The 63,763-nt window shown below is 48.2% G+C and overlaps 1 protein-coding gene across 1 annotated transcript; it reads right to left on the reverse strand.

Moving 5' to 3' along the window:
* Nucleotides 1-12,992: 12,992 nt before the first annotated feature.
* LRRC38 (leucine rich repeat containing 38) lies at nucleotides 12,993-40,172 on the reverse strand. The gene is made up of 2 exons (XM_063106150.1): nucleotides 39,521-40,172; nucleotides 12,993-14,109 (listed from the first exon to the last, which is right to left on the reverse strand). Exons 1-2 carry the CDS (start codon nucleotides 40,170-40,172, stop codon nucleotides 13,856-13,858), a joined length of 906 nt encoding a protein of 301 aa, XP_062962220.1. The 3' UTR covers nucleotides 12,993-13,855.
* Between the last annotated feature and the right edge of the window lie 23,591 nt (nucleotides 40,173-63,763).

A 63,763-nucleotide genomic window follows, 5' to 3' on the forward strand; every position in this document is an offset into this window, starting at 1 on the left:
TTCAGCTATTATTCATTAAATAGGTTTTTTATGCCTTCTCCCTTTTCTTTTTCTTTGGGATCACCCACAATTGAAATATTTGCTTGCTTAATTGTGTTCCATAATTCCTGTAGACTTCCTTCACTTTTAAAAATTCTTGTTTGTTTGGCTAGGTCTAACTGGATCATTTCATATGACTTATAGTTCATATAGTTCTCAAGTTCAGACATTCTTCTCCTTGCCCTAGTCTGCTGTTCAAGATTTTTATTATATTTTTAAATTTTATTTATTAATTATTCAGCTACAGAATTACTCATCCTTTTATTATGATATATATCTCTTTCTTACTTTTCTAGTTCATATCATGAATCATTTTCCTGATTTCATTGAGTTATCTGTTTGTATCCTCTTGTTTCTTAAGATCATTATTTGAATTCTTTTTCTGGCAGTTGTAGATTTTCTTTTCTTTGGGATCTATCACTGGTGTTTTATTGTATGCCTTTGTGTTATTTAATTGTTTATTTTATTTATTTATTTGCCTTTCTATGTTTCCTATGCTCCTGTGCTGATGTCTGTGCATCTGGTGAAACAATAATCACCTCTAATGAACTTTAAAGAGTGGCTTTAATAGAGAGAATCTTTCACCTGCAGTTTTGTCATAGTGTGTTGGTTGAGAGGGTGATTCTGGTTCCATGTGAATGCAGTGGTGTAGTCTCCAGGCAGCCTTTATGGCTCCAATCATGTTTCTGTTAACTGTGTGTGCCTCTGTGAAAGTTTGTGGCAGCAGCAGTGGCAGCATAGGTTGTTAAGGTCTCAGTGGCAAGAAATTCTGGGCTCCTCCTATTCTCATTTTTCCCACAATGGGGGCATTTTAACTAGGGTATCCCTATTGATACTGGATCTGACCCAACTTAAAACTGTTCTAGTGTGCTGAGTTTCAGGTGAGGGGCTCAGAGTGGCTATGGAGCCAAGATCCCGGACTCAGGGTTTTGCAAACCTATTATAGCACCTAGGTCTTGGGGTACAAGTTCACTCTTTGTGATAGGGTTAAATGTAGATTTCCCACAGGGTGAGGATCTGAATCTGATTTTCCCCCAACTCCCAACAGCTCAGGCACAGTGGGCTGTGTTGTAGCTATGATTCTGTCATTGGAGTGCATGGCCCATTGCTGACCCAATTTGGGGGGAGAATATATGTGATGTGGAGGTTTGGGTTTGGAGAGAAGAGTACAGCTGTAATTCATGGACCAGAGCAAATGGGGCTCAGCTGTCACTTAGTTCCCAGGGGGGTGAGGTATTGTGTAGTGGTGACTGGCCCCTGGAGTGGTGGGATTTGACAATGTCTCAGTATCTGTGAATTCAAGTGCAATGGTAGCAAGGACCCAGAATTGCTGGGCATAGCCATTATTTGGGACCTGGGGGGTAGGGAACAGCACAGCACCGATTCTACTCTTCAGGAAAAGGGGTGTCCCAGAAGCTCAGTCTTTAGGCAGTTAGTCTAGCTACTAGAAACCTGGGTACTAGACTTGTTCAACATGTAGGGTAGGGTGTCTCAGCTCAGCCACTACTCTGTTTTCCTGGGATTCGGGGTCCTGCATTAGCTCAGCACTGGGATGCACAGCTCCTAGGTTCAACCAAGCAGCTTCTCCCCCAAGGCTCTGTTTCCTCAGGGGGTGATGCACCACTTCAGCTAAGACTTGAGGGGGGTGGGGAATAACTTCAACTGTGAGGAGTAGCTGGAGATTCCCCCAAAGGGAGCGCACTTGGGAAGTCAGGCCACCAGGTGGGGGCAGCTCACTCGTGGCTTAGCTTCTGGGATAGAAGAATGTCACTCACTGTGAATATAAGACACCCTGAAGCAGCAGTTTCAGTTCCAAGATGGTGTGGTGCAGTAGCTGCATGGTCCTCAGAGGGCAGGGAACAGTGTCAGCTCCTATGAGGGAAGCACAGCTGCATGGACTCCAGGCAGCTCCCTCAGCTGGGTTTGGTGCCTGTGAGGACTGCTGGGGTACCTGGTGGTGAGGGCTGTACGTATCCAAGGTGTTGATGGGAGTTGCTGGGATCCTCTCACTTGACTTTTTCCTACAGGGAGAAGTTCCTACGGCTTCCCAGCCGATCCTGGCTGGGGGATGAGATCTGTCTGTTTCTTTCTCTATTTTAGCATATATCATTTCTTTTCCAAGGCAGAGGCTGATCCCCTGCTGTCTCCCACCCTCATCCCTAATCACTGACCACACTGTTTCTAGTCCTCACCCAGAATCCAGCAGAAAGCAGGGCAGGGCTGACAGCAAATCGACTCTGGGGTGTCGATGAATCCTCCCTATGTCTGCACCATAGAAGCTGAGCTCTCCTTTCAGAGCCCCGTGCCTGATCAGGGAAGTGAGCCTGTAGGCTGTTGACAAGCAGGGCTGCTGTCTGTGAGGTCATTGACTGAATCAGAAGGCCCAGAATCTTAGGGCCTCAAATGTTCTCTCTCTCTTCACAAATGAAGAACCCAAAGAGACAGATTTCTCAGACTCTGAGGCAGTAGCCACACAAAAGAAATCTCCAGGCGTGTAGTGACTAGGCAAGAAGAGACTGAAAGAGGTGTGCTGTGTTTTGAACCCCAGAGGAAGACATAGAGTTAGGGACTTAGCCACTTAATAAATAGTTCCTTGAGATTCTGGTGTCTATATACCCACTGAAGAAACGGGGCCCAGAGAGACCAACGGACCTGCTTAAGGTCAAAAAGCACTTAAGACTGCTCAGAAGTGAAAAATGAATAAAGTATTGATGTGTGAACAGCGTGGGAGAATCTCAAAACAATCATGCTGAGTGAGAGAAGCCAGACCGAATAATAATAATAATAGTAATAATAATAATAATAATAATAATAATAATAATAATAATAATAATAATGTAATCTGTGGTTCCATTCATAAAAATTCTGGAAAATGCAAATTAATCTGTAGTGACAGAGAGCAGATCAGTGCTTGCCTGGAGTTGGGAAGAGGAAGAGGGAAGGATTCCAGAGGGAATGAGGAAACCCTTTTGGACGAGGGCTATGTTCATAATCTTGATTATGGTCATGATTGCATTATTGATAGATAAGATAAAAATGTATAAAATTATATTATTCAAGCATGTGCAGTTTGTTGTATATCAAATATAACTTAATAGAGATGTTAAAAAAACTCTTCCATGATCTACTCAAATCCCCTCTCACCAAATAGCATTCAGATAGCAGATAAAGGCTTTGACTTTAATCTTTAGTGACTTATTGGTGTCTGACCAGAATGTCTTTCTTTTCCCAAGTAACTATACAGACGGTCCCCAACTTACAATGTTTCAATTCATGATTTTTTTGATTTTGCAGTGGTGACAAAGTGATAGGCATTTGGTAGAAACTGTACTTTGAGTACTCATAGATCGATTCTGTTTTTCACTTTCAGTATAGTATTCAATAAATTACATGAGTTTTTCAGCACTTTGTTATAAAATAGGCTTTGTGTTAGATATTTTCGTCTAATTGTTAAGTAAATGTAAGTGTTCTGAGCACACTTAAGATAGGCTAGGCTAAGCTGTGATGTTTGTAAGGTTAGATGTATTAAATGCATATTTTCAACTTACAATGGGTTTATTGGGAAGTAATCCCATTGTAAGTCAAGGGGCATCTATGTATTAAAGTGCTGTGGAGAAGAACAAATTTAGCAGCTTAAAACAATACCCATGTGTTTTAGTCCATTTTGTGTTGCTATAACAGAATACCTGAAACTGGGTAATTTATAAAAAACAGAGGTTAATTTGGCTTATGATTCTGGGACAGCTGCATCTGGCACGGGCCTCAGGCTGCTTCTACTCATGGTGGAAAGTGGCAGGCAGCCGGCAGGTACAAGCAGATCACATGGCGAGAGGAAGTGAGAGAGAAGCAAGAGGTGCCAGGGTCCTATAAACAATCAGCTCTCGCAGGAACTAATTGAGCGAGAACTCACTCATTAATCCCCCCTCCCCCAGGGAGAGCATTAATCCATTCATGAGGGATCTACCTCCATGACTCAATCAGTTTCCAACACTGCCACACTGGGGATCAAATTTTCACATGAGTTTTGGAGGGGACAACACATCCGAACTCCATCACCATGTATTAGTTCCTGGTTGTGGAGGATTAAGAGTCATGGCAGGATTTAACTGTGTCCTCTGCTCAGGGTCTCACAAAGGCTGCCATTGAGGTATCATTAGGGGTTGGGGTTTCACCTGAGGCTCGGGGTGGCAGAATTTATTTCCTTTCAGCTGTAGAACTTAAGGCAGCTTGTTTCTTAAGGCCAGCAGGAGACAGAGTCTCTCTTTGAGATCCTCCTTTAAAGGTTCACCTAGTAGGTCAGGCCCACCCAGGGTAAACTCTCTTTGATTCACCCCAAGCCAACAGCTGCACAATCCCTACACCTTTGGCCTTAGAGTGCAACCTCATCACAGGAGTAAAATCCTATCATATTCTGAGTCTGACCCACACTCAAGGGGAGGGGCCTATACAGGGTCTATATACCAGGGGGCAGGAATCTTGGGGGCCTCTTAGAATTCCACCTACCTGGTATTCTAGCTGGATCTATCCAACAGTACTCAGGTAAACACATAAGTAAATAAGACATTACAGACTGAATTACAAGGAGCTACAGTAGTCTCCCCACATCCGTGGGTTTGTTTCCTGTGGTTTCGGTTACTCGCTGTCAACTACAGTCTGAAAATATGAAAGTATTTTGACAGAGAAACCACATTAACATAACTTTTATTACAGTATATTGCCTTAGTTATTTCTATTTTATTATTAGTTGTTAATCTTTTACTGTGCCTAATTTATAAATTAAACTTTAACACAGGTGTGTACGTATAGGAAAAAAGATAGTATACACAGGGTTTGGTACTATTTGCTGTTTCAGGCATCCGCTGGGGGTCTTGGAATAAATCCCCTGCAAATAAGGGAGGGAAACTGCATTGAATTAAAGAACACCATCGTCATCTGGGGGATCCCAGGTTCTTCAGCTGCCTTGGAGTAGACACAACAGGAGGTGACAAGATCTGGGGCGCAAGTCAAAGCTAAAACAGCCCTGGAGAACACAGTCACATTTCTGGGGACCAATGAATATACATGTCCAGTTGTGAGGAGCCACAGTGTGGCTGGACTTTGCAAATAAGAGTCTGGAGTTTGCAGCCTGAAAATAAGAAGAAGGAGCTCAGTTTAGGGGCAAACAGATGTAGTAGAGTAAGTGGTGGGCAGGAGGCTACATGACCACAACAGGGCTTGGCCTGCTTTTTTTTTTTTTTTTTTTTTCCAATTGAGGTGAAATTCAGAGAAGATAAAATTCACCACGTTAAAACGAACAATCCAGTGGTATTTAGTACTTCCACAATGTGGTGCAGCCATCGTCTCTCTCTAGTTCCAAAACATTTTTTTTTTTACCCCCATACCTATTTTCAGATGGCTCTTACGTGTTGGGAAGGGATTGGTGTTGGCTAAAAATCAGAACCGTTTAAAAGCCAGGGCTGGGGACTCAGGGATGTGAGTTCACACGATAGCAATAGACAAGGCATGGTCCATACCCTGCCTCCTAAGGGGAAGCTACACCGGGAGTTGGAATTGGCAGTTTCAAGCATCTTTTTGAGCGGCTGATCTAAAAAAAGAAATGTGCTGGCCAGGACCTGTGGACTTGTATTAACCCCTTTTTGGGGACTGAGATTGTGCTTGACCATATTTAATTCGACTTAGAAATGCAGGTTACGAGGAAAGGAAAGGGTGAAAGAAAAGGGGCAGGGCAGAACTCAGAATCACACAGACCTGCCTTCTCTCTTTACCTTCTCCGATAATCTTTCTCCGCAAGATGGTTTGAAGAAACATCCCTGTCACTCATGAGGATTCAGTAGAATGGGGACTATGCCCAGCGAAAACAGAGATTTCCTTCTGAAAGCTTTGCCTGGGGCACTACCTAGATCTGTCTTTCTGGTTAGCCTGAGAAAATCCTCCCCTTACACAAGAGAGAAATCCCTGAGCCCCGCAGAGCACCTGGGATGTGCTGGTGGGGATATCGGGGTGGGGTTACAAAGCCTGTGCTGTTCACAGTCGGGGAGGAAAGGGGGGTCGACCTGCTCATAGTCCAGACAGACCCTGAGGAGCGGCACCCACCAGCCTTCTGCCTACCACAATCTCCCCTGTTCCCTCAGCCCCTCCACTGCAGGAGCACCCTGCTCCCCTCATCTCTGCCTGCTCCACACAGTGAATATGACATCCAGAGCATTACCAGAGATTGACTAATCGATGGGCAGCCCTGAGATCCTGAAAGATTTTCTCCCCCCTTCCAGTGACCCCCCCTTTACTGCCAGGCAGCTGCTGTGCACTGGAGAAGCCTCAGAAAGCCTAAGGTTCTCCACGAATATTAGTATCCTTCCTGCTTTGTAGAATGTCACCCCAGTGTCACCACTGGGTTATTCTGCCCACCCCACAAGTGTCAGGGGGCAAGGTCATGCCTTCCCTCCTTGCTACTGTAAGAAAATGCATAGGCTGCAGGTGGGGAGACCCACCAGCTGAACTTGGGACAGAGCCTGCAGGGGGCCACTGCTTGGCAGAGAGGCCTATCTTCAGTCGTGTGCCCTAGAAGCTGAGCCTGTCACTGGGATCTGTGGGCTTGTGATTTATTGAGTGAGAACCCTCAGGAGAAACCAGAAAGGGAGTGAGGGAAACAGAGGAGAGAAGAGGAGCAACTGAGTACTGTGGTTTCAGGAGAGTCTAGCTTTGGCCTGATCCTGCAGAGGGCCCAGGAGTGCGAATCACCCAAGGCTTGTCCCCCCTGGAGGCATAGGAATGAGGCTTCTGTCCCCCTGACTTCCCCATTAGTCCCTGGTTTGGGACTAGGGGAGCTTGGGAGAGTGCAAGGGGTGCTGGAGCCTGCTCCTCTTAGCAGCTGGGACCAGAGTGCTGGGAGCCCAGGGAGGGAACAGTGTCCCTTCTGCTGTCTCTTGGTTGAGCCCAGCCGCTCCTTGCCCAAAGCCCTGCCCACCTACAAACAACTGTCTACCCCACGTGGGGTCAGAACTGCTATTCTGAGAACTCCTCCTCCTTTCTTCAGGGCACAGACCTGCCTCTCAGTGCCTGGTTCAGGACTGGACTCGCATCCAAAGAGAGGCCTTGACACTGAGGACTGGAGATGCTGCAGCTGGGAGGTTCTGCAGCTGAGCCTCATGGAGCATGTGTTATGGGACAGAGCCTGTGGTCACACCTTGCTCAGGGGAGCCCAGGGAGCTCTTGGTTACCTGCTCTAGTGAGGATTCTCCACGGAGCTTCAGAAAAGAAAAGGGGTGACAGCCAGAGCCCTGCACTGGAGGCGTTCTCCCCATGTGTGAGGTTTTCTCCCCAGCCCCCAAGAGTAGCTGGAAAGGAGTCTGGAAACACGCTGTAGGCACAGCCAGGGGCAGGGAGGTGAATGGAATGAAGGGACCAGAAGCCACAGCCCCCTCACACCCACCAGGAGGGCCAGAGTCAGAAAGACAGACGAGGACCACTGCTGTTGAGACAGGGAGAAACTATAGCCTAGAATGTGGTGGATGAGATTGCAAATGGAACCATCACTTTGGAAAATAGGTAGTTCCTCCAAAAGTTAATCAGAGTTACCCTGTGACCCAGCAATTCCCCTTCTACATAGATACCCAAGAGAACTGAAACATGTCCATAAAAAAATAGGTACACATGTGCACAGCAGCATTATTCACAATAGCCAAAGAGTTCAAATACCCCAAATGTCCATCAGCTAATGAATGGATATACATACGGATGTGGTCTATCCGCACAATGGAATCTTACTATGTCATGAAAAGGAAGCGGTGATACGTACTGCAGTGTGAATGGAACTTGAAAACATGCTACATGAAAGAAGCCAGATGCCGAAGGCCATGTATTGTGTTCATAGAAAATGTCCAGAGTAGGCAAATCCATAGACACAGAATGTAGATTAGTGGTTGTCAGGGGCCAGGGGGAAGGGGAAATGGGAGTGACTGCTAATGGGTGCAGGGTTTCTTTTCATGGTGATGAAATGTTCTGAAATTAGATAGTGCTGAAGGTTGCACAACCTTGTGCCTATACTAAAATTACTGATTACACACTTTAAAAGTGTGAACCTGAAGGTACATGAATTATATCTCAATTTTAAGATAAAGGATGGGGAGCCATATGGCATCAGCATCCTCTTGATCTCCAGAGAGGGCTGGACAGCCCCAAACCAGCCCGGCAGGGAGGGGCAGGACAGGCTGGGAGCAGCTGGGTAGAGCTGATGTGGGGACAGGGAGGAAGGCTGGATGGGTCAGGAGCTCCCCTGAGGCAGGAGGCTCTCAGCACTCAGAGAGACAGTCCCTGGGGACGAGTGGAGAGACTGGGACTGAAAAGGGTCAGGACTGCCTTGTGCTGGGATGGACCAAAGATCCCTCCCCTTTCCATCTCCAGCCCCTCTAAGCCTCTTCTAGTTCTTCCCTTATTCTCTTATTCTCTTTCTAATACATTCTTCCCCCATCCCCTTGCCCATACCAACCCATTTAGCCTGGCCAACTCCTGCTCAGCGGTCCAGCTTCAGATGCATTGTCCCTCCCACAGCATCAAAAATAAACAAAGCTGGAGATTAGTTAGACAAAGCAGTGAAAACAGATTTTATTCAGAACCAACTGACAGTAGGGGCAAGAGCCAAGCTCCATCCTGATGTGCACAGAGGTGACCGGGCATTTCAAAGGGAGGAGAGACAGGGAGAGTGGGGGCTCGCTGGAGCCAGAGAGGTGGAAAGTTATAAAGTGTTGGTCAGTGTAAATGCCGTGAGGCCAGCTGCATCTATAGCTGGCACTTGTGGAAGTTAGGATTCTAACTCCCACAGAGACCTGATGACATCCCAAAGCAATGGCTCTAGGTTCTCCAGAAAGATGCTCCTGGGTTTGTTGTAGGCAATACGCATCTCAAAGAGACCAGAAGGAGTTGCTGTGAGCCACTTTTAGTAAATGCTGCAAGGAAAGGTGGTCAGGGCCTGTCAGGTGTTGGCTGGAACCAGCAGTGAATTCTCCTGCAGCCTTGAGCTTTCTCAGGCAGGCATTTCAGTGGGGGCCGGGGTCATCCTAGGACCATGGCCTCTGCTGCTAGAAGCCATGCTAGTGTCCGGCCATCTTTTTGTGCAGAACTTTGCTGGAGTCGTAATGTGCCCAACATTCTGCGGTTCTCACCAGGGACCCTTTTCTTGACCCTTGTCCCTGACATGGCTCCAACTCTGGGCTCCCCAAGCCCCCAGTTGCCTTGGGTCATAACTCATCACGTTTGTGTGGTCACTTGTTTATTTGTCTTCTCTGATAGAAAACTGGCTGTGGTTAGAGGCCGTGTTTGTCCTGTTTGCTGCTGGGTGACTCGTACCTGGCATGGGGCAAATACTTAATAAATCCTGAATGAATGAATGAACGAATGAGTCCCAGGTAAGAAGCATCCAGGAAGGATAAGAAGGATTTAGGCAGAACAAAGGAGGGAAATGAGGGAGGACTGCAAACCCAAATAATGTGGGTGCCTGTTCCACCCTCCCTAGAAGCAGGAGGAGTGGGGACAGGTCCCCTATGCATCACCTGATGGTTAGAGGGGCAACGGGAGCTGTAGGTTTTCATACCCTCTTGGATGTCTGCTCTGTGGGCTGGGCTGCTCCATGCTGGCCTTCCCTTGGACATGGGACTCAGAGTGGGGACAACAAATGACAGAAGTGGTTAATTTTCATTGCAGAGGTGACCGGGAGCTTTCTCCCTCCCTCCGTCTCCAGCCATCACACTTGTTTCTCCAGACACGAAATCAGGAGCTTTAGAAGATTTGGGATTAGTGAGAGAATAAGCTCTTGGAGGGAACCCATCAAAATGACAGACTGACCTCAGTCATGGCTCAGGGTCCACGAGAGAGCAAGTCTTTGGGAAATGGACTAACCTGAACAGTGCAGTGTCCTCCCTCTAGAGGCAGGTGGTAGACAAAGATGGGTGAAGAGCATCCCCGCCCTGCGGTCCCTGGGTTTTAAGCCCTTTTGTACAGAAAGCCCCTCCAAGTAATTAACAGAATTAATTAGGGGTCAGATGGTCATGAAAGGAAATCACTCAGTAACCAGTGTCCCATGCCAGAGTCGGGGTGCCCAGGAGGCAGGGAAGGCACAGAGAGGAGAGGAGGCAACGTCTCTGCTGCACTGGACGTGGAGATCTGGCCGAGAGCCTCGTGCTCCTGGGCTCGCAGAGGAAAGGCAGGTGCAAAGTGTGGGGTTTGCATCTGTGACTGGCAGGCTGAGCTGTGACAGAGGTGGCCGACTGCTGAGGAAGGAAACATCACCAATGGTTCCTAACTTGGCTGTAGCCCTGGGCACAGAACTGTGTCCTCTGGAAGGCAAAGAGGGATTTTTTTCTTTAGTGTCTCAATGAGTCTTGTGAATCCACCCTCTAGCATGTTCCTCACATGGTATGTGTGCCTTACAAATTATTGTAGAGGGTAGGAAATTTACCAACCATCCAAATACCCCCCTACCTGTCCACCTACCCACTCACCCACTCATCCATCCATCCCTCTACACACCCACCTACCCAACCACCCATCCATCCCTCTACACTCCCACCCATCCATCCATCCCTCTACACTCCCACCCACCCATCCATCCATCCCTCTACACACTGACCCACCCACCCACCTGTCCCTCTGTCCATCCATTCACTTCACACATACTCATCAGGCTCCTGCCAGGCTCAAGGGAGGTCTAGGCTCTGGGCACAACTGAGAAGCAAGTCAAGCTGGCTTGAGGAGGGGCCCCTCAGCAGGGCCAGTGGAGGCCACACTGCCCAGGGTGAAGGTGAGCCCTCAGCAGACAGGACAGATGCTCAGAGGACACCAGTGAGACTGGGCTCGGAGCCCCAGAGAAAGGCTCTCCCATCCCCACAAATACTCAGTGTCTGTGGGTTGGGGGTCAGGAAGATGACTCTTACTGGGGTGAAATCTTGCACTCAGGCAGTTGCGACAGAAAGGACAACATAATCTGGGTGTTCGGTGGCCCCATTTGTATTCCTAGGTGAGAGGACTCTGGGGATGTGTGGTCACACATGTAAAATTTACGCAGATCTCGACATTGACACAGATCTGTGAACGTAAGAGTGCTGGGCCTTCAGGCCAGTTGCTGTGGAGCTGGGGACTAATTATGACACAGTCAGGGTGGGAACTGAGGACTCCTGTTACCTGGTGCCGGGATTTGGGCTCTAATTCTGTAATTCTCTGGAAACTGCCTCTCCTCCACGCACCCGTGAGTACTCCAGAAAGCACCGCTGGGATTCTGCAGGAGGAGGGAAGACACCCACGCCTCCAGCCACTCGTCCCACTACTTCCTTGTGCTCTCATCCACTGACAAGGAGCCAGGCTCACTGTGTTCCACAGACGAGGACCTGCAGCCCTGAGAGGGTCCACAGCATGACCAAGGCCACTCAGCTGTGAGGACACACTGGACGCTCCATTGACGGCTCCTCTGGAGACCGGTTGACACGGGCTGGCTTCACTCTGTAATTCTTCACGGTCACAGGCTTGGATGGGGATGAGGGTTCTGTGCTGAGTGTCAGGCTCTGAAAGAATGATTCCGGAATACCAAATCCCAGCTTGGTTCCAGTGGAATCCAGAGCAAATGAGCTCATGACTAATGGGTGTGAAATTTTACCAAAAAGGTGTGTTGTATTTTTTCCAAGGCCAAAACATAACTCACTTACATGCTGGAAAGCGATGTTTATAAAAAATAGACCACGTTTGTGAGCAGCGGGGAACAGTGCTCTTTTTTATTTTTTTAAAAGATTGTCTTGTGAAAAAGCAACTTAAGGTTTGGATGTGTGTTTGTTAGTCTGGGGACTTAAAGAACACAGCTGCCTTGTTAGTTGCAGACAAATGAAACCCACAGGGGTTTTCTCTGGGGAGGTTTCACTGTAGAGGGTTCCATTTTGCTTGACCCTCAAGGTCTCTAGAGGTCACTAAAAAGGAGTTTAGAGCCCAGGCCAAGGATCTCATTTACTTTCGTCGTGGAGCTTCTTAAAACCTGCAGTGGCACTTTGTTTCCCTGTTGATTTTATTTTCTACCCGTAACAATGCAAGGCCCGGCAGAGCAGGACCCTGTCTTTCTCATCAGTGCATGTCCACCGTGCCTGGGCCAGCACATGGCACTTAGCAAGACTCAGTACTCACTCATGGAAGCAGAGATGAAAGGGAGCAATGGAGGAAGGAAACATAAGGAACATATCACGAGAATCAATGCAGAAGTGACTTTCTCCAAAACATCGCAGGAACTTCTCGTGAGCTCTCGTCCAGGTCTCAGCCCCCTGCTCCGACCAGTGCGGCTCACACAGACATCTTGCTTCAAACCGCTGGGGCGTGTGACTTGCTTGTTTCATGTTGTCTCTGAACCACAGTGTCCCATTCCACTTCCTGGAAAACACTGCCTGTCACAGCCTGTTCTTCAAAGAAATGTCACCCACACCCTATGACCACTGATGAGATTTTTTTCAGAGGTGAAGTCCCAGTGGGTATTTTTTTGGTTCGTTTTAACATATTGGTGGTTCAATGTAACCTGCTAATTGGAATCCTGGTCCAGGAAAGTTTATGGAAAGTTCTGGAGATGAAGAGCCCAAAACTGCACCAGCAGAGAGTCAGCTCAGCATCATTTGACTGAGGAGGGACTCAGGAGCGGGTGGGGGAAGGTAAACAATCTGACTGCACTTCAGAGGGAAGAACAACTCTGAGCAAAGAGACCTTCACAATGGGACACAGCCACTGTCCTCCCTCTACCCACTGTGACCTCTTAGGACAAGAATCAGGTCTTCACTTATGTCAACAGAAGTTTCCCAGCCCACCCACCGAAACATAACCACAAACACCCTTTGACGACTTCTTAGCCTTTTTTTTTTTTGGTGCCATTTTAGCTAAACATGGTGTCTTAGTGTGTGGTGCGTTCCGGCTGATATAACAGAATATCATGGACTGAGTGGCTTATAAACAACAGACATTTATTTCTCACGGTTTAGCAGACCGGAAGTCTGAGATGGGGATGCCAGCACTGGGTTCTGTTGAGGGCCCACGTTCTGGGTCATGAACAGCTAACTGTTCGTGGTGTTCTTACCTAGTGCCAGAGACAAAGGAGCTCTCTGGGGACGAACTCCCTTATGAGGGCACTGATTTCACTTACGCAGGCCCCACCCTCATGACCTCATCCAAACCTAATTACCTCCCAAGACCCCACCTCCAAATACGATCACATTGGGGATTAGGTTTCAACATATGAATTTTGGGGGGACGACACAAACATTTAGTCTCTTGTTCATGGGTTTATTCATTGTCTGTGTAACATCCCAAGGTTGCTGAGGTCTATGATATGAAGAGCGGAACTCCTGGTCCTGCAAAGAGTGATCTGAACTTGGGTCTCCTCTGTTTCAGCTGCTGTCTCTTGGGAGGAAGGTGATGTTTCATGGTCGCTCAGTCCGGGTCAGAGAGAGAACGGCACAAACCCATCTTTGCTGTCGAAAGCTGCAAGTCTTCACATCTCCTTGTGAAGCTGTAACCATCAGCCGTGAAACCTGACTCGCTCATCCTCCCTCGCCACACCACAGCCTGGGAGGCAGCTTCTGCTCCAGGAATGGTTCCCTCCAACCTTCCTGGGCTGCTCTGCTCTGCTGATCCCACACTCTGAGCTTGGCGGTCCCATCGGGTGCGCCCAGAGTCCAGCACACGGATCAGGCTCTGTTCTGGTCCCTGATGGTGGCCACTGCTTTCCTGTTTTTGGCATCTCCCTCTCTTCTTGCAGAGGAGCCCCTGGCTCAGTGCTGGACAGTGAGGAACAGGAGGAGGTGGCTCAGTCGTCCTCATCCTCGTCCTCGTCCTCCGTGTCCTTGTTGGGGGTGCACCTCTGGAAACACTGCACCACGGTGGCCAGGAAGAAGCTGGAGACGATGGCGGCGATGGAGACAGCCACGCCTGAGAAGATGATGATGAACAGGTCTGTGAGCGACAGGCTGAACTTGCACTCGCTGAAGCTGGCCTCCGACAGCTCGCGCAGGGAGATCCTCCTGTTCCCCATGGGCAGGGAGCACTGGATCTCGTCCAGGCCTGAGCAAAGGAGGCAGAAGAAGAGGGCGGGTTAGGCTGCAGACAAGGCAGCGCTTAGAAAGCCAGCAAGGCAGGAGCATCCCCCCAAATGTAAATGGGGAAAATAGCCAGATAAATAAAATTTAGACTTAAAAAAAAAAAAGACTCAGTAATCACCATAAAAAAATAAATCAGAATGTACTGGTCCTCCTTGACCTATTTTAAGGTTTCGTCTCTTTTGATTGTGAATTACTCAGAGTGGGATGGAAGGTGCCCTCATCTGTTCAGGGTTCGGATGTCTGTACCCTTAATCCTACCTGGGTAATAGACAGCCATGGGGGCGGGGACAAGGGGCAGCTTCTGCTGTGGGATGGGGCGGTGCCACCAGTGGATGACCCTCAGGGTGTGGGGCCATTTCCCATGTTGGATGCCGTCCTCCTCTGCACTGTCCTTGGGGCAGTGAACAGAGGATTAGCACAGACTTGCAGGAGTCCCGCTACCCTAAAAAGGTCTCCCTTGACAGCAAAAGAGAAAATAAGGACATATCTGAAGGTGGTCTCCAAATAGTACTTGGTGCTTGCGAGCTTGGGTGAAGCTTCCATGTGCTTTAGAATCCCCTTAAGATTGTGCTGCAATGCTGGAGAATCTGCTTCTGCAGGTCTGGGGTGGGCTCCCCCAAATCTGCATTTTTAATAACCATGTGACTCTTATGCTGCTGGTCTGAGGCACACTTTAAGAAGCATTATTTTCTAGTTGTCTGAAGAGGCATGTGAAGGGTTTGAGAACCTCTGGGATACTCACTCTAATATGATCAGAGGAGCCCTTTCAAACTCTGTTTTATATATTGGGGTTGAATTTAAGATTTCACTTGAAGAGAGTTTGATAAGCTTAAAAAGTTTCGAACACTCTAGAAAAAAGTCACAACTGTGTGCTAAGTGTTCTATAGCAACAACAACAACAACAACAAATGACACATAGGACTGACTGTATGAGTCTGTTTCTGTTGCTTATAACAAAATAGTTGAAACAGCGTGATTTATAAAGAAAATGAAATTTATTGCTTACAGTTTCTAAGGCTGGGAAGTTGAAAGTCCATCTGGTGGTGGTGACAGTGACACAGGGGTCTCCCATTGCAAGACGGTGGAAGCAGAGAGAGCAGAGAGAGACAGACAGACTCTCCTTTTCTTTTAAAGCCCTCAGAACCACGCCCCTGACCACCATTTTTAATCCATTCACTACTGCAACATCCTACAATCCAATCACTTCTTCAAGGCTCCACCTTTCAATGACCATAATAGGATTTCCCACCCTCTTAAGTCACAGTGGGGGCTAAGTTTCTAATACATAAAACTTGGGGGACACAATTTAAGCTTCAGGGAGTTTTGGGGGACATAATCCAATCCACTACACTGACCATGGGCCAGGCACTGTACTAAGCACTGGGCACATACTAATTTATTTAATCCTTACAACTCCACAGGTAGGTCCCAATATCATCCTCATTTTTCAGATGGGGAAACAGGCTCAGAGAGGTAAAGCAACTTGCCCAAAGCTGCACAGCTAGTAAGTGGCCCAGCCTGGATTCAAACTCAAGCAGTCTGGCTCCATAGATCTGGCTTGTAGCCACCATGCCTTCAAAAGGAAGAGAAAGGAGAGGAAGACCAAGAAGAAGGGAGCCCGGGGTGCAGGAGATGGAAACACGAGAAGCTTTTGCCTTCTTCCTATGGCTGCCATCAGGCAGTACCCACAGAAGTAGATGGTTGCTGGTGGTGAGGGACGTGGTTCCTAGTGCAATGGCCTTATAACATTTTAGAGATACTTCCCAATGACTGTCCCCTATCACTAAGCTGTTTCTCATGGGGAACCCCATCTCCATCAGGTGAAGTAGGGGCAGCTATGAGAATCGCAGGTGGGTGAATTCTACACCCTCCATCTACTCACATGAGCCTAAGGGAGACTGGCCTGAGGCGTGAGACACTGAGCCCCACGCAGGTGGCTCTCCAGATGCTCGTGTATTCATTCAACAACTAGGTCTCGAGTACTTCATCTGTGCCTGGGGATTGGCAATAAACAAGGTGAACGAGGCCCCCAACTTCAGAGAGTGCAAATTCCAGTGGGAGAAGATAGACAGGCATGCACTGATTCCGCAAACATCTTCTGAGTACTTAGCACGTGCTAGGCCCTGGGGACACGGCAGTGAGCTACACAGAGCCCTGCCTTTCCACAGCTCACATTTTAGACAATAAGTGATTAAATCAAGAGATGCACGAAATGTTTAGGATGAAAAATCAGGGTGAGACGGTGCGGAACGTCTGGAACAAAGGACCAACTTTAAGGTGACAAACATCTGAGGTGATGGATATGTTAAACACCCTGCACTCAATATAAACGCACCCAAACCTCATATGGTACTGCATAAATATACACAATTATCATGAGTCAATTTAAAAAACATAAATTAAAGAGAAAAACAATTTTCAGAGATAGAAGTATACCAGAGGTTACAAGAAACGGCAGGAAAAGAATAATAAGTTTTTGCTTAATGGGTACAGAGTTTATGTTTAGGATGTCAAAAAGTTTTGGAAATAGGTGGAGGTGGTGGTTACACAGCATGGTGAGTGTAATTAATTCCACACAACCATATATTTAAAAATGCATAAAGTGGAAATTATTATGTTATATATGTTTTACCACAATAAAAAAGGAGAAAAGAACTGTCTTTAGATGAGTTGGCCAGGAGGTATGACTTTAGCTCAGTTCTAAAGGATGAGATGGAACCAGCCATGGAAAGACCATTCCAGGCGGAGAAGATAAGCTGGGGAAGGCTCCACATTTGGGGAACCAGGTGCAGCCAGGAGCAGGAGAGTGAGCAAAGCAGAGCTGAGTATAAGTTGAACTGGGGAACGTGGGGCGGTGGGCATGGGTTGAGATGAAGCCGCTGAGAACCAAGGCCTCTGACCAAGTACGATGAACAAAGCCCCCCATCCCCACTATCAACCCTCATTGGACATGAGCCAAAGATGCAGACTTGTGTCATGTTAAGCCACGAAGGACTGTCACCAAGCATCATCTACCCTCCCTGACTAACACAATATGAACTATGCAGAAACTCAAATGACTGCGGTGATTTTACAAACCTATGTATGTAGGAGATAGAAGAGAATGCATAATATTAGAGTCCAAGTAGAGCTCAGATCTTCTGTTTTTAATATGGAAGAGTAGAGAAAAACAAAGTACTATAGTAGTAACTAGGAATTGCATTGCACTTACAGGTACTATGGTGCAGATGCTTTTCTAAGTGCTACGTACGTATTAACTCTTAATTTTCACAACCAGCTTATGAGGTAGGAACTATTATCATGTCCATTTTATGGATAAGAAGCACAGAGAATTTACATAGCGTGCTTTCTGCAGCACAGCTTCACAGAGGTGAAGCTAAAATCTGAACCCAGGCATTTGGCTCTGGAGGCTTACTCTTACCCTTTGACTAATAAGGTGCACTTTTTCCAATGGGAGGAACTGGAGAGATGTGCGGACACCATTCTGACATTAAGCTCAACTGCGTTCAATCTCTGCCTACCTTGGCTTCCTTTCAACTCTCAGAAAAACCTTCACTTGCTCTCTTTTTTCAGTGCTTTTGGGTTTCAAAGAGCTGCCCTTCAACTGATTTCCATCATTATCTGGCAATGAAATAGGAGGTGCTTGGTTTCCCTGGGTTCAGGTTTCAGGACACTCCCCTGGGTCTCAAACCACTCCCCTAGGACTCAGGCCCCTCCTCAGTCCTGAGCTACTGTTGCTTGTTGCACCTATTTTTGGCACCAACATGTGGAGATTGAGACAGCAGGAGGCAGACTTATGTAATTCCAGTGGCTGAGCATGCTCAGTAGGAAGAAGTTTACCCTATGAATGACCTTCCACTGAAGGTGCTAGAGAGCACCTAGCATATTTTAAGTGTTTATGCTGGAATTTGACCAAGGAGCATGCTCCAAAGAGACCAACTTGGCATGTGCAAGGCTATGTTACATATGGGACCCACCCCTTAATTGAATATTCATATATATAGACAGCCAAACTATAAAGGTGGAATCCAGGAAGAAGGCAGGGCTGCTGCTCACTCTCTCTCTCGCCAGCCCTCACATTGTCTGTGAAGTGTATATTTCTTTCCCTGCGTTAAACCTGGTTTTGCTTTCTACTCTGACTCTGCTCTTGGATTCTTTTCTGTGGAGTCAAGAACCTGGTAGAGGACGGAGTGGATTGAGGTTGGCTATTCGACCTCCCCAAACCCTCTCCTCCAGTAACAAAAGTAGGGATGATTCCTTCACACCTCACTAATTAGCTGGCTTCTGTCCTACAAAGAGCAGCCCTGCTAATTGCATAGCAATCCTGCAACCAGACTCCACATTCCCTCCTTTCCCTGAATCAGTGCCTGCTTTATCGACCCAAGGAAGTAGCTGGACCAGGCTCTGCAGGCTGCCCCAGTTCACACTTGACTACAGTTTTTACTGTTTCTTTTCCTTAAGGAAGGCAAACTTCTGTCTACTTCTTCTGAGCATTTTATATGCACTTGAATAAAACAGGAGAGCTTTAAGACACAGTTATATTGGGGATCCCTTGCTGACACTGATTTCTTCAATGGAAAAATGAAAAAAAAAAAAAAATTCAAATGACCTGCCTCCTTTTAGCCCATCCTGGCCAAAGATGTTATAGCAATAAAGAAGATGAACCTCAATCAACTGCAGGACACACAAGCAGTTTCTAAAGACAAAAGATTACTAACAGCCTTTAAGCTCTTAAGAGGTCATTATTTAGCTAGAGAAACTTCCTGGAAATCCATGTCTTCAGTGAGCTGTGTTAACTGGAAAAAACAAACCAAACAACCCAAGCCCAAGGCGCCTGTGTCTAAATCCAGTCTTTGCTGGTTACAACTCCACTAGTCAATTCTGATTTCCACAATGTTCTTTGTGCCTTGAGATTAGTCTCGACATTTTTTACAAAGTCTTGATTTTAGAAAAATGTCACCTCACAGTTCTCTGTGGAGAGAAGAAATGGGCTTGAGTGAAACATGCCCCACACAAGCCCAGCAGAGGTGGGGACTTTGAAAGGATGGTGCTTGGTGGAGGCATCATGACAAGATGCACTGACCTAATGGGTTTTGTAGCCCGAGGGCATTTGGGGATCTTCATTCTTGATCTGGGGCTACCCACTCTCAGAGACAAGAAGGCTGAGGCTGAGAGTGGGTCAGGGCTCTCAGGTCTCACTGGCAATGAACAAGAGAGCAGGGATTGGGACCACGATTCTTGGCTCTGTGGTTTGGGCTGGCCTCTTAGAGGCTGCCCCTTAATCCTGAGTGGCCCCTAGCTCCTGGAGGTCCTGACTCCCTGCCCTTGACATTTACCACAAAACGAGCTTGGAGGATGGGGAAGATGGGACAACAGGAGACTCCTTGGCTGGAGCCTCTGAGTTGGAGGAGCCACTGAGAGCTGCTGGGAGTCACTGCTCAGTTAAAACATAAACAGTGCCAGTCTAGGTGGCTGTCAGACATGTGGATTAAACAGGCAAAATTCATCAGTTCGTGGGATTTGTAAGCCTGGTGCACACCTGATCTGTGTGTCTGCATTTCCAGGATTTGGACAAGGAAACAAATAAAAATAGCTCCTGTGTGTGGTAGTGGAGGAAACTGCACTTTGAGCTTCTTCATGTGACATTGCTTGAGGTCAAAGGGCAGATGCTATCACCTGCATTTGATGAAGGGACAATGGACCCAGGAACACTGGGGGATTTATCTGCTCTAAATAAGCAGCAGCACCTCTCGGTAGAGCCATCGTGATAAGATACACTCACTTGATGGGTTCTCGTAGCTCACAAAGCACAGAAAAATGACAGGAGCTGGACAGAGAGAGTCAGCCAGGCAGACATGGCCCAGCTGAATGGGGGAGGGTGTTGCGGCTAATGCAATCCAAAAAGGCCCGTGAGGCAGACTGCAGGACTCTGGGCCTGGGGTAGTCTGACTGTGGGGTCCCTCTTCTCTCCTGCAGGATCTTACTTTAGACCAGGGTGTATCAACCTTGTCACTACTGACATCTGAGGCAGATAACTCTCTGTTGTGGGCACTGTCCTGTGCACTGTAGGATGTTTATTTGCATCCCTGCCCTCTACTCATGAGATGCCAGTAGTGCCCTTCACCCAGCATGACAACCAAAAATGTCACCTGTCCCCTGGGTTGAGGAGGACAAAGTCCCCCCAGTGAGAACCACTGCTTTAGACTGAAATGCTTTGCTAACTAGAGACTGAAATGCTCTGCTAACCAGGTAGCTGCTAATCCCCAGTGTGAGGGTATTTGGAGATGGGACCTTTGGGAAGTAATTAGAGTTAGATGAGGTCATGAGGGTGGGGCCCTCCTGTTGGGATTAGTGCCTGTATAAGAAGATATACCAGAGAGTCTCCCCTTCTCTGTCTTTTTTTGTGTCTCTGTCTCTGCTATGTGTGGACACAACAGGAAAACGGCCATCTGCAAACCAGGAAGGGGGCCTCACCAGAACCTGACCATTCTTGCACCCTGATCTCAGACTTCCAGTCCCTGGAACTGTGAAAAAATAAATGTCTGTTGTTTAAGCCACAGAGTCTATGGCATTTTATTATGGAGCCTGAGCAGAGTAAGACAGTAACCTCCTAAAACAAACCTAATCTTAGTTACTAAGGAGTCATTTAGTTATCAAATGTCTTCCTTTAATTGTGCATTTAACAAATCAAGGATGGCTTTTGCCAGGTGTCATGAAGGTTATGAAAGGAAAGGGAAGAAGGAAGGAAAAACAGACAGAGGGAAACGCAGCCCTGGCGTCAAGGAGCTCAGGTCTAACGGGAGAGGCATCAGGACACATTCACGGTATTGATGCTTCTGGATAGAAAGTGGAAAGTCATAATAGAGGTCTAGGGAAAGCTCACAGAGGATTTGAGAGGAGAGACTGGGAGGCTTTGGGGGAGGATCCAAGGGCAGGGGATGGACAGGCCAGCACGGGGTACATGGAGGTGGGGAGGGGAGCTCCCCCCCCACATCCCTACTTGACTTTGGAATGTTTTCCCCTCTCTCCCTGACCCATCTCTTCAGCCATCTGAGTGGACAAAGATCAAAATACTACACTGTTCTGAAACAGCAGGACCCCCGTATTCGATTCTTTTTCTCCTGGGGCTGGAGCAGACCTCAGCCTTAGGGGAAGTATGCCAGGCAGACTTGCTGGCTGAATTCCCAGAAACAGGAGTACACTTGCCTCACAGAAGGTAGATATGCATGAGGCTAGCAGGGCATGCACTTCTCTGAGTTCCCTCTTTTCTCATGGTTATTTGATATTTTGAATCTTGGTTATGGGGCAGGATAACAATTATTTATATATGTGTTGAGCTGTTTTCCAGACTACCTACAGTTGTGGCCTCGCTACTATCCAGACCCCAAGAAGCTAAGGAAGACATTAATCAAGGTGTCAGAAACAGCGATGCCAGTGCTACTGTGAGCTAATCAAAATCCTGCATGATCCCACACACACACACACACACACACAAAAAAAAAACCTTGGGGGGAAGAAGATATAACAACCACAATTACTTGAAGTTGATACGACAAGCAAACAGAAAGGACATTGTTGGGGGGGAGGGAGGAGAGGGAGGAGGGAGGGAGGTTTTGGTAAGGGGCAACAATAATCAACAACAATGTATATCGACAAAATAAAATTAAAAAATAAAATAAAATAAAATAAATAAATTCATTTAGAAAATAAAAAAGACACCTAAAAAAATTTTTTAAAAAGAGTAACGAGGGAAAGCCAATACTTACGTGGAACTTCGTGTGTGGTGGACGCTGCTCTTACGGGTTCACAAGTTTTAGCCCATTGAAACCTCACACCAACCAGATCAGGAGGCTACTATAACATCCCATTTTACAGATGGCCAAACAGGGCACAGAGAGGGCAGGTGTCTTGCCCAAGGCCATGTAGCAAGGAAGCACCAGAGCTGGACTTAACCCAGCCAGGCTGGCTGCTGAGGTGACCACCAACCCCACCACTGCCCCTCCCAGCAGCAAGACCCAGGGCTATGCCAGCCCAGCCCTGGGCCTTAGAACAAGCCCCCTCCAGGCACAGAGTGTTATAAGGAGGTGTCCTAGTACCTCCAGTGACATCTTAGATCCCAGGCCCTAAGCTGGGCAGACTGAGAAAGTCAAGTTGCCAGCACAGCCTCTGAAACCCTTGTCAGGAAAAGGATGCTCTGAAATGTACACACGATGAGACGTGGTTGCGGGTGTCAGAGCAGAGACTGTTGGGGCTGCTCCACCACCTGATGTCCCTGTGACCCTGGCCAGGCCCAGCCATCCTGAGCACCGCCGCGTGATGGTGCTGTGAACTGAAATGAGGGAATATCTGAAGAGCCATGGTGCTTGGCCACTGAGCGTGCTCGGAAAATCTGCAGTTAGTATCACTCAGATTTTCAAGGTTTCAAATCGTGCCCACGCCTGATTCCAGATACCTGTGGAGGGTGCCTGTGTTAGTCAAGGTTCTTTAGAGAAAACGAAGCTACGGAATATGTGTGAGTGCATGTGTGTGTGTGGAGAGAGAGAGATTATAAGTATCTAAGTACATCCCATCATTTCTCTGCTCAACCCCCCATATTGAGTGGCTTCCCCACTCTCTCAAAATGAAATCCACAGTCCTCACCACTGCCCCACAAACCCCTGTACTCTACCTTGCTTGCTGTTTTTTGCACACCCAGCACAGGCCACTCACAGGGCCTTTGCACCTGTTCCATCCTTCTGCCGGGCTCACTCCTTCACTCTCCTTAGGTCTCTCTGCTCAGCTTTCACCTTCTCAGAGAGGCCTCCCGATCCCCACTGAAAGCAGCTCTCCCCTCCTCGACCGTCACTCTCCACCCCCACCTGGCTTTATTTTTCTCCATAGCCCTCAGCACCCCTGACATGCTATGCACGTATTTATTTCCTTGTTTTCTGCTTCTCTGCCCATCTTCACTCAAATGTCAGCTCTGTGAGGTCAGGGTTTTTGTTTTGATCCCAGTATCTAGAACTTGCAAACACTACTTGTGAATGAATGTCTGAATAAAGACAGGATCACAGAAAGGAGCTTAGATGTGTGGCCACAACAGACAGACTGATCCCCCAGTGGCCAGTGGTGCCAGACAAGCACAGGTGCCTGCCTGGTAGGACAGACACATTCCCCCAAAATTCATCAGATGACTCCGTATGAACTGCACTTTGGGCCAACTGGACTTGGTAGACATCTACAGAACATTTCATTCAACAACTACAGAATATACATTTTTCTCATTGGCACACGGAACATTCTCCAGGATAGACCACATGTTAGGTCACAAATCAAGTCTCAGCAAATTTTAAAAAATCAAAATCATTTCTAATATCTTTTCAAACCACAACAGATTAAAACTAGAAATCGATAAGCGAAATTCTGGAAACTATACAAATACACAGAAATTAAGCAACACGCTCCTGAACAACCTATGGGTCCGAGAAGAAATTAAACAAGAAATCAAAAAATTTCTTGAAACTAATGAAAAAAAGGCATACAAAAACCTGTGGGATACTGCAAAAGCAGTACTAAGAGGGAAGTTTATTGCAATAACCACTTACATCAAAAGAGAGAGATTCCAAATAAACAACCTAATGCTACACCTTAAAGAATTAGAAAAAGAAGAGCAATCCAATCCTGAAATCAGTAGGCAGAAATAAATATTAAGATCAGAGCAGAGCTAAATGAAATAGAGACCCCCAAATAATACAAAAGATCAATGAAACAAAAAGTTGGTTTTTTGAGACGATAAACAAAAAAGACAAACCATTAGCTAGGCTAATTAAAAAAAGAGAGAAGACCCAAATAAAAATCAGAAATTAAAAAGGAGACATTACAACTGAAACCACAGAAATACAAAGAATCATTAGAAACTATTGTAAACAATTACACACGAACAAATTTTAAAACCTGGAGAAAATGGATAAATTTCTGGACACATACAAACTGCAAAGCTTGAACCAAGAAGAAACAGAAAATGTGAATAGACCAATAGCAAGCATCAAGGTTAAAGCAATAATCAGCATTTTTTCAACAAAGAAAAGCCTAGGACCGGATGGCTTTACTGGTGAATTCTACCAGACCTTTGAAGAGGAATTAATACCAATTTTCTCCAAACTGTCCAAAAACTTGAAACAGAGGCCATTTTCCCAAACTCATTCTATGAGGCCAGCATCACCCTGATACTAAAACCAGGCAAAGATACAACAAAAAAAGAAAACTATAGGCCAATATCTTTGATGAACACAGATGCAAAAATCCTCAAAAAAATATTAACAAACAATACAGAAACACATCAAAAAAATTATACACCATGATAAAACGGGATTTATCTAAGAGATACAAGGATGATTCAACATGCACAAGTCAATAAACATAATACCCCTCATCAACAAAATCAAGGACAAAAACCATATGATAATCTCAGCAGATGCAGAGAAAGTATTTGACAAAATTCAGCATCCCTTCATGATAAAGATTCTCAGCAAATTAGGTAATGAAGGAAAATATTTCAACACAATAAAAGCCATACATGACAAATCCACCTCCAACATCATATTGAAAAGCTTTTAGCTTTCCCCTTAAGAACAAGATGAGGATGCCCACTATTGCCACTCTATTTAACATACTGTTAGAAGTACTAGCCAAAGCAATCAGGCAAGAGAAAGAAATAAAGGGCATCCAGACTGGAAAAGATGAAGTCAAACTGTCCCTGTTTACAGATGATGTGAAACTATATACAGGAAAAACTAAAGACTCTACAAATAAACTCTTAGCCCTGATAAACAATTTCAGTAAAATTGCAGGATACAAAACCAACATGCAAAAATCAGCAGTGTTTTTATACTCCAATAACTAGCAGAAAAATAAATCCAGAAAGCAAGCCCATTTACAATAGTCACCAAAACAAAACCTAAGAATCTATTTAACCAAGGAGGTGAAAGATCTCTTTAATGAGAACTACAAATCACTGCTGAAAGAAATTAAAGATGACATGAGAAGATGGAAAGACATTCCGTGCTCATGGATTGAAAGAATTAACATTGTGATAATGTCCATACTACCCAAAGCAATCTACAGATTCAAGGCAATCCCTGTCAACATAGCAATGACATTCTTAGAGAAATAGAAAAAACAACATTAACATTCATTTGGAACAACAAAAAGCCTGGAAAAGCCAAAGCAATCTAGAACAAAAAAAATAAAGGCAGAGGCATAACACTACCTGACTTCAAATTATACCACAAGGGCCGGCCCATGGCTCACTTGGGAGAGTGTGGTGCTTATAACACCAAGGTCACGGGTTCGGATCCCTATATAGGGATGGACAGTTTGCTCACTTGGGAGAGTGTGGTGCTCACAATATTCAGTCAAGGGTTAAGATCTCCTTACCAATCATCTTTTTAGAAAAAAATAATTATACCCCAAAGCTAGGTGCAGCCATCCGTGCCGGGGACCTGGGCTACATGGCAGTTGGAGTTCAGTGGGTGAAGTGTTCCTGCAGCATGGTGGCCGGGATGCAGGAGGCGGTGGCAGTGAGGAAGCAGATGCAGGTAGGTGACATCTGGCTCAGGCCGGGACTGGCAGGAGCACAAGGGAGTGAAGGTGAAGCCCTTGGGGTTCAGCAGGATATTTTTGGTTGTATAGAAGTCAACATTGTCAGTTTTGGCTTCCAGTCAAGATGGCAGAACAGATGGTCCCCAGCATCACTGTCTCCCACAAATAAACCAATTTACAACTATTAAAAAGCAATGACAGCCAAGCTGGGGGCACTAGAGCACAGGGGAAGAGGAGGAGAGAACCATGGAGTTCATGAAGGCAAGAAAAGCCACGATGAGAGAAAGAAAGGATCACTCCCACCATTTCAAGCCCCAGACACTTAGAGACTTCATGGAGCAGGAGCTGGCAAAAGCTGCAGCTGTGCCTTTCATACGAAGTTGCTTACGGTGTCAGGGGAGAAGAAGGCCTTGGTGGCCCCCAGGCATCACCTGATGGATGATGGGAAAATGGAGTTCAAGGATGAACTGACCCATATCCTGTCAGCCTCTGTCTCAGAGCCATGGTCCTCTAACTCTGTCCTGCTGCCCTGCAAAGCCCATGCTTGGTGCAGCTCAGTCTCCTCCCAGAAGACAACTCATTGGGCAGGCTCAGCTGGTGCAAGTTGACTTCCCACCTTTTGTCTTACGATAGGTCTTCCTCCAACCCATAACTACTTTCCACTAAGACCAATGTGGGCTGCATCTCAGTCTGGCCCAGGCAGATGGGGGCTCACAGCTTCCTCTCTTTACATCCCTTCTTCCTTCTCTGCCAGGACACGCTCAGAAGAGATGGGAGCCTCCCTCCTGCAGGGTGGCCCGGCCTCCTGCCTGCTGCCACCCCTTGGGGCTCTCTTCCGTCCACGGACAACTTCTCCCCAGCAGCCAACACCTGACCTGGGGAGGGTGCTGAGCTGCCACTCTCCACAAATAGATGGTGACACAGCGGATGGCAGATTGAGATCAGTCTCTCACCCCGGACCTACCTTTTGCCAACCACCAGGCCTGCAGCCAGAGGATTTCTTGGGGCCTTTCCCCTGATCTGGCCTCCCAGAAACTGTCTAACACAGATCAAGGACAGGTTCTGGGAAGTACTTTTTGTTAAAAATATATTTTTGTTTTTCTAATTCTGCTTATTAGGCAGGACCCACATACATACTGAGACAAAAGAAATAAACAAAAATAAAGGGGATAAAAGAACACATAAATACAAGATTAACACGTTGGCTTTTTTCCTTCTAGATTTTTCCTGTGTGTATGTGCACATGAATCCACAAAGTAGAAACATACTATGCCACTGTGCTGGATACTCATATTGCGAACATCTTTCCATTCGACAGATACAATTATAAAGCATCACTTTTAATGGCTACAGCATATTTTATTGTGTAGATGAGCCATGATATACATACCCAATCTGGCGATGTTTCCAGTTTTTTTATTACTATAAACAAAGCTGCTATGAACATCTTTCTACACATTCTTAATTATTTCCCTACAATACATTATCACAGACTGAAGATTGGGTATTAGTCCTCAAACTTGTGCCAACAAAAGATTTTGTCACTCCTTCATTTTTCTCAATCTGATAAGCCATAGAAGAGTACACCATTGATGTAATTTGCATTTCTCTGATTACCAGTACAGCTGGATGTTTTATCCTGTGCTCACTGGCCATTTGGGTTTGTCCTTCTGTGAACTGCCTCCCCAAGACCTGTGACATGAACTTTGCAAGTCTTCTCAAGTGCAAGAAGGCCTGGTGACCAGGAGGGCTTGGGAAGGGTTTTGGTTGATCCAGCCCCCCGCCCAACTGCTGGACTGACTCCCAGGGGAGGGGGCTCTCCACCCAACACCCCAGACTAAGCAGCAACATGGAAGTTTCTGTGGGCACCCTTGGGCATTGGTCCCGTTGCTCTTGGCAAGAACTCACGACTCCTGATCACTCTACTGTTTTCCCTTTGCTGGGCTAAGACGGTCCAGCCTATGGTGTGAAACATCCTTCCTGGCCCTCCCTGCCAGCCTCCTGGAACTCCAAACTCCAAGGCATGGGAAATAGAAGCAGGTCTTTGGCCTTTCACACCGACAGCTGGACTTTCAGCTGGCACACCCTGATTTCACAGCGTCATCGAAGGTGGATCTGGAGGCGTACTTGACATCTGTCAGTCTCCCTCCCTCCCCACCTCTCTCACTTCTTTTATAGATGAGAGGCCTGGAGGAGTCAGGCAATTTGTGTACGGTCATCCAGGTTTCCTGACTCCCTGCCCAGTGCTCTCTCCAGGCACCTGGTTCTCATGCACCCTGAGCATCTGGAGAAGCTGCACGTATTCTGGGCACTGCTGCAGCTGTTTCATGCTGCAGAGGAATGCTGCTGAAGGAGGCACCGCAGGGCTCGCTCCTGCTCCTGGGGACAGAGGTGCCAGCAGCTCTAATTTCTTATAGTGCTCACCTTTGCTCTCCACCATCACTTTCATTAAATATCTACTGTGGCACAGGGGAAGATTCTCAGTTATTCTCCCTGCCTCAGCTGCAGACACTTGGTCTGACTAAGTGACAAGCTGATGTTGCTAAGAGGAAGTTGGGTCTGCAGTGTCGGGTCACTGGCTGTTCCCGGCTGGTCCTGGCTCTGCAGAACATGTCTTGCAGCGGGGGTGTGACTTGTGTCTGCGTCCTGCACTCCAGCCTGAGGCCCACTCTAAATCTCAGGACAGCCAAACAGTCACACACACAAGCGAAGACAGTCAACTGACCTGAATGGGATTTTCTCAACCTGTTCCCTCCCCCACACCCCCGCTGCCAGCTAAGAAACAAGCAGGGAATCATCACAGAGGGCCGAACATTTCCTTCTCTGGAAGGCAGCATGAGTGGCCATTACCATCACCACCATCACCATCACTGCCATCATCTCGGCCAGCCCTGCCATTGCCGCATCCTCCTCCCGTCCCCCGTCCTCCTCCCCCCGCCACATCCACCTCCCCTACAATGTCCACCTGCTCTTCCAAGCTCCCAGTGTTCCAAGTTAGTCTCTGCTGGTGGGCTCGACGCCAGCTGGAAGAAGAGACCTGCTGAGTGTCCGGGGAAGAGGAGGGGTGGGCATGTTAGTGGCCCTCTCCCATGACACAGTGGAGATGACATTCCATTGGGAAGCAGTATTTATTGAAACTGCTACTACTTATCAGGAACTATGACATCGTTTCATTTAATCCTCTTTCTCATCAATCCTATGGAGTCGTGGTTCTCTACTGGGGGGAGTTTTCCCCTCAGGGGACGTTTGTCAGTGTCTGGAGATACTCTGGTTGTCCCACTGGGTGGGGTGCTGCCAGCATCTCGTGGGCAGAAGACCACTGGGAAGCTGCTGGCCTCCAACACCGCACAGGGGGCCCCGCAACAGAGAACTAGCCAGCCCGACAGTGCCGAGGGGGGGACACGCTGCTTTGGAGTATTTTTTTTTTGACCCAATTTTTAAAACATTTTTAAATTGTGGTAAAATAAACATAATATAAAATTTACCATCTTAGCCATTTTCAAGTGTACAGTTCACTAGTGTTAAGTTACATTCACGGCGCTATGCAACCCTCTGTTTCCAGAACCCTTTGCATCTTCTCAAACTGAAACTCTGGTCCTGTTAAACACTAGCTCCCCATATCATTCTATTTACTGCTTTTATAAACTTGACCGCTTTAGGAACTTCATGCAGGTGGAATCATATAATAATTGTCTTTTTGTGACTAGCTTGTTTCACCTAGCGTAATGTCCTCAAGGCTCATTCGTGTTATAGTGTGTGTCAGATTCCCTTCTTTTTAAGGCTGAATAAATATTCCATGTATAAGAGTTTTTAAAAAACAAACAAACATACAATTACCCAGCCCTGAACCTCTATAAATACTTCCCTTACTCAGAACATGTTTGGCCCTACTCATGCTCATGATATTCTAGACCCAGGAGATCTCTAAATGCAGTCAAGGCAACACAAGGTAGATCTCACAATTGTTTTTATTATTCAAAAGGTGACATATCTCTGCCCAGTGGTGCCAACTTCCTCTCCTCTGACTCCATCCTTCTCTCTCACCACGTGAGGCCAGACTCTCTCTGGACTTTCCTGGGGGGGTCCCTCTGTCCCCAGGCTGGGGATTCTCCATCTGCTCTGTGGTGACCATCATTCTAGGGTCACCTTCCCGTGGGTACTGACACCCCCCTCAGCCCATCAACTGTGTCTGTGCCCCAAACAGCTCCAAAACAATTTGCCTACAAAAACAATTCTGATATTCCTGCAAGTCAGGAGCCAAGTTGTTTTTCTGTTCTATTTATGATTCTTCCAGCAGCAGGGGCCAAGTGTAGAGCCTAGACCCTGGCAGCAGCCACCTGCACTGGGCAGTTTTTAGTAGGTCCCACACTGAAGCCACCACCATCCCTGGGGCCAGAGCTGTGGCATGGTTGGGAAGTGACTGCAGGTTGAGGTACCGAAGGGAGGGGGTCATTAGACATGAGCATGGGCAGGTGTGGAGCCTGGCCATTGCTGACCCTCTCCTTTCACAGGTGAGGACACAGGAGCAGGGAAGTTACTTCTCTGTCGTGGACAGAACAAAGACCCCCCCAAAGCTCCAAAGTTGTCCACATCCTAGTCTTCAGAACCTGTGAATATGTGGCCCTATATGGCAGAAGGGGTTTTGCAGATGTGACTAAGTGAAGGCTCCTGAGACGGGGAGGTGACCGTGGATTAGGAGGTGGGCCTGATCTAATCATAAGGGTCCTTATAAGAGGGAGGCAGGTGGGTCAGGGTCAGAGAAGGAGACGTGGCTATGGAAACGGAGGTCAGAGCAATGTGGGACTGTGAGTCAAGGAATGTGGGTAGCCTCCAGAAGCTGGAAAGCCGAAAAGAACACACACTTGGATTTTAGTCCAGAAGACCTGTTTTGGACATCTGACCTCCAGAACTGTAAGATAATCGATTTGTGTCATTTTAAGCCACTAAGTTTGTGGTGGTTTATTCCAGCAGCAACAGGAAACTCATATACCCCCCACGATCACACAGTGAGTCAGTGGCAAGTGGCTGCCTATCTAAAAATGAAGAAGAGTAAAATAGATAATCTACAGTCTAAGCTTTTCTGAGAGTTCTGGAACGTTCACTCCAAGAGGGCTGAGCCTCTGTCAGACTCACCACTATGTCCTGAGCACCTGGAGTTGTTTGCTTTCGGCAAGTGTTTGGTCTGCTCTGATTTTTGCTCATATGTTCAAGTTGCCTTTGGCTTAACCCCTGCAAGGCCAGGTTCTGAAGCAGGGAAGCTCACTAAGTTTGGTTCTGAGCCTAAAGCAGGAGCTATGGACGCAAGAAGATGGGGACGACAGCTTCTGATATGAGATTTGAGAGGCCATTTAGTAGTCAGTGACAAAGATCCTGGAGCCGTCTCTCTGGAGCATAGAGCAGAAGCATGAGAAATATCCACAATGAATGAATGAAGGAGCCGGGCGCACACACAGCAGGCCAGCCCTGACATGTCGGGAAACTCAGGTTCCATGGGCTCAGGGGAAGAGCTGCAGAAGATCAGTGTCCTGGCTCAGGGGAGCTGGACATGAACTGGACGCACACGGTACACACTGAGAGACTGATCTGGTTGCTGGCAGGTGATCTGGTTTCCGACTAGGACCAGGCACGAGCAGAGTGAGACCTGAGATGTGCAGGAGGAGCGGAGCTTGGCGTTTCTCTCCCAGCCACACGACTTAAGAGATTTGCCTGTTTAAGTGCAGAAAGCAGCATGAGTGAGGGCAGGGAAGGGAAGGGAGATGGGCCATTGCTCCAGATCAAGGCAGGTGCAGTCACCGGATAATAAGAGCATCTGACCCTCCTCCAAGACAGACTCCTTCAGCCAGCACCACCAGGAGAGGATGAAGAAATCCCAGAAAGTCAGAATCAGAGGACTGAAGCACCCTGAGCAGAAATCTCACCCAGTACCTGGTGTTCCCTGTAGCACCACTGAAAAGTGCTCAATTGGCCTCTGCTTGAATGCCTCCAGAGATGGCAAGCTCACTACCTACCTGGCAGCCCATTTTCAGAGCCTCAACAGCTAGATATTCTTCCTTACGGTGCATCACAGTCCGTTTCCCCGTAGTTCCCAATCACGGGTCTGTCTTCTGAGACCAGAACAAGTCTCCTGTGTTCTGTGGCAGCCCCTCAGACATCTGGAGACAGGACCATGTTCTTCTAAGTCCCTTCTTTTGAGAGCTGAATGTCCATTTTCCTTTGTCAGCAGGGTCTTACTCTCCAAATATAATGAGTACGTGGCATTTTCTCAATCATCAGGGAGCCCAGGAACTGCTTACGAGTTATGATTTGAAGGTGTCTGAGGGCTCCAACTTCCCCCCCAGACCTCCCTTATCCAAGTGTCACCATGTCTTAAATTCTGTGCAGACATTCTGAAAAAGGCAAAACTAGAAGTGGTAAAAAGGTCAGTGGTTACCAGGGGGTGAGGAGAGAGGGGAGAGGGACAAAGAGGTGGAAACGGCATTTTTAGGGCAGCGAGACTATTCTGCATGATACTGTGATGATGGATCCATGACGCTTGTATTTGTCAAAACGCACAGAACGTACAACAGAGAAAGAACCGTCACGTCAGCTATGGGCTCTCGTTAATAAGCATGTAGCGATACTGGTTCATTGATGGTAACAGATGCGCTGCACTAATGCAGGACGTTAATAACACGGGATACTGCGAGGAATTCTCTACCATCTGCTCAACTTTCCACACATGTAAAACTGCTTTTAAAAAAATTAAAAACTATTATTTATTTAAAAAATAAAATAAAATGAAGCTACCTTTTCACCCAGAAAAAAACCCCACTACTGTTGTGTGGCTGCATATCCTTCTGGTCACTTTCTTTCTTTCTTTCTTTTTTTTTTTTTTTAAAAAGATGACCGGTAAGGGGATCTTAACCCCTGACTTGGTGTTGTCAGCACCACGCTCTCCCAAGTGAGCGAACCGGCCATCCCTATATGGGATCCGAACCCGCGGCCTTGGTTTTATCAGCACCACACTCTCCCGAGTGAGCCACGGGCCGGCCCCGGTCACTTTTCCATGGGACTCCCTTCTCTGTCCTGACCTCGGGGCTCCCCCATCTGCCCCCGCCTGCTTTCCCAGCCTCCCTGCCAGGCACTGGCCCTGTGGATTCTTATGCTTTTACTACCTCTGCCCTCTGACTTCCACCCACACACACGAACGCCAGAGCTGCGGTTCCCCATCAGCGGCAGGTCCTGTGGCCTGAGTCGTCCACCCTCTGTGCATGCTGGGCTGCCCTGTCGCTGTTTGTCGTTCTTGTCATGTGGCTGTCAAGGGGGGCTGATGGTCCACAAACCACTGTGCTGTCATTTTACTGGGTTAACAGCAGCCCTTCCAGCTTTCCCTCACTTTCTTCTAAAGCTGTTTCACATCCGTGTTTCCTTGATCCTCTCAACAAACCTCGGGGTGACAGACAAGGGAACCAAAGCCCAGAGAAGGAAGGTGACCTGTCCAAGTCAAGGAGGTGGCAGCAGGGGCAGGATGTCCTGATCCTCAGCTCTAAGCTCATTGCCCCTCAATGCGACCGTGTGCAATTTGCATTCCTAATGCAGATGACTTAGGATGATTATGTTTAAAAACAGACATCATCTCATTGGTGTCTTATAAAAAAGAAAGCTATTCTTTCCATTCATTTGAGGAGCGGGGATTTTTCATGATTCTTCTCATGAAGAAAGGAACATATTCTTGCATCTCCTGAGCTGAGAGAGAGCTCCCAGGGGTGGAGGGACCTCTACCATGGGAACCCACTTGGGTCCTTTGCTGAGAGCGGGCATTGGGGGCTTCCAGACTCATCCTGTGCCCTGGAAGAGGCTGGCACAGGAGGTCACGGGATCAGCTAAAACATTTTCAGAAAGACCCGGTGTTTGGGACCGGAGCAGCAGGACTCTGTGGGGGCTCCCCAGGGAGCCACCAAGGCTGGGCTCACTGTGAGGTTGCCTGAGGACAGGCTTGCAGGTGGCTCTCCAACAGACTGCAGACCATGCTACCCGTAAAACTGACACCTGGCCTCAGGACACTGGTAATGGTGAGAAAGGTGACACCCCAGTGACTCAAGGCTCAGTAAGATACAAGTTAAAATGCAGGAGCCTGTGGCATTCAGGACAGGTACAGAACTGCCAAAGCAGGGACCACCTACAAGAGCACCCAAGATCTCCATCCACCTCTACCCAGGACCTAGATCTCTTAGGCATAAATGCAAGCAAAATGCTCACTAGGCAGGCGAGCGAATAATACAAATTAGAGCATTAAGGAGACGTCATTGTGCTGCCTGTCAAACTGGAAAGGATTTTTGGACATAATAATACACGAAGCTGGGAAAGGTGTGGTGAGACCCCAACTCTATTGGCTAACGGTGTCAGCTCCCCAGGCGAAAATGTATCCAGGGGTTTAAAATAACCAGATTTCTCCCCTGTGTTTCCACTTCAAATAATCAACCCCAGAGATACAACCAGGAGTTTCCACAAACTTTACACGTAAGAAGATGCTCAGCTAAGCATTGTAGATAGACAAACAGTAAGAGGAAACAGTCCACCTTTCTAACAGCAGGACACAGATTCAGTGAATTTATCTATAAAATGACCTATTCACATGGCCATTAGAAGTTCAAAGAATTAGGGCTGGCCTGCAACTCACTTGGGAGAGCGTGGTGCTGACAACACCAAGTCAAGGGTTAAGATCCCCTTACCGGTCATCATTAAAAAAAAAAAAAGAAAGGAAGAAGTTCAAAGAATTGTAATGACAGGAAATGCTCCCAACTCAATAAGAGAAAAAATTCAGTATGAAAATGTATAATATCAAATCATTTAACAACACTTGTATGCATAAGAATAAAATCAGAATAAAATATAGCAAAGCTTTAATAGTGATGGGATTCTGGGTAGTTTCTATTTTCTCCATGGTACTTATCCACATTTCCCCTGTCTAATAAAAGGAACCTGTTATTTTTGTAATCAGGAAAATAAAACTGCTTTTATTTTTTAAGAGAAGAAAAAGAAATAGGGTCACCTTGGAGTCAACTAAGAGAAAGGACCAGTGTGAACTTCAGGCAAGACTCAAATTTTGTCCCTTTGGCTGAAATGTGGTTTATTTTGTGACTATGACAAGGAGTTCCCACTCATCTGAACAAAGTAGGCCCTCACAGTGTCTGACATCAGAAAAGGAAAGTCAACAGTTAGCTCAGTTGGTTAGAGCACAGAATTACAGCACCAAGGTCAAGGGTTTGGATCCCTGTACCGGACAGCTGGTAAAAAAATTTTAAAAAAGAAAAGAAAAGGGAAGTCGAGTTACTGGGAGATGGTGGCTGGCTCCCCCCAGAGAGCCCTGAGTTGGGCCTGGGAAGCAGGTGGGGTTAGTGATGCACCTTGGTGAGCACCTGCCTTCCTTGACACCTCTTTCTGGACAGGACGCTGCCACAGGGTCTGCTTTACTAGGCACTATTTAGTGGATCTTCTTTAGGAGGCTGTCCCCACATAGGGGCCAGGACTAGCAGCTCTGAGGTAGGACGTGTGGCCCCGTGTAATTCTACCCCAGTCCCTCCCTACTCCTAGCCCTTCCCTCCCTACTCCTCCAGGTGTCAAGGTCACAGGGTGAGAGAATCCACTCACATCTCTGCCCTAGTCCTGCAGGCTGTGACCTGCAGGTCACACATGGCTGTGGCTGGACAGGGAGGTGCAAGAGGTGGCCTTGGCAGATTCAGCCTCCCACCTGGAGACCTGCACGTGCCTTTCCCATGACGCACTCTCAGGCCTGGCATGGGTCGTGTCCCCTGCTCCCCACACCTGTAAAGCCAAACACAGTGACAGCTCCGTGCCTGCAGCTTGGGTTTGTCAAATCCAGTGGCCTTTTCTCCCTGTGGCTCCAGGACCACAACTGAGGACAGCATGTGGGACGTCTTCCCACGCTACAACAGCATCCCAGAAGCCCAGTTTGTTTAAGTGCTCTGCCCCCTCCCCACTGCACAGAAACTACGACCCCCTGAAGGCCAGGCTAAGGGTCTTGGGAGGGCACCTGGTTTCCCTGCACCTCAACTTCCCAATCTTTTAAACCAGGACCTTACTCTCTCCCTCTCTGCCCTGACCTGAGTGATTTCCAAGATCTCTGGCTTCCAGGTCTGGAGCCCTTTCTACTTAAGAGAAGAGAGCTCATCAGTGTCCCCTTGGTGACACGCTGTCCTAAACTGCCTAGAAACCCACTGTCTCATGGGAGAATCACTAGACCAGGTGCAAAATCTGGGGCTGGAAGGAGGAAGCAGCCAGCTGTCACTCAGGAGAGGGACAATGTTGGGAATAGTGTCACTGTCCCTTTCACGACCATCGGAAAGAATCAGGTGTGGGGTTGAACACTCCTGAGTTCAAGCTCATCTCAGCCACTAACTACATGACCTTGTGCAAACAACTTCACTTCTTTGCACCTCACTGGTCTCTTGGTGGGTAAATTGTGGGTAAAGGTGTCTGCCGTGCACGGCTACTGTATTAAAAGAGACAGCATGTGTAAACCACAAAGTGACTTACGCCCTAAGGTAGGGTGGTAGTGTTGCCAGATAAAATACAGGACGTCCAATTAATGTCACATTTCAGGAAAATGACACATAATTTTCTGTATAAGTATTTTACATGGGACATACTTATCCTAAAATATTACTTGTCGTTTACCTGAAATGCAACATTAACTGGATGTCCTGGGTTTTTCTGTTTGTTTTGCTATTTGGGTTTGGTTCGGGTTTCTGGCATCCCTTCTCCCACTTCCCTCCAGCAAGGCAGCTCCTCCTCTGTCTTTAGACCCAGAGCCCGCCTCCCCCAAGCCCCTGAAGGAGCCTGAACGGAGGGGACCGGGGGACCTTGACAGAGTTTCCTCCTCCTCTGCAAAGGGAGGCTCACCTGGCAGATGAACACATTTTTGCAACTGTCAGAGCTAGTCAAGGTCACAGGGAGAAAGCTCTGGGCTCCGCACTGCTTCTCTAGGGGATGAGGGGGAAGGGCGGACGTGGAAAGGCCGCAGAACAGCATCCTCCTCTCCTGGCTCCTCACTTCGAATCCCCTCCCCTGGGAGAGGCAGGGCGCCCACCTAGAAAGCCCTGCACTGATGCCCTGCTGGGGCCTAGTTTTCTCAGCAGGAAGTGGGTGGTCGGCGTGGCGAGGGGGCTGGGAGCCGGGAGGTCCAGGTGCATCCCCAGCCCTGTTTTTATCCCTCTATGTGATCTTGGGCAGGTTACTCCCAACACCTCTCTGGGCCTTCTAGTTAAAATAGGACAACAACAGCAGCACTAAAACTTACATAGTCCTCACTGTGTGCCAGGTACTGTTCTAAGTACTTTATAAACAATGCCCTTTTAATCCTCCCAAGCACCCTATGAGGTGGGTACTGTATCATCCCAATTTTACAGACGAGGAAACCTGGGTGCAAAGAGGTCAGACAACCAGTGAGACGCAGAGGCAGGATTTGAAGCCGAGCAGCTGGGTGCCAGTCAGGGCTCTCAGCCACTTGGCCCGGCTGCCTTTGTGAAAAGTGTAAGCAGCAGCCCAGACACAGGAGGAGGGAAGGTGACGACTAACACCTCCTGAGCACCTATTCCGAGCTAAGCATTACTGTCCCCTTTACAGAGTGGATCTTATCTAAAACGCACAGCAAACAGGGTGGAGACTGTACTACAGCCTGAATTTAGAGGCAGAGAGACTGGGGCTCAGAGAGGTCAGGGACTTGGACAGGATCAGAAATCTGAGTCCAGATCTGAACCGAGTCTCTCACTTCAAGGCCTGTGCTGGTTCCTCCACCCCACACCCTGTCTCTGGCTCACAGTTTAGAGGGACACAGCTCTAGCCACACAGTGCATGCAGCTGCATGGAGACGGGAGCTGCCCCTGGCACTGCACCCTGTGGGGTGCCCGAAGCCGTCCTGCTGCCCCGAGCTGCCTCTGTGCTCTTCCCACTGGATGGGACCAAGGCTCTTCTAGCCCCCACCCTATGCCCAGGACCCTGGACGCTTCTCTGAACCAGTGCATCCTTTCCCCAGCCACACATACCCGTCTGGGGTCCGTTTTCCTCCCTATGTTCCCCAAAGTAGGAGAAAGAACACTTTACATCCTTCCTGCTGTTTTCTTTCACCCACATCACCTCATTTCAGTCCTGACAACCACCCAGTCGGATGGACTATGCATTTCACGTGTGAGGAACGTGAGGCTCAAAAAGTCAAGTGACCTACCCAGGGTTACCCAGATGTTAAGCCAGGACGCAAACCCACGGCTTCAGATCCAAATCCAAGGCTCTGTGGAAATCTCAGACATCAATCCAAGTACTCTAGAGATGAGGAAACTGAGGCCCCGAGAAGATAAGTGGCCTGTTCAAGGTCATGGCCATGCATGGCAGACCAGAGACAGAAGCCTGCAGCTCCTGTCCCCAGAAGGCCTTGCTCTCATCTGGAAGGCAATGGGAGCCAATGATACCAACCCAACCAACAATAGGGAAAAGATGCCAACTCCACCAAGAAGCAAAGGCAGCAGCAATCAGCACCAAGGCGCACCCCCTCCCGCAGCAGTCTTTGTCCTGTCATTCCTGTCTCCAGGACAGAGTCTTCTCGTGGAGAGGGTCTGGGGAGCCAGGCAGGTGAGTGAGGGCAAAGTTTAAAGTTGGGGGACTCTGCACCTCGCAGGCAGGATCTGTTTTGGAATTGCTTCTGTGGTAGAGCCAGCCTGGGCTGAAAGTGCCAGCTCAGAGGCCAGCCTCTGCTGAGGAGTGACCACCCTGATGCGTGGGGTATGTGCGCATAACAGTATAGAGCAAATGACCGCAGGATTCAGCACATCGATTAGCAGCATCTCAGTACACGGAAAAAAGGAACACCAAAGCTAAATCTGCACCTGTGTCACTTTTTATAACGTGGGCCTTGCAGCTCTGGTTCCAATTCTGCCTAAACCTTGGGGGCAGGGTGGGAGGTGGGGTCTGGCCCCAAGAGGTCACTGTGCACCTGAAGCTCCCAGACTCGCAGGTGGAATCCACCGAGGGTAAGGACCTCTGCCTGCCCCTCGCCACGGTGCCCATCCCTACGGATGCTGGGGTCTCCTCCTCGGCTCTGGTGGGCTCTGACTTTGCTCCTTCCCGATAGCCTTCACAGGCCCCTGCGTTCCCATCTGTCCAGTGGGTATCTGTGCCCACGCCCCCACTGCAAAGGTTCACCAGGAAAGCAGGAGGACAACAGCTCACAGCACTTTTGTTCAGCTTTTCCCATCTGGGCAGAAAAGCCACAGAACAATAAATCATTACTGCATCACTGGCTTTACTGGGCTGCCATTATTCTTACCTGGACTATTCGCCACCCCTTTTAGACAGAAAAGCAAACTGGGGCTGAGAAGCTGAGAGACCAGCTCAGGCTCCAGAGGCTGCCCAGAGCCCTTGCAACTGGCTGGTTCTCTCCGCGTGGTCAGGGCACCGAGAATGGAGCTGTGTTTCCCACACAGTAGGGTGCCTCGCCCGTAGGAGACCCCCGTAAATAACCTGCACCCACCAGTCCTAGGACCCAAAGCCCAGTGCGATGATGTTGGCCAGGAGTGACAGAGAACCCGCAGGTCCCTAACTTGGGAAAGTGAGTTGTTGGAGAGACAGGGGAAGACGCCCAACCTCCGGGGCAGAAACTCCACTTGCTCAGTAGCCCCGGAGCATCCTCTCCCAGGCTCGACCGAGGCCCCTCACCCCAGGGTTGTCAGGGCTCCTCATTGCCCTCTCCCTGCTCTCTCCCTCCCCGCACCCCGGCTCCCCGCCCAGCCAGCCCGGCTCACCTTTGGGCAGTTTGGACGCGTTCTCCTCAAGCCAGGAGAAGAGGTGGGCGAAGTCACAGTCGCAGAGCCAGGGGTTCCCGTCCAGGCGCAGGGTGCGCAGCGCGGGCAGCGCGGCCAGGGCGGCCACGCTGAGGCTGCGCAGGTTGTTGTCGTTGAGCTCCAGCACCTGCAGCGACTCCAGGGTCTCGAAGGCCGCCTCGTGCACGCCTGCCAGGTTGTTGTTGGCCAGGCTCAGCTTGACCAGCCTCCCGGCCGAGCGGAAGGCGCCGGCGCCCAGCTGGGTCAGGTTGTTGTAGCTGAGGTCGAGGAACGCGAGCTTGGCCGAGCCGCTGAACGTGCCCTCCTTCAGCGAGCGCAGCGAGTTGTTCCTGAAGTCCAGGTAGACCAGGTCGCCATAAAAGATGAAGAAGTCCTCGGGGATGTGCTGGATGCGGTTGCCGGCCACCAGCAGCTTGCGCACGTCCAGGGGGAAGGGATCGGGCACGCTGGGCAGCCCGCGGTCGCGGCAGTCCACGGTGTGCGGGTCGGTGCAGGCGCAGCCCGCGGGGCACGCGTGCCCGGGCCCGAGCAGCAGCAGCAGCAGCAGCAGCAGGAGGCTGCAGAGCCCGAGCGCGGCGCCGGCGGGGGCGCGGGGGACAGCGCGGGGGCGCATGGCCAAGGGGCCCGCGCGAGCCGCGGCGACGCGGGCGCAGCTCCCGGGGCTGCACGGCGGGATCCCGCTGGCCGGGCGCGGGGAGCCGGAGAGCCGCCCGGGGCCGGGAGGGCGTGCACCCGGGCGCGCGGGGGCGACCGAGCGCGGCGCGGACGGACCCGGGGAGCCCGGGTGGCAGCAATGGAGCGGGGAGAAGCGGGAAGGGAGGGGCGAGGGACTCGCAAAAGGATTTACCCGGACAGGAAATTAACCCGCTGGAAAATCCCGAGGGAGAGGCGGGAGCCGTAGGGGTGGCCGAGGGACCGTCGCCAAACACGGGGGAAATGAGACCTGCCGCGCGGACTTGGCCAGCGGCACTCGCGGACGAAGTTCCTTTACCGACCCCCCGAGCGGTTTCCACAGCGCGTGTCCCGGCCGTGCGCCCCGCGCCCCCGCCGGGTGCCAAAGCGCGCTCCCCGTGTGCCACTCCCGTTGCCAAAGGGAACAGGACCTGGGTCGCTCCAGGGACTGCTGAGCTGCGTTTGGGCGGGGCTCCTGGGGACGAGAGGGTGGCTTCCCTCCCTCCCCCACCTGCTCTTGACCCGTCTTCGTGAGGCCATAGGGTGAGCTGCCAGGGTCCCTGCTGTGACCCAGAAGAAGGCCAGCGCCAGTCAGCAGTTTCCGTGCTGGCCCCGAGCTTCTCTATGGCACTGACACCCACTCGGGCACGGGCACGGATATGACAGAGGCTCAACCTGGAGGCACTTTGATCTGAGGTCACAGGCCTGGGTTCTGAGCTGTGTGGCCTCAGACCAGTGCCTCCACCTCTCTGGACCCGGTGAGCCCCATGTGTGAAATAAGAAAGGATAATAGTGTCTCACCAGCTCTGGGGGAGGACCAGGGAGTCAAGAAAAAAAATTCTAAATGCTCTTTCCTTCCCCCTCCTCTCCCACCAAACCTCCAGCGTTTATGGCCTGGGTGGGTGGTCAGGGAGGTGCCAAGGCTTAAAGGACAGCAACGAGTTGGTGAGGTTAGTCTCCCACACTGGCAGAATTCCCTCTTCACCACCCCCAAGCCAAACTCCTTTCCCTCGCCCCACCCCCATTTTAGAAACTTCTCTATGGGGAGGTCCCCACAGAGCCCTCAAGAGATTGTCTTGCTGTTAGCTATTTTGGTCCAAATACCCTGGAATTGACAGGCTCCGACTGGACCAAAATAACCCAGGGAACAGCTGTTGGGCAGCAGGCCACTGGAGACCCTGTCCTGGCCCCTGGACAGGCTGGGGATTGGTGGAATCTGGGATTCTGCAGCCACAAGCTAAGCCCCCGGCCTTCTTCCAAAGGTACACTCAGTTTTGATGCCTCTGAGCCATGGGATCAAAAACTGAGCCTCTGGGACCCAGCCAAGGGCTCAATGGCGGAGAGTGTTTGCAGGAGTCCCAGGGAGGGGTAAGGGGGACGGAAGGAGGAGTGGTTTGCAGGAGCGATTGTGGGGGCGGGGGGAAGAGGATGCAGGAGCCCTGGGGAAGGGGTGGGGGAGACCAGGGGGAAGCTTCCAGTTGCTTGGAGTCCTGCAGCTCTTTCCTTGCTTAGATTCCAGGCCACCAAGCCAGACCTCCCAAGTCCCCTGTCTGTGTCCCCATTCTCCCAGGGTCCCCAGTTTGCCTTTGTCATCCCCAGCTTCAGGGGCTCAGCCCCCCCACTCAGGTGTCATCCTCTTGAAGAGGCAGGTGCTGGGGGGTGGAATGGTCTGAACCCAGAGTGGGTGAAAGTCCTTAGCCTGCACAAAGGATGCATTATTGAAGAGCCAGACAAAATGCAGACAGGTGGCAGAATAAACACGTCCCCCACCCTTGCAACTTTGCAGAAGCACCCTGAAATGATCTGTTGCCCTTTTCCAGTCTCAGGCTTGGTTCTGGCTGCTCACTGAGTACTGAGGGGAACCTGTTACTGGGTTGAGCCGTTCCTTAGCATCATTGCTTCATGACACTGGGTTTGGCCGGGCTGCCATCTTGCACATGTGGGCCCACATGTCCGAATGTTTGAGTGTGCACACAAGCCCTCCCTGCCAAGTCATCTGGATGGCTGGAGCACTGATCTATGCATCAGGACCCTGGATATGATCCTGTCCCCTCCACTAGCTAGGGAATCTATCACAAGCCACTTGATCTCTCTGGGGACTTCTCAGCCAGCAGTCCCTGGGCTACTTTCTTTTCAAAATTTAAAAACATCTCATGAAAATTGGACCTTTACCTTTGAGGAGGTCACCCAGAGTAAATGCTGCAGTTCTTGGCAATGAACTCAATGGTAGCACTAATTCTCCTGTGTTGAGCAGAGACTTTAACTGGTGCTCATCAGTGGCTTTAATTAATGAAAACAGAGAGGAATTTCTACTTAATAAAAGCAGGGTATTTAGCCAACAAGGGCTTGCGAAACAGGGGGATGCATGGTAGTAAAATAATAAAAGAGGCTCCTGGTAATGAAACTGTTGAGAAACACCACTCCTAGCTTTGATGTTTTCATCCTGAAACTCGGGAGAAAATACTTTCCCTCTCCTCTTTCACAGACAATGTGAGGGCCACGTGGGGAAGTATTTGCACGGGAATATGACTTGAAAAGTGGAAACACATTGCATATAAAAGTGGCCATAAGTCTTGCTAGGCAGGAACTACTTGCTTCTTGCTTTAAGTGTCCCCAAAGTTTTTTGGATCCAAATCTAGGCATTTATTTTTTCATTAATAACAGCCAAACTAGACAGGGTTGGGGTTCATGGGGAGCAGGGAGGTCTCCCAGATTCCAGGACTCCCATCCCTTGGGGAAAATGCAAGCTTTGCCACCTCTGATTTTTCCCTCAGCAAGAAGAACATAGCCGTGACCTCAGCAAGGTCACACAGTGAGTCAGTGATAGCAGCTGGAAATAGAACAGGGGTATTCTGAGTCCTCACCTGCTCCACTCACCCCCTTACCCTGCTCTCTCCCCAGCAAGGGAGCCTCTTAAGCTTGAGGACAAGTATTGCAGGTGACTACACCTGGAGAAACTCTCAGAGATTCCATCTGTCAGCTCTGTCTCTGTATTTATTCTGAGTCAACACGCTTTGTAATTCCTATTCAAGAGGCTCAGAACAGGCGTGGCCAATACCCAACGTATTCTGATGTTTAAAAACCTGATGTCATGCCTCCCCAGATCCCCCAGCAGAATTCCCCTCTTGTCCTGCTTCCCATCCTTGTCTGACTCCCCATGAGGCTGGGCCTTGGGGAGCCATGTGGAGGGCAGACCCCAGGACATCCCCATGTGGGGCCCAGTCCCTGTAAGCAAACACAATCCATAATGAGGCTTTTCCCCTTTGGTGACCAGACTGGCAGCCAAATTAGTCAAAGTCCTAGGCCCCAAATTGTAAACAAGATGATGCCGGTGTGTGATGTACAGGAGTCTGAATGTAGGTGCAAATGCTAGGTTTGAATGATAACAGTGTGGCTGATGCTTGGTGATGTCATTTGGGTTAGTGGTGTGTATCACTTCTGATTAGCTCCTGGTTGACCTGGGCAGGAGTCAGGAGGACATCCCATTGGCCCCAAGAAAGGACACACACTCTAGTCCTTTGCCTGGCGTAGGCTGACTCGATGGAACCTGCTCCCTGATCTACAGGCACTGCTGTGTCTCTGTCTCCTACTAACTAATTAAATGAAAGGGGAAGCTCTTCCGTGTTCCCACCCCACTGCCCTTCCTAGCTGCCACCACCAGGGGACACCATCTGCTGCCTGCACTGGTCAGAGCTGAGCGCTTACTGTCAATGTAGCAGTTGAGGACTCCCTGGCAACCCTGGCTCACTTTTTAGAAGAAAACTCCTTCCCTTAGTTTCACCTCTGGAACCAGGAAATGAATCTTCAACAGCCTAAATGGTAGACCGGGTGGTAGTAGCGTGAGTCAGACGGACCTGGATCACATCCTAGTTGTGTCACCTTGGTCAAGTTTCTTAACTTCACTAAGCCTCAGTTTTCCCATCCATGAAATGGGATAACACTAGCGTCTACTTCACTGGGTTGTTCCGAGGATTGTATGTTTACAATGTAAACATCATCTTGTTTACAATTTGGAGCCTAGGACTTTGGCTAATTTAGCTGCCAGTCTGGTCACCTATCAAGTACTTAATAGCCAGTCTGACATGTAGTAGTAACACAGTCATGACAGCTACATAATGATCTATTTCTCCATCTTTACAGAGATTACAGATAAAGATTTCACAGAGGTGGATATTCTTCAGGTAAAGGAACAAAGTCTCTGGGATTTATTAGTGATGCCCTAACATTCTATGGTTGGTTTTAGTAACTCTCCCTGCCCTGAACCATTCCTCACTCCAACTGTAGCCCATCTGAGACAGACAGACTGACACCACACACACACACACACACACACACACACACACACACACACACACACACACACACACACACACGCATGCACACACCCCTTGGCCCTCTCTGGCTCTGGCTGGCTTTGGGAGCACAGTGATAGGTGAGCAGCTCCCCTCCCCCTGGCTTGCTGGCTCAGTTGGTCTAGTGTGGGCAGACTAATGAGACCGAGGACGTGGGGTCAGTCCCTCATCCCGACATAAGGAGACATCTGTTCTCTGCTCACGGCCAGTGCTCCTGACGCTGGCCAGCCATCCAGCAAACGTGTGACCTTGGGTAGGGCTGGAGGACGGTAGGGATAGTGCCACCCTGTCTGTTCCAGGAGGAGAAAAGCAAGAGCCCCATAGGGAGGAGGCACCTGTCACAGCAAGCCTGGGAGTTATCCCAGCTCCTTTGCACTTGCCCCCATCTCCCATCCATCGGCCAAGCCCCTACTTGGCTCTGGCTTCCACTTGTGCCCATCCCCCACTCACACTCCCAGTCCTCAAGGAAGCCAAAGTGATGCTTTGAAAATATGTGTCAGATCATGTCACCTCCCTGCTTAGACACCTCCAGTGGCCTCCTGTGTGTGTTAGGCCGGCTTCTAAGATGACCCTCCATGATCCCCACCTCCTTGAGTGAGGGTGAGGCCCATGACTAGCTTCTAACAAGGTGAATATGGCAAACGTGATGGATGGCGTTTCTGTGATTAGGCCCAGGAGATGGTGATTTCCATCTTGCTCACAGACTCTTGCTGAAGCAGGCTGCCGTGCTGGAGCGGCCCGCAAGGCAAGGAGCTGAGGGTGGCCTCAGATTAACAGCCTGTGAGAAACTGAATCCTGCCATCAACCACAGGAGCTTGAAGTGTAGAACCTTCCCCAGCTAACCCTGGACTTGACTACAGCCCAGCCAACGCCTTAACTACAACTGGTGAGACACCCTGAAACAGAGGCATGTGCAGACTCCTGACCCATAGAAACCATAAGATAAAAACAGTGTTTTGTTTGAAACTGCTACATTGGGGTAATTTGTTATGCAGCAATAGCTAACTAATACACTGTGGCACTTGGAATATGATCCCACCAGACCCCACATGGTCTGGCCCACCTGCCTTTCCCACCTCAGTGTGGCCCCTTCTCTGCTTGGCTGACCACTCTCCAGCCACTCTGGTCTTTTCATACATCTAATTCCTCATGTGTGTTCCCACGCAGGACCTTCGCCCTTGCTGTACCCTCCACCTGGAATATTTTCTCACCAGCTCTTGGCATGGTTGGTGCCATTTGGTCACTTGGGTTTTCTGAGTCCAAATGTCACCTGCTCACACTGCCCTCCACTGACCTCCCCATCTTCCCCAGTCATTCTCAATGCTTCCCTGGTTTCATTTTCTTCAGAGCACTTACAACAACCTGCATTAATTACCCGGCTCATTTGTTCACTATTCACTCTATTTTCCCCTGCTGAAATGGAACCTCTGTGAGGGCCAATACTTTATTCCAGTTCCTCAGATCAGCCCCAGGACATAATAGGCACTTCAGAAATATTTAATTAACCAATTGCCACCTACAAATGATGCTTCTCAACGAGGCAGCCAGCTTCTGAGTAGCTCCCAGTGCTGGCTCACCTGGAGGTGCCCACATACCTCTTCTGGTGGAGCAAGGGCCTTCAGCCCTCCAAAGCTGGCCTCAGCTCTGGAAGGTGAGGAATTCATGTGGGGAGCACAGAGCACTCCAGCTGTACCCCTGCAGTAGCCTGGGAGTTTGGGACTCCTCCAAACACATTTCTAGCTCCCCTTCACTCTTAAAAGCACATGGCACCCCCAAAATGACTTTATCATGTCCACCTTCAAGCCTTCATACATATTCTCTTTCTGGGGTGCCTCTCACTACGTTCAAGTTTGGCTTAACAGAAATTTGGCCTCCTCCAGAAAGTCCTTCCAGAATTATCTCGTATGATTCCCCAGCCCCCTTCATTCTCCATTCCAGAAGAATAAGCACCATGCTAGGTATGGAGGTACAGAGACGGATCAGGCACAACTCCATGCCCAAGGTGCCCACGACCCAGGATGCAGCCTTAAGGAAAAATAACCACAGTTACGTTAGAGCTCAGGACTAACACGTTTGTCTGTAGAACTGAAATTCACACTGTTTTATTAAGTGTACTGAAGTAGGAGCAGTAAGTTTGGGTAGAGTCAGAGCTAAAAGCATCGGCTGATGGACCAGTCAGCCTGCATGCAAACCCCAGTTTCATCACGTCTAGGCTGCTTTTCTTCTGTACTTGAAGTCATCTCTCTAAGCCTCAGTAGCTTCATCTGCAAAATGGGGACTCACAGTATCTACCTCATAGGGTTATTGTGAGGATTAAGTGAGATAATGTACAAATTAGCATTTGGAACATCTAAATAATCAAATCCTGAAGGTGGTGGGAAGGTTTCCATCCATTTGAATACCTCCATCAAAAAAGGTCTCTTGCCTGCTTCGTATTCCAAAGGAAAGCATTGAGCTGGGTCCCAGGGAGACAAAGATAGAATAGACAGCTTCAGTTCTCAGGTGACTCACAATCTCCTTGAAGAGACAGGACACATGCAGCAGCAGACAACGAACAATTCAATGACTTGCTGTATATAGTAACTGCCAAGTGAATTCCAGGGGTTAATAAATGTCACAGGCATTTGGAGGAGTCTGGGGTGACTGGGGAAAGGCACATCTTGACACTATTGACCATATTTTCCAAGTTGGATCTTGGAGCACATGCTATGTGGCTCCATGCTTCTGTACCCTGGCGCACGGTGTTCCCTCTGCCAGTCCACCTGGCAGGGACCTGCTCACCCTTGAGACACCATGTATTCCTTCGTGCAGCCTTGACCTTCCTGGGTACAGCCAAATATCTTCTCCATCGCATCTCTTGCTGTCCAGCTTCTGTTACTGTCTCTTGCATGTGGCATGGTTTTTATTGATTACATGTTTGGTAACAAGCCCTACTGGCTTGTTACTGAGCTCTGGCATGAAAAGAGAGAGGTCTTTGCAGACAAGGACAGCAGCAAAACATCCTCATGAGCAAAGATTGTGTCTTCTTCATCTTTATATCCTGAAACCCAGCATAGGGCCCCCCCTGGAGCAGATGCTCAATGTATCTTTCCAGAATGAATGAATGAGTACCTTCATGTATGAACAACTGATTCTGCCATATGGAATGATAATCAAAGTACTTGAAACCTAAATGGCTTTGGAAAGCTCAAGAGGTATGTTTGTCTGTAGTCAACCCCACAAATGCTACAGACCAGCCAGCTCAGTGGCCTCGTGACTTCAGCTCCTTGCCCACAACCTCGCCTCACAGTAATCATGACGGCAATCCCCAGCAGTCTCATTAACCATTTACAACCACAAAGCCCTTTTATGCCCATAATCTCAATTGATCCTCAGAGCAATTGTCAGGGGCAGGCTATGTGTCCTTGTGTCCATTTTATAGAAACCGAGCCTGGCATGGTTCACTGATTACTCACCTTTACACAATTGATGACCCCGAGGATATCTGTCATTTCAAACCTAAGAACAAGTTTCCTCTGCTCCTTTTGCAGCTCTGTGGGCTAATGGGCATGTTGCATAATAATAGGAGGATATCAGAGCCTCAGATGCTGGAATTTTAAAATTTATTTTGGATCACCAACATACCTGATTGTCAAGCAGGATTTAAGCTGTCTTCACTAGCCTCCTCTGCCCTGCCCCCACCCAGACTGCAGATGTGTGCTCACACCCATGTGCACACACCTCCCCCCTTCCAGGTGAATCATTCTGAGAGTGCAGCCTGGGACCCTGACATAACCCGAAGGTGGAATAGTATTATGCCACCAGAATTCTTTCTTTCTAGTAAATGCAGAGGCACACCCGAGGCTATTTTTATGTGAATTTGTATGTGGTTTGCATAAATTTGCATGTATTCCCAAAGTCATTTCACTGAGTTCTTGGAACAAACGATTAACAGATAAAGCCACTTCATTTGTGCCAGCCAGTGGCAGAGGTGGACACATTTACAGCCCAAGCAGCCATGACTTCTTCCTGTAGTTTCTTCCAAATTAACATGAAATCATTTTAAGTATCACTGAAGACCCCAAAGTCTTCAGAAAACATGATATTGGTGCAATAATAATATTAGTGATAATAATATCTAACACTTCTTGAACACATTTTATGTGTCAGGCACTGCTTGATGAGCTTGACTTATATTATCTTAATCTTCTCAATAATCCAAAAGGCAGGTACAATGACTATCTCCATTTTCCAGATTAGGAAACTGAGGGCCATGGCTTGTCAGTGATTCAAACACAGGCATTCTGGCTCCATTCATTTATATAGAAAATATTAGTTTGAGCACCTACTATGAGCCAGATATTATTCTAGGTGCTGGGAACACTGCAGTAAACAAAAAAGACAGTCTCAGTTGTCACAAAGCATTTGTATATACAAGTTAGGGTAAGGTTGAGTTGCTATAACAAAGAGATCCCAAGATTTACCAAATGAAAGAACAAAAAAGTGAATTTCGTCCTTGAGTAGTAATTCAAAGTGTGTGTCCCAGGCTGCTCCATCCACATGGTCATACAGAGAACCCAGGTTCCTTCTAACTCATTGCTCTGCTAAGCACGTAGGACACTGTCTTCACCTGCTTGGGTGAGGCTGGGCTGCTGCCACATATCAGTGTAGCAACAGAAAGGTGGATGGAGCATGGAGAGGCCACACCCAGTGTGTTAAGCCTGGGCCTGGGAGCTGCCATTTTAGTTTCCTTTCTGTGGGCACAAACCCAGTCCCATGGCCACCTCTGACTTCAAGATGGGCTAGGGAATGGGGTCTGGCCAAGGACCAAGGAGGAAGGGAGAATGGATTTAGGGGGGCAACCAGCAGCTTTTGCCCATTGACATTCACAAGGTAAATACCAGGGTACTTCAAAGAGTTTGTGGAGAAAGTGAATTAAAAGATAACACAGGGTTGGCTGCTTAGTGCACTTGAGAGAACGTGGTGCTGACTGATAATACCAAGGTCAAGGGTTTGGATCCCCATATGGGCCAGTGCCAAAAAAATAAAAGATAATGCAAATGCTTTCCTGAACTTTTTTGAAGACCCCTTTTACAGCTGATCCTTGAATAACACGGGTTTGAACTACAAGGGTCCAGAACCAGAGGGTGGACTCTTCTTATGCACGGGTTCCACGGGGCCAACTACTTAAATACTTAAGTACTTAAGTAATGATGCATGGAAAGTTCTACGCAGATTTTTGACTGCGAAGGAGGTTGGTGCCCCTAACCCCCCGACTTGTTCAGAGGTCAACTGTAAACATATTGGATGATGTCAGAGAGCAGTAACTGCAAAGAAGAAAAGCAAAACAGGGAAGGGCTGGAGAGTGATGGGTCGCATTTTTAGACAGAGTTATCAGCTTTTAATCACTGTCCTTAGTTGACTCTATGTGCACAGTGACAATGTCGCAGGCTTAGGAGAGCCTCAAGCACTTCCTGAACTAAATAAGGTCAACTTATGTCCAGCAGAGTAACCAGGTGCTCCGGCCAAGCAGGAGTTTACTGGACTTGACCTTCATGGAGTCTCTGATGCCTTTTACCAGTGCATTTTTATTTATTAGTCATTTTATTTTCATTTTAGAAATCTTTCAAAGCAGCTAGGGAAAGTATCATCATTAAAGCCCCCTTTGATAAGAGGGGCACTTGAGGCTTGGAAATGCTCAGTTCAGTTAAAAAAATAAACTGCATTGATTTCCTATATGCCAAAGAACTGGGATAAAAAAGGCGAATGAATGGGACATGTTTCCTTTAGATACCTTGACAGTAACTTAGTGTGGTATGCGGACATGTGAACAAATAATTTGCAAAAGATATCATGATGTAAGTATGTACAAAATACAGTGGTACAGAGGAGGAAGGGAGTACTAATTCTACCTGAATGGGAGAGAACAGAGAAGGTATCACAGAAGAGGTGACGGTGGGCCAGGGTTTTGAAGGATGACAAGAGTTCTCCAAGCAGATGAGGAATCTGTTCCACGTAGGAAAAATATGTTCCAGAGAGAGGGAACTGCATACATAAAGGCCCAGAGGTCTAACAATGCAAAACGCTTCATGAATCTGGCTATGAACATTTAAGAAAGGCTCAATAAACCTTTGAAATCAACACCGGAAAATAACCCAGGCCTCCTGATTCCTAGTCCACACTAGTTTTTGACCTTCTCTTGCAGCTGTCTCAGGGTTTGGCAGGCAACCCCGGGTGTTATCTGATCACAGAGCTGTAATTTCCACTCATTCATCCAACGATACCTACAGAGTGCCTTCTAAATGGACCCCAACATATGGACTCGAGCACTGCAGGTAGGATGACACTGCTAGGCCAATCTGATCCCTTAGATGAGAGAGGGGACTGGAGAGGGGCAGGCTGTACCAGGAAGGCCACTGTATATTGCACCGGAAGGAGTCTAGACTTTGTCCTGAGCTCTTGAAAGGTTCTACACTGGAAAGAGACATAACTGCGTGTGCATTTTATACAGCCAGCTCTGGGGCATGCAGGGGTTGAATTGGAAGAGGGCAAGACTGGAAAAGGAAAGCCAGTTTTAGATGACATTTCCAGCAATTCAAAGTATAGATGATGTCCCCCAGCACTCCTAGGAATCTGCCCGAAAGGAAGAGTAACATAAGCCCACCTGAAGACACTTGGGCAGACACTTAGGCTAATGATTCATAATAGCCAGAAACTGGGAACAACTCAAATGTCCTTCAGCTGGTAAATGGATAAAACAAAATGTGGTATATTCATACAATGGGATACTATTTAGCGATAAAAAAGAATGAACTCCTGATACATGTTACGACATGGACAGACCTCAGAAAGATTGCGCTAAGTGAAAGAAGTCAGACATGAAAGACCACATATTGTATGATTCCATTTATGTGAAACACGCTGTGAAGCCTAATTCTAGGTGTCAGCTTGGTTAGGTGAAGGGATGCTGAGAAAGCTGGTAAAGAATCTTCTCAGATGTGTCCATGAGGGTGTTTCCAGCAGAGATTAGTATGAGAGTCTGAGCAGCCTGAGTGGGAAAGACCCACCCTCAGTGTGGGTGGGAACCATCCAGTCTGCTGGGGGTCTGGAGAGAACAAAAGAGAGGAAAGAAGTGAAGTTCTCTCTCGATCCGCTGGAGGTGGGACACACACTTCTCTGGACATTAGAGACATTAGAGCTCGTGGACATTAGAGCTCGAGACTCTTCAGCTTTAGGGTTCCAGGACTTACACCAATGACACCATCAGCTTCCCTGGTTCTGAGGCCTTTGGACTTGGACTGGGCCACGCTACCGGCATCCAGTTTGCAGACGGCCTGTCCTGTCGTGGGACTTTTCTTCATAGTCACATGAGCTAATTCCCCTAATAAATCCCTCTCATATAATTACACCATATCCTATTGATTCTGTCTCTCTGGAGAACCCTGACTAATACACATGCTGAAAAGGCAAATCTACAGAGACAGAAAGCGTATCTGCCTGGAGCTGGGAGTGAGGATAAAAATTAACTGCATACAGCATGAGGGAACATTTTGGAGTGATTGGAAATGTTCAAAAACTGGATTGAGGTGTTGGTTGCACAACTCTATACATTTATGAAAAATCATTAACTTGTACACTTACAGCAAGTGAACTTTACGGTATGTAAATTATATGTGACGATGGGGTCTTGAGCTAGGATCTTGATTTTGAGCGGGCTGGAAATTTACAAAGAGGCAGATCAGAGGGAGAGGACGGAGTTGAGGACTTGCCTACCGCAGGCACCACCGCCCTGAGCCCCCCGCAGCTCTGCTTTTCTTACCCTCACTGCTCGCTACTCCGTCTTCCCACTGCAGCCTCGGGTGAAATGGGCAGGGGCAGTGCCAGGCACGTGATTCAAGTCCAGAGGGCTATAGGGGGAGCCACAGGGCGCTGGAGTCAGAGAGAGGTGGGTTCGCATCCTGGTGTCGTTTACTAGCTGCGGGGACCCGGCACATTACTTATTGCTTCTGTGCCTCAGTCTCCTCATCTGGGAAGTAGGTCAACCTCCCTCCCTTGTACGACTGTCGTGAGGATTAGACAGAGGCCTGGCACATGGGAAGTCCTCAGTAGGAGCTAGGTTTCTACCTCCCATTCCCTACCTACTCTCAGCAACAGCCACCCTTGACCCACCCAACCGTCCGTCTTCGCGTGACACTGGAGACCTCACTGCACCCTGGGGTTTCCTAGGATGGCTGGCGGCCACGGACATTCTGAGAATGCCCGACATTCCTTCCATCCTCCACGCCTTCCTTCCTCCAGGCTTCCATTACCACCTACCCCCATTCCAAGTGAATAGACCTCAGCCTGGTCCTGGAAGCCTGCTTTCTTTGGGGGAGATGCACTCATTTATGAATCCTGCTATTGGGTAAGATTGGGTTAATAATCTTCCCTCACCAGGAAGATACATTTGCATCAAGTAAGGTCCTTCTGGAGACACTGACTGAACTCAGTGTCTCCCCAGCATCACCTGGGTCCCTCCAGAGCTGACTTCCCGGGGGACCCGTGGGACCATCCTCTGGTTAGTAGTGGGCATTTCACAGATCTCACCGCTTACCACAAAGTGGAAGTCAGGAATCAGGTTTAAAAGGGTGAGTTTATGTAAAGAAAACAGTTAAGCACAGACAGGGATATGGAAAGTACTGACAGTGGTTAGGGGACTGCATGGAACTTGGGGAGCAGCACCCCAATGGTAAGGAGGGTTGGTGGCAGGGATTTGGGGCTGGGAGCCCCTGGAGGTCACCACATTTTCGATGACCCCACACTTCACCTATCCAGGAGGCTGACCCCACCCCAGCAGGGAGGAGGATTTAGGGATGAGGGAGGAGGATAAACAGGCAGGGAGACTCTGGAAGGTAGTTTCAAGGGCTGGCTGATGGCATTTCTCCCTGTGGCATCTCATCTGTGCTGCCATCACAGTGAGAGTGACGGCCCCGGTCAGCTGGCTGGGCAGGTGCCCTGTGCCGCATCCCGAGTTTCCCAGCCCAGCAGCGCCCGGCGGATACACTCGGCCCCCGGTCCCCCCTGGCGACAGGCAGCGCGGCTAGTCCGAGTCCCGGGTTGTCTTCCTCCAGCAACACCCTCCTTCTGGCCAGAGTCCCTCATTGGTCCATGTGGCCATCCACTCGTTGGACAAATATCTACCTAATACCTGTTGTGCCAACCACCCTGCCCTGGGAGGACAGATGTGTATGCTGCAGGGTGATTCGGGGCCACCAAGGGTTTGTGCTCTATTTGGGGAATGAAATGGCCCCAGACACGCTTCCCCCATGTGTCTCCTCTTGTGCTGGCAGGACCACCAGCCTGACTGGAGGGTCCGAGCAGGGACTGAGAGCGCAGCACTGAGCCTGAAGATGGCACTGTTCCCCTGCCCCTGCTGGAACACCAGCCTTATCACCTGTAACTAGGGTCTTGGCTCAAGTTATTTAAATGTTCTGTGCCTCATTCGTCTCATCTGTAAAATGGGAATTATAGTATATCCCCTAGAGGGTTGTGTGAGGATTGAAAGAAATAATACAAGCTTAGAACAGCATCTGATAAACGTTAGCTCCGTTACAATTATCGTCTTCATCACAGTCACTGTTCTGTGCCCAGATGCTGCTGCTTCTCCTCCACTTCCACGTCCCTTGATGCCAAGTCCTGGAGATTTCCAATCATATTTTCTTCGCCTGACCACAGTCATGGTCTGGAGGAGTCAGACTCACGATGCTGGTGGTGGTTAAACATTTCTTCTCCTAATCGGTTTCTGTCTCCAGTGTCTGCCATGACCTAAACCACACTCAGCATTCCTGCCATTATGATCTTTCAAAAAGAGATCTGATCTTTGCCTAAAGCCTTCTGATAACCAGACACGAGCACAAAAGATGTGCATCACATCTTTACAAGGGCGCTTCAAAAAGCTTACGGAAAAATAGATTAAAAGAGAATTCGAATCTTTCCACGAACTTCTGAAGTCCCCTTGTATAATGGCAAAAAAAAAAAAAAAAAAAAAAAAAAAAATGGGCCGAGCCCGTGGTGCACTCGGGAGAGTGCGGCGCTGGGAGCTCATTGACGCTCCCACTGCGGGTCCGGATCCTGTATAGGAATGGCCGGTGCGCTCACTGGCTGAGTGCCGGTCACGAAAAAGACAAAAAAAAAAAAAAAAAAAAAGAACTTGAGGTATCCAACAACAGAAAGCTGCTTAAATAAATTACGGAATGTCCACATGGCGAACTTCTGGGCAGCTCTTGGAAATCTTGTTTTCGAAGACGATTTAATGACATGGAAAGTCATGTGATTACATGAAACTAAGCTGTTTACCAAACCCTGTGTGCAGGATAGTTCCAATTTTGTTTTACAGATGCACAGAGATAGGGAATAAAAGAATAAATATGAACAGAGCTTATCTCTAAGTGGAATTTGATAATCTAGAAAAAGAGATTGAAATCAAAGTAAAAACTTCTGAGGACTCACCTTGCCCTTACAGTAAGTCCAAAGACTGATTAAGGATTTCAGTGTCCACATGTGACCTCAGCCTGGGGCTTCCCACCTTAGTCTCTGCTGCCCTCTCTCCTGCTGGTCACTCACCCTCTGTGTCTTTACCCTGCTGTGACCTCCCTGCACAATGCTCTTGTCTGCTGTGTCACCCCCTCCTAGAAGCCGGCCCACCTGCCCTGCTCCCCAGGATGGAGCGAGCCCCTCCCTAGCCGTGTTCTCCTAGTGCTTAGTGCTCACCCTAGGGTACCTCCAGCCTCGCTGAGCTACGTACGGATCATTGTTCATGTGTCTGTCTCCTGCACAAAACCACGAGCCCCATAAGGAGAGAACCTGTGACTCTTCCTTTCAGTCCCAAGCACAGCTGCCGGCGCGTGATAGGTGCTCAGTCAAGGCCTGTTGTTTAAATCTCTTAGGTAACCCAATTAATTACAAGCCAGGAATCCATGCAAAAACTCTCTATGGTGTCAGAGTCAAGGAAACAGCATCCTGTAGCCTAAAAGTAGTTAAAACATAAATTCAGTCTTTGCTGGCGCTCCTCAAATAACAAAGCACAGCAGCTCTTTAAAAATCTCTCTCTGGTTCTCTCTTCCCAATTCCCTTAAGTCTGCGGAGCATTCCAAGTTCCTCCCCCTCAACACTCTCTGAAGACCCAACCCATTCACCTTTTCTGTCCTGTTTCCTGCTTTTCTCTGCTTATTGTCTCATTTGGTATCTCAAAAGCCCAGAAACCAGCCCAGCTAGCTCAGTCGGTGGGAAAAAAAAAAAAAAAAAAAAAAGCCCAGAAAGCAGGCTAGAAAGGACAGGACTCTGCTAAGAAGGTTAAGGAGAATTCACAGCCGAGCGCGCCAGGGTGCAGTTATGCTCCAGCCCCTGGCGCTGTGGAGGTGAAAGGGGACTTGTCTCTCTCTAGATCCTGTTTACTAGAATGCATATTATAATGTGCCAAATTAGACACAAATACAATGCTGGTGTAGAAACGGGCTGTGCAACATGCAGATGAGCCAAGGCCACGGCTGGCCACAGCCCTCGAAGGGACGATGTTCGTGCCAGTGCCCAAGCTTTCTACTGCATGGCAGGAGCGGCTCTCCATCTTTCCACCTGCTCCTCCCAGGGGAAGAAGAGCAACTGAGAGAAACGGAGCTCGCCTAACCCAGCTCTCCCATCTCTCTGTTGCTTTGGGGTTGTATTAGTCTGTTTCTGTTGCTTATCACAAAATACCTGGAACTAGGTAATTTAAAAAGAAAATGGAATTTATTGCTTACATTTTCAGAGGCTGAATAGTCCACAGTCCAGGGAACACATCTGGTGAGGGTCTTGGTGGTGGTGACAGTGCTCTAGGGATCTCACATGGCAGAGCAAAAAGAGAGGTAACTCCTCACACACTCCCCTTTTAAAGCCCTCAGAACCAGGCCTCTGACCACCATTATTAATCCGTTCACTAGTCATGGCCCTCAGAATCCAATCACCTCTTCAAGGCCCCACCTTGCAATTACCGTAATAGGATTTCCCACCCTCTTAACAGTCATAGTGAGGACTAAGTTTTGGGGGGACATTCAACCTAGGCAGGGGGCTTGGTGCTCCTCCAGGTGGGGGTCTTACAGAGGCAGCTCCAACCTCGGAGTGGAGAGGTGCACGCTGGCCCAGCTCTGCCTGTACCAGGGCAGGCCCATCTGTCTCTTTCTGTTGTAGGATGTCCACTTGCTCTCAGATTTAAGTCATCTTCTGCAATGTCAGCTTCCTTAGTAATAGAGAATGTTCTAGTGCTCGGTCCACTAACAGCCCTCTTCTTTCTCAGTTGATTCGGAGCCCAGGGACGGATGGGCTGTGGTATTTATTGGGCCCCTTCAAACCCCAACACCTCCCCGCTTATGCCTCTTTGCCTGGCCTGCCTGCTACCCGTGAGCCTGGGGCCTACACTCTCTTACTTTCTTTCTAAGCTGTGCGGATGCTGATTGTAACTGCCCCTCCCTGAAGTGACCCCTTCATCTCTGGGCATCGTGATCACTAGATAGTTTGTAGGGCTACTTCCCTTCCCCTTCATCGGTTGGCCCTTGCATGTGCTTGTCTTCTGGCTGGAGTTCAAATCCAATTTCTCCTGAAGTTATAGGAGGCTACATGAACCAGCCTCTCCCTCGGAGCCCAGTTTCCTCGCCTCGCGTAGAGCGCTTCTAACACCCTCTTCCCAAGTTTGCTGCAAGGATTAGATAGGATAATCTGCGAAGCTCCTGGGAATTCTGAAGTCCTTCGCAAACGTAAGACCCCCTTTCTCCCACGTCTCTGAAGACTCAGACGCCCATCCTTCACTCACGTGTGTAACAGCAGAGAAGTTACACACACCTGCTTTCTACTGAGAATGTTTTTTTCCTGGGATGGCATGATAAATCGGTGAGTTCTTCAGAGGTTGAGGAGAGGGCACTTTATCCTGGTGTTTTTGGGGAAGTCCTACCAAATTACTGACCCCAAAGATTATGCTTCTCTTGACACTTATAGAAGGAACTATAGGTCATTTGGATGCCAAGTTATTTTGCTTCGAATTTGCTGCAACATACTCTAACCAAGATGCTAGAGTTGTTCTGTTTATTCATCGAAACATCAAACAACTTGGTTCCCTGACTGATCTCTGAGAGGCAAGGAGATTCGAAGAATATACTGCGCACTGCTCCTCTGAGTGGAGAAAGTGAATTCATTTCTGCTGGCAGGTGGAAATAAACTGAACCTACTTTTTATATAAAGTGCCAGATCCCCTTACTCTCAAGCTGCTGACATTCTGTTTCTGGGTCTGGATAATAACTTATGAGAGCTCTAGTGCAATTGTCACATTTGGGGGAATCTTTGATATATGTTACCCATTTAAGTTGGACACTGTTATGCCTAGAAATGTATTGTAAACAGGAGTATGCTGCTGTGTTCTGGCTTTCCAGAGAAAAAAATGTATGTGTGTATATATGTACATATGCACATGTATTCATATATGTGCACAGTTTTGCTGACATAGAGGATGGATAGCACATGATTTAAAAATAATGATAAATTATATAGTACTCTTTAATGTAAATTCCATATAGCCAATTGATTCTCACAGAACAGTTTTGCATATTTTTTGCTTTATGCTTGATCTGTAGCCAACCTGTGGTTGTTATTCAACCATGTCTTGGAAAAATTGGACTACAAATAACTGCTTGATCATTATCAAGTTCAGCAAAGAAGTTGCTTACGTCATTGACTATTGAGTGTCATTCCAACATGAATGTTGATTGATCTCTTCATTTGCATTAATGAATAAAATAAAAGTAAGATAGTGAAGATATATGTTGGAAACTTCATTAATGATTGTGAGCAAATCTTTTTGCTGAATCAGATAACAGTTTTCAAATACCAGACTATTTCTTCCATTTTTGTGTGCTAATTGCAATACAGCTACAAGGCACAATACACTACACTGTATCAGCTACAGACATAACATACTTTTTGGTTTAACCTGCATCATTAACATTTTCTGCAGAGAAGTTAGATGCACCTGTTTTCTACCAAGAATGTTTTCTTCCTGGGATGGCATGATAAATCAGTGAGTTCTCTGGAAGTTGGGGGAGAGGGCCCTTTCTTAAGTCTGTACAATTTTTTAAAAACCCAACGTATTAGGCGCTAATGTGTAGTGTTTTCCAATTCCTATGGTGTAAATATTCCCATCATGGCTGATTTCAAGCTACCAGTGTGAAGTCACGGAGCACAGAGTTGGGAAGAGGTGGGCAGAAGCTCACCATTTAATAGAATTTCTGACACAGAGACACAACAGATGTAAATAACCTCAAGAGCATAGATAATAGGAAAAGTAGTAAAATGATTAGGAATTGAATTTTTAGTACGTATTACCTTTTCTTTTTTTCAACCATTTTAACCATTTTAATGTGTACAATTCAGTATCATTAAATACATTCACGATGTTGTGCAACCATCACCCTTATCTAGTTCTGGAACTCTCTCATCACCCCAAATGGAAACCCCCTACCCATAAAGCGCTCATCCCCCATCCGCTTTTCCTCTGGCAACCGCTAGTCTGTTTTCTGTCTCTATGGGTTTGCATATTTTAGATATCTCATATAAATGGAATCATATAATATGTGGCCTTTTGTGTCTGGCTTCTCTCACCGTGTATCCATGTTGTAGCAGTGTCAGTACTTCATTCCTTTTTATGTCTGAATAACATTCCACTGTCTGGATAGGCCACATTTTGTTTATCTATTCATCTGTTCACAGACACTTGAGTTGTTTTCACCTTTCAGCTGTTGTAAATAGTGCTGCTGGGGAACACTCATGATTATCTTCATTTTTAATATAACTTATTTAATTGTAAATTTATATAAGTTAATTTTGAATAATGGCTGTATCAGCCTGAAGAATCTAAGGGGAAAAAAATGGCTGTGTTCACCAACTGTAGTGGATTGAATTACGTCCCCCCAAAACTCACTGAAGCTTGAATTGTGCCCCCCACGTTTTATGTATTAGAAACTTAGCCCCCACTGTGACTGTTAAGAGGGTGGGAAATCCTGTTATGGCAATTGAAAGTGGGGCCTTAAAGAGGTGATTAGATTGTAGGACTGTGCCCCAGTGAATGGATTAAAAATGGTGGTCAAGGGCATGGTTCTGAGGGCTTTAAAAGGAGAGTCTTGTCTCTCTGCTCTTGCTCTTTCTTTTTTTTTTTTTTTTTTTTTTTTTTTGTCGTTTTCGTGACTGGCACTCAGCCAGTGAGTGCACTGGCCATTCCTATATAGGATCCGAACCCGCGGCGGGAGCGTCACCGCGCTCCCAGCGCCGTACTCTCCCGAGTGCGCCACGGGCTCCGCCCTGCTCTTGCTCTTTCTGCTCTGCCATTTTTGCAATGTGATACTCTGCTGTCACTGTTGCCACCAGCAAGACCTTCGCCTTCACCAGCTCTGTCATCTTGGACTTGGGACTTCCAACCTCTGAAACTGTAAGCAATAAATTTCATTTTCCTTATAAATCACCCAGTTCCATGTATTTTGTTATAAGCAACAGAAACTGACTAATACACCAACTGACTTACAAAATTCCCAAACCTTTAGTGGTTGACTCTCAGGAGCAGGCAGGAGTAGGTGACCGGTTGTCGCTGTTTATGCAGCTTCAGGTGGACAACAAAGCCCTAAGTGAGGAGTCAGCAGGTCTGTGCTTTGGGGCCTTTGCAGCCTCTAGCACACTTTGTCATTGTGAGCAAATCACAAACCTCTCTTGTCTTCCATCTCATCTGTAAAAGGAGGCTCTTGGGCTAGATGATGCCTAAGGTCCCTTCCTGGGGAATCTTCTCTCTAACAAGAGGCATGCTGGGTCAACAGGTGAAACAAACCCAGGTTAATTCTGCACCCAGCAGTTCAGGCCGAGCACCATGTTCTGCAGTTTAGGGTCCCTGGTCCCATCCTGCACTGGATGTGTTTTGATCATCTCCTCACTGTTCCTTCCTCTTTTCCTCCCAATGGTTTTCCCGTTGGTGAGTTTAGCCCTTCTCCATTCTCAGCCCTGAGTTTTGGATACTGATCTGATGAAGATTACCTCCTTGACCAGACGCTAGTCAGGCTCCTCTGAGCTCTTTTAACTAGGACCTGTCTGTGACACATCCTCAAGAGCCCAGTTTTAGCAAGAATCCTGCCAAGTCGGTTTAGCCAGAATGCCCCCTTACCCCTGACATCTCTTCTTAATTTCCCATCCACCAGCCCCCGCTACCCTGCTCCTTGGCTATAAATTCTCACATTTCTTTGTTGTATTGGGAATTAAGTCGACCTCTCCCTCTATTGCAAAACTCCATTACCTAATTGCATTAGCCCCTACACCTATGGGGATAGCCCTGAAGAAAGTCTGCCTTACTGCTTGAGCAGGTGTCATGAATAGATTTTTTCTCTTTGACAGATCCCACCTGCCTCCAGGTGATGGGTTCTGGCCTGAACACATGACCCAGTTGGCTCCCAGCAGCTGTTTGGAGGGACTTCTGAGAAACAGAAGCATCTTTTCCCTCTGCTGAGATGCTGTGGGGCCAGGGTATGGTACATGCAGCTGCTGAGGCCATTTAGTGACCATGGTAAGCATTTATTAAGCACTGCCTGTGTACACACAGGGCCCTGAACCAGCGTGGAGCCTGTGGACAAATGGATGAGAGGCAGAGTGGATGGAGGCCAGTGAGAAGCTCTGGATTTTCCAGTTACATGAGCCAATGAAGTCCTGTTTTGCACTTAAGCCAATCTGAAATTTGTTCTGTCTCTTGCAACTGGAAAAACAATGGCAAACAATAGATACCACCTCCATGAGAACCAGCAGCTTATGTTCAGCGCTCCCTCAACTGAGTGCCTTTGATGAGAAGAGGTCCTGGGGGAAACGTGGGAACACTTGGACGAACCATCCGAAGTGTAAGCCGCACCGATGCAGGGTCACCTTTGCATACGTGGTATAATAAAATATATATTTGGTCTCCATCACTGGTTCCTGGCACAGAGTTCCTAAAATCCTCAGAGTGCTCTCAGTGACAGGAGTGTCTTTTGTTATTCATAAAGAGCCCCTTTAGATCACATCTGAGCTTATGCAAATGAGGTGATTTAGTGTGGGGCCCCTAGACAGCCTCAGGATGTGCGACTGCAGGATGCCACTGGTCACCAAGAACAAGTGATTAGAAGGTGACCTCCACTGACCTCCAAAGAGGGGAGGGAAGCTGCAGATTGAACTCTGTAAAAACTCTGACTAATGAGATTCAGAGAGCTTGCAGATTAATGAACACGTGGACATGCTGGGGGTGGCGAGCCCAGAGAGGGCAAGGGAGCTCTGCCCACAGCCACCCCTCCTTTCCCCGTCCCATGTGTCTCTTCCACTTGGCTGTTTCTGAGATGTATTCTTTATAATAAACAGGTAAGTGTAAGTCAAATGTTTTTCTAAATTTGGTGAGCCGTTCTAGCAAATTTTCAATCCAGAGGAGGAGTCATGGGAGCCCCAGGTTTATAGCTGATTGGTCACAAGTACGGGTGGTCTGGAACTTGCGACTGGTGTGTGAAGCGGGGGCAGTCTTGTGGATGGAACCCTCGACTCGTAGGATCTGATGCTAACTCCAAGTAGATGGTGTCCGAAGGCAACTGAATTGTTCCACACCCAGAAGAACTGGAGAACTGGTTGGTGTCAGAGAAAACATACCAGAGAAACAAAAGAGGGCTCATCACAGTCTTTCCCCTCATTGACTTCTAATTCCTAGTAAAATAAAACACATAATTAAAAATACACATTTTTTAAATTAAATTTTTAAAATTACAAGTTGAACAAGAAGACACAAAATTAATAACTAGGAGTTGATAATCTGCTTATGATATCAGAAATTCAATTCAGGGGTGTCCCAGGGCACACGCCCACCTCAGGTTTCTCTTCCCCAGAGGTCACCAATGTGACCATACTCAGACTTCCTGAAGTGGCTGATTCCTGGGGCTTGGAGAGCCAGATGGACCCGCTTCTCATCACTGCCTCTGTTACTGGCTAGCTGTGTGACCCCAGCACCCAGCCTCCCTATGTTTCCAATCCCTCCTCTGCACAAAGGGGAGAACACATTCCTCAAAGAGAGGGTTTAACTAAACCGAGCTTTGTTTCTGTGTCAGCGGCACTTTCTTATCTCCCCAAATCCCCACCATCCACCTCATTCAAACCCATGAACTTTCCTGGCTCTTCTTTCAAGTAGGTAAGTTGATCAGAGCTTGGAAGGAGACGACGATTCCTGGCTTCTCCGGAGGTCGTCAGTTTGCAGGGAGGTATGCTCGGGCCTCTGAGCAGGGCTGGAGAGGGCTCAGGAGTGACCGGGGACAGAGGGAAAGGAGAGTGGGGCACACACAAGCCTAAGATCACTCAAGGAAAGGAATGGATTAAGTAAAATGTGCTAGTCATGTGTGTAAAAAACCATGTTAGCCTGTAAGCATTTATTGAGCACCTCCTGTGTGCATGCAGGGCCCCGAACCAGCCCTGGACCAGGTAGTTGGGAGGAGAGAGATTCTGAGGCATAGGCATAGGTCCTTGGTTCTCAACAGTCCTTAAACCCTAATCTTGGCATGGCTGGCTCATCATGAAAATGCTTTTAATCATCACGGGGTTTAAGGGGAAGCACGCAGGCAGTCACTCAAATCAGATCGGAGATGATGAATTTGGAAACCCTCCAGTGTCTAATAGAAGACCAGCTGTCTGATTCTTTAGGGCACAAATGACCTCAGCAGAAGGTGGATTTCATCACCTGAAACGATGGGAAGAGGTGAGGGGAATGCCTCATTGGAAATGACACCTAATTACCAACTTCCCATCCTGTTACCTGGCCCTACAGGCAGAGTCCTTCTGGTCTACCTTTACTCTCAAATGCAAGACACACACACACACACACACACACACACACACACACACACACACACACACACACACACACACACACACACACACACACACACAATGAATCAGAGCCTCTTCCTCAGCTTAATCATGAGCCCTTGTAAGAGCTGAAAATGAGTTCTGCATTGTGATGCTCCATTTCCCACTCTTGATTAGTTATTCGAGAGCTGTTGATGGGTGACACTTACATTGGAGTTGTGGTGACTTTCAATATCCTGAAGTGTAGCACTAAGGACAGGAGTCCTCTGCCCAGAATGACAATGCATATTGGGGGTGGGAGTGG

This window comes from Cynocephalus volans, chromosome 8 (assembly GCF_027409185.1).
Source record: "Cynocephalus volans isolate mCynVol1 chromosome 8, mCynVol1.pri, whole genome shotgun sequence".
Taxonomy (NCBI): Eukaryota; Metazoa; Chordata; class Mammalia; order Dermoptera; family Cynocephalidae; genus Cynocephalus; species Cynocephalus volans.

What these genes read in the sequence shown, in the direction of transcription:
- LRRC38 (XM_063106150.1), bottom strand. Translation starts at nt 40,172, where the DNA reads ATGCGCCCCCGCGCTGTCCCCCGCGCCCCCGCCGGCGCCGCGCTCGGG. An exon ending in CGCGTCCAAACTGCCCAAAG is followed by an intron (nt 14,110 to 39,520) that starts GTGAGCCGGGCT and finishes TCCTTTGCTCAG; the next exon opens with GCCTGGACGAGATCCAGTGC.